This window comes from Dermochelys coriacea, chromosome 1 (genome assembly GCF_009764565.3).
Source record: "Dermochelys coriacea isolate rDerCor1 chromosome 1, rDerCor1.pri.v4, whole genome shotgun sequence".
NCBI classification, from domain to species: Eukaryota; Metazoa; Chordata; order Testudines; family Dermochelyidae; genus Dermochelys; species Dermochelys coriacea.
Genome location: NC_050068.2, coordinates 306,396,753 through 306,454,010, shown reverse-complemented (window position 1 = coordinate 306,454,010; position 57,258 = coordinate 306,396,753). Strand labels below are relative to the sequence as shown.

The following is a 57,258-nucleotide window of genomic DNA, read 5'->3' as shown; positions in this document are numbered from 1 at the left end:
AGTCTCTAAGGTGCCACAAGTACTCCTTGTCTTTTTTTTCATCTTAAACCTGGTGCTTTTCCATTTAGAAGGGTGGGGGGAAATCCAGAAAAAGACAAAAGATTCCTGCCTTGGGCCAAAGCTATAAAAGGGAGTGGAACAGAACAAAGGCGGCAGTCATGAGAAGTCCCCTAGCTACCACCTGATCTGGAACAAGGACTGTACCAGGGGAAAGGATTGGGCCCAGACTAGAAAGGAGTCTAGTCTGTGAAAGAAGCTTATTGGAACATCTCTGAGGGTGAGATTTACCTGTATTCAGTTTCTTAAATCTATTAGGCTTAGACTTGCATGTTTTGTTTTATTTTGCTTGGTAACTTACTTTGCTGTGTCTGTTATTACTTGGAACCACTTAAATCCTACTTTTTATTCTTAATAAAATCACTTTTATTATTGAACATAGAGTAAGTGATTAATACCTAAGGGAGCAAACAGCTGTGCATCTCTCTCTATCAGTGTTATAGAGGATGGACAGTTTATGAGTTTATTCTGTATAAGCTTTGTACAGAGTAAAACTGATTTATTTGGGGTTTGGATCCCATTGGGAGCTGGGTGTCTGGGTGCTGGAGACAGGAGTACCTGTTGAGTGGTTTTTCAGTTAAAGCCTGCAGCTTTGGGGACGTAGTTCAGTTGCTGGGTCTGTGTTGCAGCAGGCTTGCGTATCTGGCTCAACAAGACAGGGTTCTGGAGTCCCAAGCTGACAAGGAAAACAGGCTCAGAGGTAGTTTCAGCACATCAGGTGACAGTCCAAAGGGGGGGGGGTCTCTGTGACCAAACCCATGTCACAAGCATTTGAGGAAAGTTAGTGGAGTAACAAAATAAGCAGTTTTTAGCTCAGATCAATCACACATCTGATATCACAGACACAAAACTCTGTTTGGAGTAGAACACGTGCATCTTGACCATTACCCAGAGAATTTAAAATATGCTGATACTGAAGATAAAACAAAGTAAGTTGAACAAGTGTTTAAATGTACAAATTAGGGCTGTCGATTAGTTGCAGTTAACTCGCGATTAACTCAAAAAATTAATTGCAATTACAAAAATTAATCTCGATTAATCACAGTTTTACTGTTAAACAATAGAATACCACTTTAAATGTATTATATATTTTGGATGTTTTTCTACATTTTCATATATATTGTATTGTGTTGTAATTGAAATCAAAGTGTATAATTCTTCTTGAATAAAATATTTGCACTGTAAAAGATAAATAAAAAAGTATTTTTCAATTGCCCTCATACAAGTACTGTAGTGCAATTTCTGTGTGGTGAAAGTGCAATTTACAAATGTAAATTGTGTTACAAAATTGCACTCAAAAACAAAACAATGTAAAACTTCAGAGCCTACTGAGTGCACAGCCTTGAATGAATTCTGGCATATTTTATACTACCACTATCCTTTTTTAAATCTTGAGATTGGGCCTGCAGTGCCATGAATATGAGTTTAAGATTCTGGGTGACAAATTCCAGACTGAATACTCAGTTCAGAAATCTGTACGAGGGCTGTCAAAAATTAATTGCGTGATTAACCGCACTGTTAAACAATAAATACCATTTATTTAAATATTTTTGGATGCTTTCAAATATATTGATTTCAATTAGACCACAGAATACAAAGTGTACAGTGCTCACTTTATATTTATTTTTTATTACAAGTACTTGCACTGTAAAAAAAACAAAACAAAAGAAATAGTATTTTTCAATTCACCTACAAGTACTGTAGTGCAATCTCTTTCTCATGAAAGTTGAGTTTACAAATATAAAATTATGTACAAACAAAAAAGCATTAAAAAACAAACTTTAGAGCCTGCAAGTCCACTCAGTCCTACTTCTTGTTCAGCCAATCACTCAGACAAACAAGTTTGTTTACACTTGCAGAAGGTAATGCTGCCCACTTCTTATTTACAATGTCACCTGAAAATGAGAACAGGCACTGTTGTAGCTGGCATTGTAAGATATTTACGTGCCAGATATGTAGGGTGACCAGACAGCAAATGCGAAAAATCGGGACGGGGTGGGCAGTAATAGGAGCCTATATAAGAAAAAGACCCAAAAATCAGAACTGTCCCTATAAAAGCAGGACATCTGGTCACCGTTACAGATATGCTAAACATTTGTATGCCCCTTCATGCTTCAACCACCATTCCAGAGGACATACTTCCATGCTGATGATGCTCGTTAAATAAATAAAGTGTTAAATTAAATTTGTGACTGAACTCCAGTATGTATTTATTGTTCCAGTATTTATTGTTTAATAGTGCGATCAATCACGCAATTAATTGACAGCCCTCGTACAGATTTCTGAACTGAGTATTCAGTCTGAAATTTGTCACCCAGAATCTTAAACTCCTATTCATGGCACTGCAGGCCCAATCTCAAGCTTTAAAAAAGGAGGATAGTAGTAGTATAAAATATGCCAGAATTCATTCAAAGGGAGCTTTTACATACCTAGAGTGCCACAAGTCAAAAGAAGACCATAACAAGGGAGAATTGTGTTCATTCCCTACTTCTCAAGCAGGCCAGAATAATATTGATCTGACAAAGAACTCAACAAATGGAGAGTGCAGTGTTGCCAATCTTATCCTCAGCATCGGGACTGATAATGGAGACAGACTGAGAGACTGTCTGATTACAGGGAGCAGGATCCCTAACTTCCTGAAGATATGTTTAAATTGGAGGAGAATGGAGAAAGCGAACAGCAGACCAATCTCCACCAAAACACCTACCAAAGGCTTCCCAGGTCACTAAAGACCTTGCCAAAGGAGGTGAGCAAGAGCACACTTCGAAAGTTAGTATAGGTGCCGGGGAGAGAACGCCTTATGCTTTAAATCTTTATTGAAAAGATGCCATGAAAAAGACAAGAAAATGGAATTTGGTCCAGCTCCTATATTGGTAAAATAATCAATTCAAACAACTTAAAAGGAGTTATTAGAATGAGCAATTCAAGTTCAAAATGGAGTAAAATATTTTCAGGCAGTGTAAGGTTAGTCTTAAATCAGAAAAAAGCATTGCACTTTTTTTGTTTTTAAAAAAAAACCACCTTTCAGGCTTAATATATACATTATAATATTTTCAGTCTTTTTTGTTTGTTTAGAACCAAGTGGGAATTTCATCTGGGGCACTCGCATTTCTCAGGTCACCTGTAGGTGGTCTGCCAACCAATGAACCCCCCAACATTACTTACTAAAACACACTGAAGTTTTCTTGAAAGCCTCCCACCAAAATATTAGCCAGCAGTATTTACATATTTCTTGTCAATCATGTTGAGCCATGTATTCTGTGGAGTATTTTATGATAAACCCTGTTCCCTCCATAAAACCCAGGAGCTGTATGGAGCCAATGAGGATGTGTGCGCTTAGGACTGATGAAGAAATAATGAAAGCAAGGTTGGCCTTTGGTCAAAAAGAGCTCTTGGAAAGTCAGAATTTGGCATCTCCACACACATTCTGCAGCCTCATTTGCCTTTGGGGATGCACCGAAGAAAGGAGGCAGAGACAGATGGCTGAAAGACTAGAGAGGAACCAGAAGCGTTTTCTCCCTCCCCATTTTAGGTTGAGGGAAAGAACAATAAATCAGTCTCTCAAACCCTTGCCTTTGAGAGAAGCCAAAGTTTACTTTCCTGAAAGAAATTTGGAGGATGGGGAAGGTAGAAGGGACACTGACTTTTCTCTGCATTAAATATTTCATCTTTTTGTGAGGAATATGTTCAGTGTGGTTATTCAGTTAGTGAAGCCTGGCTAGTTTCTTTAATACACCTATAGAGAAGCATGTCTCCCACTGACTTTTCTTTCCAAAATTCGTGCAAACACACACATATAGCGCTTACCTTAACTTTTCATCTGTCCTGTCAACACACACTGGGAGATAACAAAATGTCCTAAAGCACTCCCTCCTCCCCACACCTGAGAGATAGGCACCTCATTCCAGGCTGCAGGGAGGAACTCTCTCTGTCAGGGTTCCGCAAACAGGAATCCTGGAATCAGGCAGCTTAGGCACCTAAGGTGTTTCTTGAGGGAAATGGCCAGAGGAGGTGGTGGTGCCCATCTGAACTTTCAGCACACTTGTGTGAGATGTGGGATACTCAGCTCCAATTCCCCCCCTCTATCAGAGGGAGAAAGGATTTGAACGGGGGGTCTGTTGCTCTGCAGGTGGGTGCTCTAACTACTGAGTTGATGTAGGGCTCCCTCAGGGCATGTCTACACTACAAAATTGAGTCAACCTAAGTTCAGAAGCTGTATGCTGATGTCAGTAATTAAATCGCTTTTGCGTGGCCACACTATGCTCCTTGCATTGATGGTGCTCATCACCAGGAGCATTTGTACCGACTCTACTGTCAGTGCAGGGCATTGTGGGATGGCTTTTGAAAGCCAGGAACAGTCGATGCAAGTCTATACTGACACTGCATCGACCTAACTACACCAACCTAGCTACTGTTGACTCTACACCTCTCATGAAGATGGAGTTAAGTCAGTGTAGCGGGGCAGTTACATCAGCAGGAGCAAATTTTTAGTGTAGACACTTAAGTCGACATCAGCTGCCTTGAGTCTACCTAACTCTGTAGCGTAGACCAAATATATGCAAAGTCCTGTTTCCCTGATCACAGTAGGAATCAAACAGCAGTTTCCTGGCTTAATATTCCATGCCTTTTTTTCCAGCCAGCATTCTATCCAAAAAGCTGTTTCTCAGCTCTCTCTCAAGGTCACATTACAAGTGCTTCTCTGGCTGTTCTTGGCTTCCTGTTGCCTTCTCAGTACTTCTATGGTGTTTCTGGCTGGGTCTGCTCCCAGCCACACAGCTGCCTCCTCTTCAGCCCTCTCAACCACAACAGAAGAGAGACACAAACAGCCAAGTTCTTTTGCTGTTCGTTTGTCCTTAACCCACACAGAGCCTCAAATTTGACAGGTTGACTGTCAGCGTATTACACTCTGCATTTCCTCCCTTCAATTCTTTCCTTTACAGATAATTTGCCAGAGTATGGAGTGATGGAGATAATCCAGTTCAAAACACAGTCCACCTCCACTCTCTCCTGCTTCTCAGCTCTTTCCCTTCTCCACCCCCCCCCCCATCTCTTCTCCAGGGATAGTTCTCCTGCACTACTGCCCAAGGTAGAGATGAATTCTTTATGAATAGGAGCCACTGAAGTATCAAACCAATATAGAGGGAAATATTTCTAAACACATTTTGTTCCTCCTGTACAGCTCAAATAGTAGTAGTGAAGTACTTTCAGCTTATTTTAGCTGAAGTTTAGCTTTTCCTGCTTCTGAAAATCTTAAATAAAACTTTTAAATGACAAAGAGCTGGGGGGTGAGGGGGCAAAACGGGACAGGAGATAGGAAAGTTTGAATGACCAACTCGATTCACTGCTCTTATGAAATTTTCAAGCAGCTTTATAAAAGGATGGTTGTTATGTTAGATGCTTGCTTGCCTCCACTAAGCCCAGGACAGTGGAGGTCTGATTATACTCTCACTAATTTAGGCTAGGGCTACGCTACAGCTTAGGTCAATATAACTTATGTCGCTATGGGGTGTGAATAAGCCACCCCCATGAGTGACATAAGGTATACCAACCTAAGCGCCAGTGTGGACAGCACTATGTCAGCGGGAGAGCTTCTCCATAGTCATAGCTACTGCCACTCAGTGGGGTGGATTAATTAAATGAACGGGAGAGCTCCCTCCCATAGGCTTAGGGCATCTGCACTAGCAGCACTACAGCAGTAAGCTCTCTAGTATAGCCATAACCTAAGTGAACAGCACACCCATTGGACTGGAATGGTTGCATTTTACTAGTTACCATACAAAAATGCTAATGACATCATACTTGATATTTTTTCTTCTAGGCTGGATTACGGGTTTGTCCTTTTCTTTAAAAGATCATACATCAAGTTACAACTTTAATAGTACTCAATTCTGTATTTAAGGCTATTAATCTGCCATTATGGTGCTAAGTAGATAGTTTAGGTTGCTGGTTCAACAAAACATCCCTCCCCATATTATACTTCAGTTTCTACCCCTAAAGATCAGGTAAAAAGCACAAGCAAACTGTAGGTTATGGCTTATTTCTTGCTAGTTGATCTTCTCACAATGGTGGTTTACTTCACTTGGGACATAATTCTCATTTTGCTTCAACAGTCATTTTAGTCTATCTGTTAGAACAATCTTCAAAATGTGATAACATTACTAAAATTAAAAAGTAATATTTATACATTTCAGTATTTGAGACTACATATTTCAAAACAAAAGGCATTCTTAGCAATTCTTACTGAGCAGAAACTTAAAGAATTACAACAGTAATGAGCTCTAACAATAGTCCATACACTCACCAACAGAAATGCTTATTTCTTTTAGTAGTAAAATACAACAAATCAACTGAACACCATGATTATGAGTTGTCATACTTTGCATTCAGATTTTTTTTTTAGTATAAACATTGCTTCTGTCAACAGCTTTACAAGCTACAGGTTAGCAGAGAATTATTTGATTTCTTTTCACTGAGTGATTTCAAACTAGAACTGTTCAGATTATAAATCTTGCATGCTCCTCCGGACCCAAGCATTTGGGGGGGGACCCCACAAGAACGGACTTGCAGCTACATAGTTTCAGCTTAGCAAGGAAAGACAAGTGGGAAAAAAGCCATTAATATACTTTAAATTGTGTTGCTTTATCTGACTAAACTAAGTTATAGATACAAATTCATAGTTAAGAATAGGAGTACTTGCAATTAGCACTTTTTTTTCAGTCTCCCCAGCCTCACTTAAGCTTGTCTGAAGTGCATGTTCTCCTTTGTCCCAGAACACTTGGATCTGATCATACTCTGCCCGTCCCACTAATCATCACATGGATAGGGACCTGTGTAACACTGTTTCCCACCACCAAAACTCAGAAGCCTCTCCACATGTGGGGTATCCACATTGGCGGCAGTAGCAGTAATCAAGAGCCACCATGCTGCTAGGGAATTAGAGCACATCTGTTATGTTTCATTTTAGGTGCTTTTCTGAGGTGGAGAAGAAAACTACTTCTTTCCCTGCACCTCACACAGAACAATGAGGAGAAATCTGAGTGGGAATGGACAGTTAGTCTCCATTTGTAACTCCTGCACCTAATTACTACCCATTTTCAATGAGGTTAGGGTTTGTTTTTTTTTAATTGTATAGCCTTGACACTTGCATTCCAAGGAAAAACTGTTAAGCTTTTTGAACAAATAATCCAAATCTAGCCTATGATTGTAGGCAGACTGGCTTTATGGTACTCAGAATAGTTTCACTCTCTTTCTTACTAAGGTGGCATAGCCTTTCCCTGATACAGCGAAGATACATTTTTATTTCTGAAGTATGAGGCTAGTACTGCTGCATTTACCACACTTGGCAGAGACACAAGGAACAAAGTTAAGTCTCTACTTATAAGCATCTACTTATTGCCAGCTACATGCACGACATGCTCATTTCACACACTGACTTGCACAGGGATATGGGATCATCAATATGAAGGTTGGTTGTTGGCACACTACAGTGTACAATTTACGATGATACATAGATTATTCCATCATATATGCTCATCAGTTTTAAGCAGGACATAAAAAAATGAGTTGTTGTGAACTGGCCAGAGGTCTAGTGTAGCTGAACACAAACTAATGCATATAAAAGGTAAACGTGACTGAAGGAGGGACTGTCCTACTGTAGATTGTACAGAAATATTATTGAGCTCTTAATGGAAGTGAAAAATAAATGTACAACCAGCAGATGGCATAATGTCAGAGCTGCAAAAACTGCACTACGTGGCATGTAACCAAGGAAAAAGCACGAACATTGGTTTTTTTACAAGTCACTTTCAACTGTAAGTGTTGCTAATATATTCACATAGCATAGTACAAAACAAGTTTGATTCTTTATATTACAAAAGTAGAAGTCCTGAGAGAAAAACGATACACATTAAGTCTATTACCACACCCCCGTAAGGCTACTTCATATTGTTCTGATGAATATTCAAAGCCTATGAGGTAGCCAAGTATCTCCATTTTACAGACAGAGAAAGATACAGAGGTGAAGTGCCATTCAAAGCCATCCTGCAGGTGCATGGCAGAATCTAAAAGAGAATTTAGCAATTCCGAATCTGTCCCATTTGAGAAGAGCAACTAAAATATCTGCTACAGTTAGTGACATCATAGACCCCACTGATGGCATATTAGGTACAATGTGTAACTGAAGAAGTGAATCAACATACAATGTTATTACACGATTGCAAATTACAAAGTAAAAATTAGCGTGTTGGAGGAATAGCCAGAGTCTGAAATTCACACAGCAAGACTGCATTGCTAATGCTCTGCCTACTCATGATTTCTCCAATATGTCTCATCCTGACGAGACCACATCAGAGAGCAAGGTGTTAGTGAGCTATCTGTGGTTATTCACTCTTTGATGGTTCTTCCCAAACAAAAAGGACAATTTTTATGGGTGTCTGTGAACTAGGACCTGAAATCAAAAGCTAATTTTAGATAGGTCACTACTAAGTCAAGGCTCCTTGCCCTAGATCAGTGGTTTTCAAACGTTTTTTCTGGCGACCTAGTTGAAGTAAATTGTTGATGCCAGCGACCCAACAGAGCTGGGGATGAGGGGGTTAGGGTGGGGGAGGGGCTTAGGGTTGGGGCAGAGGGTTGAAGTGTGGGGGTGAGGGCTGTGGAGCAGGGCTGGGAATGAGGGTTCAGGGTGTGGGAGCTCTGGGCTGGGGCAGGAGATTAAGGTATAGGAGGGGGGCAGGGTTCTGGGCTGAGGCCAGGGAGGAGGGGTTTAGGGTGCAGGAAGGGGCTCAGGGTTGGGGGAGGGAACTGGGGCATGGTTTGGGGTGCGGGCTTACTTTGGGTGGCTCCCAGTCAGCAGTGCAGAGGGGTGCTAAAGCAGGCTTCCTGTCTGTCCTGGCACTGCAGACCATGCTGCGCCCTGGAAGCGGCCAGCAGCAGGTCTGGCTCCTAGGTGGAGGTGCGCAAGCATCTCTGTGCAGCTTTCACCCGCAGGCACTGCCCCCCACAAGCTCCCATTGGCCAGGAACTGGTCAATGGAGTGCGGACCCAGTGCTCAGGCAGTACCTGGAGCCCCAAGGCACCCCCGCCTAGGAGCCAGACCCGCTGCTGGCCACTTCCAGGGCACAGTGCAGTGTCAGAACAGGAAGGGACTAGCCTGCCTTAGCCGGACAGCACGGCCGATGGGACTCTTAACGGCCCGGTCAGCAGTGCTGACCAGAGCCGCTGTGACCCAGTGCTTTACATTCCGTGACCCACAGTTTGAAAACCACTGACCTAGATCACACAAACCAATGACCTAGAAATGAAAAAAGACAACGGTCTGGCCTAACAATTCCCCTGAACTATCCAGTCACCTCCCCTTCTCCCCTGCGCTGGTTCTTCTAATCAGCAAGTATGTCAGAAAAAAAAACAAAACAGCTGTAAAATTTGTATATAGATCTTAAAAAGGGATTGCAGATTTGTTGTACAATAAACCATTGTTCAGTTGCAGCTGCTATAAGCTATTATCCTGCCAGTGTTTACTGAACAATACAGTTAGTTTGCAGTATGTTATCAATATAGTATTCAGACAGGCAGAACACTATCAGTTAAGTTTTGAAAGAGTATGCAGCTGAGGAAAATCAGCTTTTCTACAGTCTCAATATTGTAGAGTTGCAGAGCTTGAATTCTTGAAGTTACTAACAGTTATATACCCTTCCACAGAAAGACAAATAAGGTGTGCCACCTTAATCATTACTGTGATTAGTTTGCATAAGCCTACGTTCATCATCCTTCTCTTACTATACCATGAACTACAACTTAAACAGAAGTGACTGGGTCATGATGTAAACAAATGAGAATTCTGTTCAGGTTTTGATACTGTGCTCATTTTCATATCTGAACATCTTCCAGGAGTGCATTAATTCACACCACACTTATTGTCTACAACAATTCTCACAATTTAAGTAAAGCTTAACAGCTATAAAAATCCAATTATTTCTCACTTAATTAGTGGTTAAAAAGTTAGATTTTCAAAATACCATTCTTGACACAGTACCACCTTTTTAAAAAAAACAACAAGATTCTTTTTATGCAGGTTTTTAAAAAGAAACCCTATATATTTCAAACTGCTGAAATGTTTGACTGCGTACATTGTTCTTTGCAGGGTTTCTTTTTTTAAACCTAGAAAACCACTTCAATCCCAAAACAACTGCAGCACACAAGGAAAGGATTCCCCTCTAGCAGACAGATTTGTTTTAGTCTTCACAGGCACCTACATCTCTTCTATTCCCTGCAGCAAACAGTAAGTTATTATAAGCTAAGAACTTCAAGCACTCCTTAGTAGAGAGTAATATTATGAGCATGCATCTTACAAATGGGGAGATGGAGAAATGTGCTATTATAGCAAACCATACATGTACCCAGCATTTCTAATTGCAACCAATAAGCGACTAAGTTTCAAAGTGAAAATATCAGTTTTAGGCAATGTCCATATTTTTAAAAACACCACACAACAGTATTAATCAATAAATGATTTGCTACTCAAATAAATAGAAAATCTGCATTTTAATGTCATATTGAATTTTAGTACATTTCAATCCAAGAAAAAAAATAAACAGACATGGTAATGAGTAAAGGATTATATATTACAATATGCCTTGTTATATTACATTTGTGGCTGTATGATAAAAAATAACTCTGGCAGATGGAATCTGAACTCATTAAGTAACTGTCAGGAATAAAGCATTAAATGCATTTCTGAAATAAGTACTTTATTTAATTTCAAAATCTTCAAACAGCATAAGACCATGGCCTTGTTTAAAAAAGTTTAGTTAACACTGAGCCAGCTGAATAAGTATTTTGAAAGGTTTTAAGATACTTAAAATAGACAATGCTTTCCCCAATCTTGCATCCAATGAAGGGCTGGATGATTTCTACAGCAGCATATATGGCTAAATCCATCATGAGCCTTGAACTAGAAATGTACACTACTGAAATCTTCAAGGAATCCAGCAAATTTCAGAAGTTGCTCACTTCATATGAAAGCAAGACAGTTATTGTATGCAAAAATATTTTTCAAACCGTTCTTAATTTTAAATTGAAATCTAAAGGCATGGTCTTTTCATTATAAAAAAAAAGTAAAGGTACAACAGAAACTCTAGAGGAAGGTTTTCAGCTATATTGATTTTCCGACCCTCTGAGAAAAAGGAAACAAACTGAAAAACAAACAAAAAAGGTTGATTAGTTAAGCTTTGTGCTCTAACCAAAGTACTTACAGTGATTTTTCAATGGGAAAAGCCCATGCTGACTGGGTGACAACAGTTCCAAATACTTTTTATTTGAAAAGAAAGAACACTAAAATTATCCAGTCATGCAACGTTTGTCTTAAGCATTCTGCATCTCTTTTCCAATCTTGTAGCTAAGAATCTTGTTCCAGTCAATCTTAGTGCGGGTAACTGGCAATTGTCGACGTAAGGCCTTGAAAGTAGTGTCTGACATAGTTTGATAATTCTCACTGATAGCAGTCTGTTAAACAGAGCAAAGAGTTAGAATTATTCAAAACAAAACTACACTGTAAAAAAGAAAAGAACTGAAACAGTGCCATGCATATACAGATAATTCAAATAATCACAGGATAATGTGTAACCTGTTGCCTCCTGTTCTTAAGTCTTACTAAAATTATGCAGTCTGAAAAAATTAAGATCACACTTGTTTACAACTGTCAAATGGGAGCCCAAACTCTGTCTTGGTTTAGAAAGTTAAATACAGGTTTTGAGAGCTAACAGCATTACCATAGATCATAACCTTAATTTTTTTTTTCCTATGGGGGTGATCAGTTTGCACATGCAGTACATTTAGGGTCAGCAGAATTTAAAAAATTCAAACTGATATCACCAATGTATATTTTAAAGCATTTTTAAAAAGTTGATTTAAATTTTCAGTTGTGGGAATTACTGACAGCAGATGTTGAGATTCAAAAAATTAAAGCTTTATAACTGTTAAACAAATTGCTTACATTACATCAAAAATTTGCAAAGTAAATATCTTTAAATCAAACTCAAATTCTCAAGTAGCATTATTCTTCCTTTGCCTCGCAGTAAATTTTGATTATTGATGGAAATATTTGTTTGCAAAATCAATGCTTAATGATAAAAATCCAATCCTTCCAAGACTAAATACGTGTAAGCACTACAAGTAACACTTTTAGTCATATGAATTTAAAGTGCACAATGTTATTTTGCTAAAAAGCACAAGTGGGATATAATTTCATGCCTGAAAGTGATCCCTTAGATCAAAAGTTTAATGAACATGAAACTCAAATTTCCACAAATGACTCCTAGAACAGTTATATTTTGCAAACTCTATAAACCTCATCCATTTGAAATACTTGTCTTATTCAAATAAAGTGAGGTCTTGATTCGCTTAGATGGAAATTTCCACCAAAATGTGAACTTCTTGCTCTGGTGAAATATTATCTACATATCAAGATGGGTCCATCCAGTCAGAGTATTTAACTGTGGACTTGCCTTTCATAAGAGGTTGTGCACTTTTGAAATTAAATAATGTGGATTACACTTGTGTCTAGAAACCATAGTGAAACTCAGGGTCCCACTGTGCTGTAATGACAAAAAAAAAAAAAAAATCTGCCCTCAAAAAACTCACAGTCTAATTTAAGACAAGACGCAACAATTAGGTTGGACAATCAGAAGGACTGGGGGCAGGAAATGCGGGTAACAGAGATAAGTTTTAGTTCTGCACTCTAGCTATCAGCACAATTAGACTGTCTTGACTCTGTTTCTTAAAGTTATAAAATGAACGGTATTATAGAAATAATCCTTAAAATTGAAATGAAACACCAAAACTGCATTAACTTACAAAAGCCAGTTTTCCTACTTCAGTAATATTACATGAGTTTTGGTACTCAGTCTAAGTGTACACAATATTAGGCAAAATTACACATTGTTTTACATACGAGTAATATATTTTGGATGTTTCAGAAGTCATACCTGGTATTCATTTTCTGCAGCCTCTACAATTTTTATAAATTCCTTTGCTGTTTGGGCTTCGTTCTAGGAAAAAAAGGATTTGTTTTCAAATTAAGTGACTCTAAAATATTAGAACCCTAAAAAAGCTGTCAGTGAATTATTCTTCTCCTGCAATTATAAGATGCTTAAAGTAGCCTCCAATAGCCAGAAAGTCTGTAATAGATTAATTGGGCTTTCATAACAAGTGTTATTCAGCTCAAGACTCAATTTGAAAAACTTTGTGCTTCCTAAAGCCTGAGTAACTCCATTTTTTCTTTGATATTATATTTTGAATGCCTGAGTTATGCCTTGGAGCTGCATTTCTCTAAATATAGTCCTTAAGTATAAACTAAGCTCATTACTGAAAAGAGGAAAAACTAGTGAATCTTAAGAAAATTTGCAGCAGTTTCACTGTCTAGTTACTTGTGGGCAAGTCACTATAGAACCATTTATAGAAGCCATGGCTATTAAATACCTGTGGGCAAGTGAATATAGAGCCATTTATACCCACTAAGGATAGTACATACCAAAACAAGCAGATCTCATTGAGCCCTTCTCCAGTTATTTTTGCCAAAATTATTTGTCAAACCAACAAGACCATAGAGAGATGCATTTGAAAGTACTCTACTATAACACTATATTTGATTATTCAACAGAAGTGAAAAATAAGTCTCTAAAAATACTGTAAAACAAGGGTGTTAAAATGTTTAATCTTTACCATAAAACTCAGTTTACACAGGGCAACCTTAAGAATATGAACAATTGATCAGAGATCCAAGAGGATTTCCAGCAAGAAGCTACTGCTGAGCTGAGCTGAGACATAAGGGATACTGGAACTTGGGAGTCTAGCTTGCACATTTTTAGGAGACTTGGATATAAGGATGCATCTGGAGCAACACATCCTAATTCCAACATTTTTAAATAGACTAGCAGAGAGCCTTGGCCAAGAGTCCCATCCTAAAAGAATGGGTAATCCTCTCTCCTTTTCTTCTACCAGGGAGTCTGCAGTCAGAATTTGATCTTATGGGAGATAACTTAAGTTAACTCCTTGAGGGGTATGCCTAAAAGGTGGCAGCCTCCAGATCTGCAAGAGGAGCTGCTTCCACAGAGATGGGAGGAGTTGTCTTCAGCAGTGGAGCTATAAAAAGGTTCCTGGAAATTACAGAAGAGGAAGAGGGGGAGACCAGTGGAGGTGGTGCCCACTTAGGGAAAAAGAAGAGGCCTGAATCCTGCAAAGAGGCAAGGAAGAGACACCTCATATGCTCTATTGAGTCAGACAATCTTTCCTGGATTAACAGCTTCTGCTCGGCTTCCAGAAAAAAAAGCCCATGTGCGTTGAGAGGGCTGAGAGACACTGAATGAATCTCCTACTGATTTGGCATACTTATTCATATCTGTCTTTAGCAAGGGAGCTCTGAAATTATTCATTTCAGGTCTGCTGTTGCTGGTAGGAAGCTGCTGCTCAACCACATGTTGAAGAAGAGGAGGGGGCCCAACAGCTAAGGCACTTTTCCTGCTCTCTCTAAGAGGACAGAGGGCTTTGCCGGTGTTGTATGCCTGAAGTCTAAATATGCCTGAAGAGGAGACACTTGTTGCCCTTCCCCCTGCTAAGAGGAAGGAAGGCAGGATGTTTGAGGAAGTGCTAAGCACCAAATATCTTGGTCCAGATTGGTCCTTCAGTATCCGACTGATATGGCAGGACAGGACCCACTGCTGGAACAGTCCCCTCAGTCTCCACTAAAGCAACTATCAGCTAAAGAACATAAGCAAGGATGTTTGTCCCTTTACTTGAGTCAGAAGTAATTTCCATGCCTACAACTTCTGAAATTTTATCATTTAGCACCACCCTTCCCCTCTCTGTATGCTGTTATTGTGATTGGAAAGCCAGTGAGCCTTTCTTTTTTTTTTTTTTTTTAAATATATATTGCTTTTAATTCACAACGTTCTTTGTTAAATCCAGTTTGGTACTCAGAGCCCAGTTCTTCATCAACATGTCATGACCATCTGAGATGCTTTCAAATTGTACTTTTTCCCATACCCTTCTGCTAATTTAATTTAATTGACAAGTTTATTAATGGACACCCCAAGCAGAAAATATGTTTATTCACTTCCTCATGCCTTCTACCAGTCATGGTATTTTATTATTAAGAGCAATTACTAGTTCATGCTCCACTCAGACAGCACCAGTCCCTATAGTGAACAGGCCTTAGGATGCAACTATTTCCACACAAAGGGTTATTTTTAGGCATCTCCTCCCTAATGCACCATAATAATCTCTATCAAAAAGGGACAGCTAAGAAGAAATAAGGCCTGTATCCAGCAGGTTTGGAGCCTCTCAACTGCAGAATATGTGAAGTTTTGTGTCTGCCCCCTGAAATGGATTTAAATGTCCATGAAAACAAAGGCCTGATATCACTGGTTACAGATAGCTTGAACTAGTATAGCCTAACACTAGTTATGGAATTCTCCCCTAACACACTGCTATTTTTAGAGCCCTCATCTTCTCCTAAGCAAATGCTGCCAATTGTGTGGCAATACTTGGGAGGGGAAGGAGAATATGATCAGCAGGTACTACAGACCAAACTCATTGCACATTCAAAATGTAATTCCATAAGCCATACAGCCACCTAAAATTAACAGTTTAGCAAGAGTTAGAGTAAGTGCAGATAAATAATAATAAGTGCAGATAGTTCAAACTAACTATAATCTCACAACTAAAATTAATCTGTCTTGTTTCTTTAAAAGTCACAAGCAAAAAGTCATGCAGCAAATTCAAATTACAGTATTCTGGAGGACTTCACAGAAGACAGCAGACATCTATACCTAAATGTACATGCAATGTAAAAATATTAGCTAGCTACTTGCATGTACAATTTTATTCACGTATTTCTAAATGGTGAAAGCATCTTATGTCAGAATGTCTAACCGGCACTGTTGTGTAGAATATGAGAAAACACACTTGCAGTGTAGAATACAAAGGCCAGAATTCACTCTGAGCATCAAAAGTTTTAACAGTGTCATATTAAATAATACATCCAAAACCTATACCAAAAATGTGTCACTTTAACATATAATGAGATCTTGTAAAAAGATAACTTACAGACACTGTTAATGAATCTTGTATGTCTTTATGGCTCACTAGCTGAACATTACCATCTTCATAATAGTGAACCTATGCAAAAGTAAAATAATAAATGTTATCAGTACTACAGATAGTGAATCAGCATGGTGGTAAAATGCCAACATTAGTCAATATGTAAACACACTTTTCTGGGGGAAGGGAGGGAGCTGTTGGTGGTGCATTTTCACTGAAATGCAGAGTTATACTTGAAGTGCTCAGCATGTATGTGCTCAGAGTAGCACTTTTCATGTCTAGGAATTTCTTTTGCAATTAACAGTTCATTTTATCCAAGCTACTTGCGGTAGCAGAAAGGTGTTCTTTAGGAGACTTTTTGGAAGCTACTCAAGTAGCGAGGATTGACTTTGTTCAAGGAGAGTTTTGGCAAAGCTTCAGGCTGCAGCGTGTTGTTGTCCTCCTTGCTCACCCAGACTGTTTGCTGGAGGCAGTGTGACATCTTGTATTAAGCAAGCCCAGGTGATCTTTCTAAAAAGAATTCCCTCCTGCACAATAATGTTAGTAACCTAACTAGTAGACAAAGTAGATTAAGTTTTGAAACTCTTGATCTTCCCCCACAAAGGTTTACTGTACTCCCCCCTCTGCCCTCAATTACAGTCCTACTAGTCTTAGACTTTTTAAAGGTATTAAAACTAATCTTGATAAAGTCAATGAGTTTAAAACCGGAGTGATTTGAAGACACTGAAAATGTAGGATTATAATGCAGAACACTGGTTTCTATGTGGAGGATTTAAACACCAATGGGAAATTAAAGAGGTACAGCTGAAGCACTTAGATGTAAGGTTATTCACAACAAATGACATGGTATTGAAGAGGAATGGATATTGTTACAATTTAAACTGGAACCTTTGGAAAATGCTAAAGATAAGAGGATTTTGGCCTTTAATGCCAGAATCAAAAGGAAATTATGATGCACATGCACTTGCAACTGAAACTGAGAGAAAGGTCTTGGAACTGAGCCTTGAGACAGAAAATTAGTATTTTTTTTTATAACCCTTTTTTTATATGGCTCTAGAGTTCACTGATTAAAAAAATGGGCAACTGAACTGTAAATTGTACCTAATAAATTGTGGGATATGCCCATCCACGATTACCTTTTTAATCACTTTCACAGAGGTACATCAATGGCACTGTATCAATATAAATGCTACTTCCAAAATGAAACAGAGGAGGAGAGGTGGGTTTTTTTTTTTTTTTTTAAGGGTAAGAGGACGTTCCTTTACCAGTTGTGGCAAAAATAACTGACACCATTCATTCACAGTTGAATTTACAGTGAATGAAATCAATTCTATTTTTTACCCCTCTAAACAGATGAAAAAGGTGCCATTCATTATCAGAAAATGAGTATTTGACACAGTTGAAGAAATGTTTCTTGAAAAAGAGACAGACTCTGCCCATGATGCACAGCAAATCATAAAACACAGGTGTCAGGATTCCTCTAGTAGAGGCTCCAACAATCGCTCTTTTGGGAAAAGCTGACTTTCTGCCTTCCCACAGGGACTGGTGAGGATGTACGTTAGTGATTTCTAATGTATATATGTATTCATTACTTTGGCTGCTCTTGTAATGAGTCTGGTACGGTATTCAAGGAAATGTTTGACTTTTTTGATAATGTAAACGCTGATTCTTAATCCTTTTTTAGAAAGTGTTTCCATTTGCATTGTAGAAGCAGCATACAACTCCTGGAACAAGGAGCATATTCCTCTCATCCTATGCCCTCAAGAGAAAATAGCCTAAAACTGCATCCAGCCTTTCTCTGACGAGACACCAACCCTTTTGATTCAGGAGGCAAGAGAGCCAACAAAAAGAAAAGAAAAGAAAACAAAACAAAAAAATCCAACCCCTCGCTCCACAACACACAAAATGGGATGAGTCTCCAAAGCCCACCATCATCCATTTTTACAATATTATATATATATTCATATATCATATTCACATATCATATATTCAAATCATATATATATGAATGCATGAATGAATATTTACAGACAGAATTAATGCCAGTTTATTTTAAAATACTGCAGAATGATTAATGAAATGAGTATCTGTTCCATTTTTTCTTGCACCACAATTATTGTTGCTATATCACCATGAGATTCCCGTGGTTTAAAAAAAAAACAAAAACCACACTAGAGACCTACTATACGCTGAAGTATACAATTTATGATAAGCCTACCTGAATTTTCAAGATGCCAGCCACCTGCGTGGTTGAAGGGGTGATTGCAAACTTCCATTCTGACCTCCAACGGCCATTCCTTAAAAATAAAAACAGCAGCTATAAATAAGGCAGGGAAAATAATTTGAATAAAATGTGGAATTTCAAACACCTAGTTTTGCACTACTAGTGACAAACTTAGTATTTAATTTGAAATCATTAAGGGAGGTAGTATGGGAAACACAATACTCTTACAAAAGAAAATCACTCATGGTTTTAAGACACAAACAGTTGAGAAAAACTCGGACTCTATGGGAACACTTATTGCTGCTTTTGGATACGGAGCACGATTTTTTATTCATACAGCCATTCTAACAGGAACTTTTTCTTTGTCTCTAAAAATGTTCCTCATTATTAATTATTTGCCAATTGGGCATGTGTAGCTGAGTACTATTTAGAGCAAAGGAAGACTCTGTTGCTGGAAATCTCCAGCAACGGTCACCTTTTTGCAGCTCGCTAGCTTTAGAATCTGCATTTTTATTTAAAAATATACCAAAACACCCATGAATCACTACAATATTAACTGTAGCTAAGGCTTTAGAATGCTCTGGCAGAAATATAAAGCTCCAGAACTGTAGGCATTCCTTCCATTACAAAGGAATGCAATAGTCCTCCCAAACCACTCAAGGGGAGATTGTATCTTTCCAGATGTCAGAAATACAGGTAGGCTACATTTCAAACTTTGCCTCCCTGCAAGGCATAAATTTCTGAAAAGGTTAGTGGATCATTCTATCAAGGGAGAGAAGGGGGAAAAAAAGAAAAAAAAGCTATATTAGGACAGCTTCTGGGCTGCCACAATTTCTACTCCGTGCATGTTTAAGAAACAAACAGTTTGGGTATAGCATAAACTCACTTTCCACAAGAAGATTAGCTACAGATTTTATTCCCTTTCAGAAGGTAACAATACAGAGACAAAAAAGCAGTTTAAGATGACCAAATAATTAATCCACACAAATTGATGTAGAAATGCTCCACTGAATGTATTTCACATGACAAGTTAATGTCCAAATCCATAATACCTTAGGCTATAATTTCAGAACTCAAAGTGCAAGCAAGGTAGGATTTGATAAGTACTTAGCTATCTTTGGGTGGGGTGGAGAGCATAGGGTTCTGAAGAAGCTGTTGGTTCAGTGTTCCTTGAGTCACTAGTTTCCCAGCTAGGCTGCTAGATGGCACTGTAATGCTACAAGTGCCAAAACACTGAGATCCTGACATCTTGCAGCTATAAGAAGCGCCAAAGGATCTGTTATAAACAGATGTTAACCACAGTGCCCTAACTAAACTCTAACTTGTGTTACTACATTCTGCATACCTAATATTCTTCTTGTTTCAATGTGAAGAACATATTCTTCACTTCCTGAACGGTTACAGGATGGTAACTAGTATTCTGCAGGTCATTAAATGACTGCAATATTTCACTCCAGCAGAGCCTACATTTTAGTGAAAAAGTCAGTCAATTCAATGGTTTGTAAAGTCCTTTGTCATCCTTCAGCATGAAAGGCGTTATCATAATTTAAGTTATAACCATTACTGTGTAATCTTTGCTGAACCAAGGATTTCTAGAAGCTTGTTACATATATACCAAAGGCTTTCAACTGCTTTTTAAAATGATTTTATGCAATTGTCTCTTTACTAATTTATCTATTTTATTTACTAGCTGTCAGCTGTTTTCCAACAGAATTTTCCATTGGAAAATTTCCATTGAAAAAAAATTAAAACGCATTTCACAGGAATGTGTCAATTTCATTGGCTCTTGGACTAGGCAGGTCTGCCTGTTTTTCTGCCAGCTTGGCTGCTATGTAGCTGGGAGAGCCTGGTAACTCAGGCTCTGAGAACCTCTAGTTTCCCTGATCTACAGCAGGAAGCACAGCAGCCCTTGAAGCCCCAACGCAAACCATATGGCTATCAGGGCTTCCAGGCTCCCAGCTTCTCAGTAGCCTGAGTTCTGGGCAGCTTAGCGAGCCTCGTCAATTTTGTTTGTATTGTGTATCCACTTCTCTTTTTAAGAGAAAAACCTCAAATAGCCATTTGGAATCTAAATGTTACTTATATTTTTGGACTAAAATCAATATTATGTCAATATATTCTAACCAAAGATAAATTAAAATCAAATTAATTCACATTTATAAGCTAGTCAGCATAAATCAGAACATTTTATCAGCTCATACTGGAATAATTATGCACATCTAATGTCGGCTTCCTGAACTAATGATGTAAGACCTCTCTTTGTAGATGGGAATGGAAAGATGTGCGTGCATATCGTGTTACCAAAGAGGGCATAGCACAAGAGATAGAGAATTAGTGTTCTCTAACAATTACATACACTAACTGTGGAACACTCCTCCTTAACAATAATAGCAAACCATTGCATGCAATTCAGACCCAACTCCTTCTGAAGCTATCCAGAAGTTCACTTCCAATGTTGCAAAACAGTCTTCACACAATTGTGAGTGATTTAATTTTAGTTATTAACCAGATAAACTTTTACAGAGCAAAAAGGAGAAATCCAAAGAAATCCAACTTACACCAGATTTTGGCTTTCTGTTTGCCAAAATCCGGTGAGTAAAGGCCTCGTGCATGTGACTATTCAGAGAAAATGAGTTAAAATACTGGCATTTTCCATTTTTTGCCAGTCACATCCAAAAATCCTCACTATAGGACTTCATCCTGAAGAGTAAAGAAATTAACAGGAGGGAAACACACACACACAAACAGGAGAGAGAGAGAGAGAGAGAGAGAGAGAGAGAGAGAGAGAGAGAGTGTGTGTGTGTGTGTGTGTGTGTGTGTGTAACTAAAAAGCCACATAAGGAAAAGTTAATCATTTTTAATTCTACTTTTTTGAAGACATTATACAAGATTCCACTCTTGCGTCTCTCATCTTCATAGCATGACAGAGGTTGGAAATTCCCTGGCTCTCAGACTTTAGGCCCTCTAAGGTTTAGTCATTAGGCTTGAGCACCTATATCTATAGCAACAAATGTGCTACTCTGATGGGAAAACTTCCAGGGAACTGTACATAAGAATTAAAAAGCCTCTGACGCTGATGGGAAAAATATCTGCTCTGAGTTTCTCTCTTAAATCTTTCCTACTGTGAAAGTTAAGTAATAGTAACTGATGACATTTTGCATCATCTCAAGTGTTTTGCTTGAGTTTCTGAAACATACTCTTCTCATTCTCATTTGGTGTGCTCTTTTGGAGAAGTTAAAGCTAATGGATTTTTCACTTTTTGTACAGCTCCTTTATTTTTTGGGTGGGGCGGGGGGCGAAGAAGAGAGGGGGAGGAAGCTGGTTTTCCCTTTACCTGGAAAAACAAATTCCTGGAAAGTTTTAAGAGATGGAGAATTTGAAAGACTGGTGAAGTTTCTTAGCCACCACAGCTTGTCCTTTTGACACATGTTGTTCTAGGATAGACTCCTATCTGGCCAAGAGGACTCATGAAGAAAAAGTCCTAACAAGGCATTTCTCTTTAGTTCTAAAAAAAGCTCTTTGTGTTAATGCTAGCAAGAACTCTCTCAAGAAGTTTGGATACAGATTTCCAGAAGTCATGGCTTGTCTTGCTCTGCTCCCCTCCCAATTTCCCACATTTTCTGAACAAAACTGACTGGGGGGAGGGGAGGCAGGGGTGGAGGGAGAGGGACACAGAATTGTGTTTTGCCTGGCAATATATGGCTGGATTCTGGGAGGGTATTTTGATCACTGATCAGGTTCACGGATTATTCTTCCCTTTGCCTTGTGAGGAATTGGTGGTGAATGACTCATGACCAAGGAGCTGTTGGGTGAAGCACAGGCTAATTACTACTACTGAAAGAATCCTGCTCATCTCCCTTCTGACAAAAAGGAACCATTAGTACCTCTGGGGTAACTGAGGCCTTAGCTATTGATAGTTTAAAGGAAAAATGCCAAGTGAGTGGAAACTAGTGAGCCCACATCCTACAGTAGACTTCCAATCCCCACTGGTTGCCTGAGTTAACCTAGGATACTCCTACATCTGTGAAAGGACTGCTTCTGGGACTGGCTAGGAGAAATAGAAAGTGAAACAGTCTCCTTTGACATTTCTTCCTTTGCCATTGGAAAATAGCTGTAAATTTCCTGGTCCTCAATTTGCTTTTCTTTGTTGACATCTTACAGCTAAGAGAAAAGGACAGAGTCTTAAAGCTAAAAACAATTGTCAAGGAAGAAAAAATGCAAGTAAGAAAAATCACTGGAAAGTCCAGGCAAAAGCGTGGCTGGGAATTTCCCAAATGCTCCACAAAATAACAGATCAGTAGCCTGCCATTTTGCTTCTTTTAGCAGCAAAGCTTTTTGCATAGCTCCTTATAGAAGCTTCTAAGTCACATAAAACAGATTTGGAACGTCTTCCCATAAAAAAAGGCGCACTATTCAATACTGAGGATGACTGGATATGATTGTGATAGAGTTACTTAAATACAGTGAAATATAACAAATACAGGATCAGTTAAGAACTTACCAAAAATTTTTTGCTTGGAACTGATGACTCTCTATGCATGCAATAATGGTTTGCTGTCCATCAACTGTTTTACCATATACCTTAATTGCAAATGAAAGAGTAAAGTCATGCCAAGTTTTGAATGAATTCCTTAACCAAATTATAAGTATCTTGTACAAAACAGATTTTTAAAAAGATACTTAGCTCTTGTATTGTACTATAATTCAGTGACATTACACTACAGAATTTTATCTTTATAACCACTTTCCATTATTTCTATGCATAAACAAAAGCAGCCAATAAATTAGCTTTAAACCATGCCTTGAGTGCTTGTATGATTTACAAAGGAGGAAAATTTAAGGGCTCAGTATTTGGAATATCATTAGACCTGGTCAAACTAAAATTTAGATGCTGCAGTACATAAAACTTTCAGATTGGCAATACACTAGATATGTCTCAGCAACTAGGGATTTTAACCATATAACTATGAGTGATCATATGAGAGAGTCTTCAAGAACAGTGCAACAATGGCTGGGTTTCAGACTATTCTTTGTCTAACTGGATATTTTAACTTTTTACTAGGGGAGAGGAAAACGGAGCAGTTAGACACCAAATGTACAACAGCAAGGTATATATTTGTTTCAGTATGTCTATGCCTCAGTATTTTGTCCACTGCAAACAATGGTACAAAAGAAAAAAAAATCTAAAAATCTAAGGAAATGGAATTGTAAAGCACCTAGCATGACTGATATCAGAATCAAGTGCTAATCTGATCCACAACAAAGAAAGGCTGTATTTTTATGAAGCCACCATTACCCACTTTTGCTTTTAAATGCTGAGGATGGGACAAAGTGCTTTCTCTCCCTTTATCTTGCCATGCTATACCCAAGGCTTTGTATTCTGTGTCTCCAAAGCAGCCCAAAAAAAGGCCATGAGTACACTTCATGTATTCTTAAAGAAACACACCAAAGACAAGATTTATTTACACCAGTCTACAAGAGGCATTAAATATTAAACCTAAAACCTTACTCCTCCCCCCCCCCATGAAAGAGTTAACTCCTCTTCACTTTGCTTACAGATAGATGACTGCAGCCATAGTAACTTAGCCTACCCCCAGCAGGTTTGTAGCAACTGCACTTCCAAACTGAATCTTTCCCTTATTGTTTGCAGTGCTGCTGTAGCCATGTTGGTCCCAGGATATGAGACAAAAGATGGGTGAGCTTGAAAGCTTGCCTCTCTCAAACAGAAGTTGATCCAATAAAAGATATTACCCCACCCACCTTGTCTTTCTAAAATCTTCTATTGTACCAATTTCTGTTGGGAAGATAAGCTTTTGAGCTTACAAACCTTGTCTCTAACTCCATTCAGAGTTCACTTAGTTACAGTGAAACATCAATCCCTGTTTACTCACCCCCATAATTATCTGTGTTTTCTTACCAACACCACATTCTCTAGAAGAAGATATAGCAAATCAATGTTCACTAAAATTTATGGTACTTCAGAGTCTAGTTCCTTTATGTTTGGAACCTTACAGATGTAGAATTGAAGAAGAGAAGGAACTGTTGCTGCAGAACTGCCTACATTTTATAAAGACTCACTGGTGCTGAAGAGTCTCTCCCCGTTCCCCAACTCCTGCAAGACTGCACATTCAAATTACATTTAGCTATGATTTCAAATTGGCCTTTTCTTCCAGTTGAGATTAAGAATTTAATTGCAGGTGTAAATAAGAGTAAAAATAAGTCACCATGCAAAATTCAGACAACTAGATTTTAAATAGCTCCTCAAAGCAGAGCCTTTGTCTTCACGAACAATGCTTAAAATGTTCTCAACAATTCAAGTAATAATGTTAATATGATTTAGAAAAACAAATATAACCAATCAATAACATCATCAAACATTAGCCAGACAGGTATCTCTGCTGTCACAAGCAGAACAGGATTTGGGACTACTCTAAATTCTCACACTTTGATCTTGGAGCAATACAAGAGATACCACTGAGTCTCAAGAGGCTAGTGAGTAGCCGATGCTGCACAATCAATACCCCCAGAAGCTTCAGGAGCATGTTGTTGGGGACAAGGAGGGTAAGAAAATATATGATGATTGTAGATGGTGCAGAGTGGTGGGTAATGAGAACACTAAAACTGAAGACATTCCCACCTATGACTTTAAGGGAATGTCTATACTAGACTTTACTTTGTGTTTACATTATCTTGTATTTCAGATACCAATATTCTCCTGCAGACAAAAATGTAAACAGACAAGGGAGACTTCAATCCCCCATCATTTCATAGCTGTCTAGTACTTACTGTGCAGACACCACTGGGGTAATGTTCTTTCACATAGGCTCTCATTGCAGTTTCTACTGAATTTCTCCAGGACTCAACCGCATTTTCAGCTTCATGTGGCCTAGGATCAGTAGCCTCCTTTCTTAAGTGATCAAATTTAAAAGCTATCTTGTTTTTTGGATCCAAAAATTTTCCATTGCCCAAATCACCGTGTTCTGTTATCAATACCTGCATTACAAAGTTGTAGTTGTAACCTACTTTTATTTTATTTAAAATATTTTTCACACACACACACACACACACACACACACACACACACACAGAGTTTGGTCTTGACATCATTACACCATTCAACACTGTGTAACCCCACCAAACAAAGGAAAAAGACTAAACTGTGCCAAGGTGAGGCTCATCCAAATCTCATGCTTTAAAACTTAAGATGTGAACTAAGTTCATGCACAGCAGAGGCAAAGAGGGGGGATGTAACAGATATTAAACAGCAGCAAACCTTGAGTTCTCATCTAGTTTACCCACATTGTAGCAAATGCAGAATTCATATATTAAATGGAGGTCTTGCAGTGTCCATGAAATTAGTGCATAATAATATTTCAAATTCTATATTAGATTAATCTAATTTTTAAAAAGATAGGGGGTTTTTTTGTTCATGATGTAACTATAGGGCAGAGTTAAGATTGTTTAGGTGACTTCACTCTGCATCTTACAGGATTAGAGCACACACTGTTTATATTGACCCCACACTGCTTATATTGTAGCTCTTTATGGTTTACATTATAAACAGGTTATTAACTTGGAATATTAGCCAATGCATATTTTTGCAAGAAAAGAAAACCAAAAGTTCTAATATCATAGCATACTCCTTAAACTTTAAGAAACCTGTTATGAGTTAATATTTCATTGTATGCATACCTGTTCATCATAACCTTCAATTTTCACTGGAGTAAACTGATCCAGATTGTACTGTGCAAATGCACTAAAAGGAAAAAAAATGCATATCAGGTTTACCACACCACCTGTTTTGCAATACATTTCTATACCATAGCACAGGAAAGACATTTTACAGAATAGTGTACTAGTTTAGTACACTGAAGTGCCCAGGATATATCCTGACACAAAGCAGGCACACACAAAAAAAATGTGTGCAGGATCCAAGAAGTCTATTTTTTTTCCAAATGAGAATGAAAATTTCTGTCCTCTAAGGTGGAATCTATTTTTGAAGTAATTTTTAATATATAGTGTTGATATATATACAGAAAGCTTTTAGCATAGAGGGTATAAGTATTAACCATTCAAAAATCTTGACAGGTTTAACCAACAGTTTAAAGATATGGTGCTGCCTAACAGAAGGAGCACTGAGACTCAGGAGACTTAGGTTCTATTCAGCCACTGCCCTGATAGGTGACCTTCGGCAAGTCACTTTGCCACTACGTGCTTCAGTTTCCCCATTTGTAAAATAGGGATCACACTCATCTCCTTTCTAAAGAGCTTTGAGACCTATAGATGAAAAGTGCTAGAGAGAGCTAGGTATTATCAGAGTGCAAGAGCTGAAATATTTTGAGTAAAAATCTCCAAACTTATGGAGGTAAGTACAAGTTCACTAGATGTGGTCCATGGCACGGGAAAATAAAGCAAGAGTCTACTTATCACTCTCCCTCCACCATCACCCCCCATTCCACCAGCTTTGGGAACTTATATTTACACATAATTTTTCATCCAAGAGTCCCAAATAGGCTCAAACTTACAATTTACTTTGTAGTGATAACTTTGCCAACCACTGCAACACTATACAACTTTTTATGACAAGAAGTGAAGAATATCTCCAACTGAAAGTGGAAGGGAATTTGTAGATAGGCATGATGCAAGTTACCCAAATAAATAAATAAATTATATAACACCCCTGCAAAAAAGTGCTCTAGAATCGTTCATGAACACAAGATACAGGACTGCTTATGCTTTATCCAAAGAGACAGCACTTATAGGAGCACTGCTCTCATTAGAAAATTGCTCCAATGTGGTTTCTATATTCAAAGGGCTGATTCAGTATTGACAGAGCACAGATGACAGTCATCGACACTACTTCTGTAACGCTTGAGTTTTTCTTGAATATCTCCAATCAAACGAAATAGTTAGCGTTGGTCAATAGTTGATTAGCTCTGATGAACACACAGCCAGAGTCACAAATGCAGAAATTAACAAGTCAGATCACTGTGATCACTTGTTGGTAACAAAACTTTAATAGAATATGAAAGACTGGAAGTGTTTAGGTGCCAAGTGTAGTATGTGATACTTACTGGGCTGCTCCTTCCCTAAGAAGATTATCATTATTAAGCAGCAACCGAACATCTGAAAGAAAATATTTAAGTCTTAAAACTATTTTCAAGATGTTAGAAGAATACTTATTTTAATTAGTCCACAAAATAATTGTAATTTACATAGTATCAAATGTAACTTATTCCCCAAGAAAATGGGGGGGGCAAAAGGAGGGGAGTAGGTAACAAACCTGTTAAATAACAGATACTTCACCATCATGAATGCACAGTAATTGGATGCAAGACAGATGACTAAAATGGATTCTCCCAGCAAGTAGGTAAGCAGATATAAGTAGGGCCCTACCAAAGTCACAGCCACGAAAAACACGTCACGGACCATGAAATCTGGTCTTGTGTGTGCTTTTACCCTTTATTATACAGATTTCATGGGGGGGGGGGGGGGGGAGGAAGACCAGCATTTCTTAAATTGGGGGTCCTGATGCAAGAGGGAATTTCAGGAGGGTCACAAGGTTATCTTGTGGGGTGGAGGTCACTGTATTGCCACCCTTACTTCTGCACTGCCTTTAGAGCTCGGTGGCCAGAGAGCGGCAGCTGTTGCTGGTCGGGTGCCCAGCTCTGGAGGCAGTAGCGCAGAAGTAAGGTTGGCAATACCATGGCATGCCATCCTTACTTCTGAGCTATTGGCGGTGGTTCTGCTTTCAGAGCTGGGCTCCCGGCCAGCAGCTGCTGCTTTCCAGCTGCCCAGCTCTGAAGGCAGCACTGCCACCAGCAGCAGCACAGAAGTAAGGGAACAGTACGGCAACCCCCACTACAATAACCTTGCAACTCCTCCACAACTCCTTTTTTGGGTCAGGACTCCTACAGTTACACCACCATGAAATTTCGCAGATTTAAAGAGCTGAAATTATTAAATTTATGATTTTTAAAATCCTGTGACCGTGAAATTGACCAAAATAGACCGTGAATTTGGTAGGCCCGCTAGATATAAACCTATAGAAGAGGCATGATCAACAATCTAGGAAACTGTGCTGGATTAGCCACAAGAGCTGTGTAATGGCTCCACTTGTCTACAGACAAGCGTTCAAAGATTACTAAAGATCATCGTACAGCAGCCTAGCCATAGACAAAGTACAGTTTTTGACAGTGGTGATTAGTGTTGCATACATAGTTAATTTTAATTTATTGTATTTTCCCTGCCCCTGTTCCAATCTCCTAGACGACTTTGCTAACCTGAACATATATTTCAATCTAGATTTCAAATTCGCAGGTGGATCAGAAACTGAACTGCAACCGACTTCTTACATTCTTAAATATTAAGAATTATTTTGAGACAAAGACAATCCACCCTCCTATGCCAGTAAAATCCTAACCTGATAAATCACCACTTTGTAGATGCTTTCATGTGAAATATCTATATGCAAAGTTAATCACAATACTGTTCAGTATAGAATACATTAAAATGTAAAAGGCTGGTTATAGGGTTAAAATTGAAAATAAAACCTAATATATGCTCCCACCTGCAAATTTGAAATTCAGAGTTTAATTTAAAAGAACAAGTTAAAATATTTCCTTATCTGAATGACTAATGTTACTATTATGCACCTAACCCTTAATATTCTTTCCTCTCACCCAAATATTGATAAGAATATATTCAAGGACCAAAATGATCAGATTATCAGAAACTGATTCCTAGAATAGAAGATGGAATCTTTGTGTACTTAAAAAAATTAACAATTTTATTTAACAGACTTTGGAATTTGTTTTTCCACTGTACATAAAAACTTTGGTTGGTGTATAGTGTCTGAAGGAGAGCCCTCTCAACCATGGCTCAAAGCAGGGTTTTTCTATAAACATTAGCAAATTCATGAGGCTTGTGGGAAGGAGAAGGTAAAATGTGGGAGATTTATCCACATGGAAAACCCCAAGTTTTATAGCTAAAAAAGTAAGTTTAACTTTTTAAATGACAACGGCGGCCGCTTGTTCCTGTCCCCTGTTCCTTTCATTACTCTTCTATGTCTCCATCTTTATGTCCCATCCATACCTCCCACCTATACCATCATGTATAACTGTCCTTTCAATGTCTCCCTTCTACCCTCCTCTGTGCCCTACCCTCAATATCATACTCTCTCAGCTCTTGCCCTATTCCATACTCCAACACACCTCTCAATACACCCTCCTCCACACACAGCCTTTTAGGCTGTCCCCTTATGTACTCCCCGCCTCCTTCCTCTATATCCCCAACATCTCCTGTACCCTATCACCATACCTTGGGCACTCATGCCTCAGAGCCATCTCATCCAAAATAGAGGAATACAGCTCAATATCACTCCTCCATGCTCCCCACCCCCACCCATTTCAGCTTCCCCAACCCTAAAACTATTGATTCAGTACATTTCCCTTTGATCTCACAGCCTCCCACTCCATACCTTCCCCCCTGCAGCTTATCCCCACAACAGCAGTATTAATGAAGTCTAAAAAAATATCAGCACAAGGTCAGTTTAACATTTATTCATAAACATTTTCACTTTAAACACTGCATTTTATATACTTAAACCCAACCAGCTCTTAAAACCTCCCCCACCTGCCTCCAACTAACCACACTCAATATACAACAAGGTATTTTTCAGCAAGGTCAAAAAAACCTGGAGTGTCTAGCCTAGGTACATATCAAAGCATGAGCAGTTAACTGAAGTATCCTTCTTTTCATCAGATCAAACACTATTAGCAGTTGTCAGTATTGCAGAATTGGCAATGGTGGCAAAGCAAGGTCTCATCCTCACAAAGCAGTGACTGAAGATGAAATGAGCATGAAATGGCAGAGAAGGCTGAAAAAACAAAAACAATGAACACCTAATCTCCAATAGCTTATTTAAAGTTATTAAATACACACACACACACACACACACACACACACACACACACACACACACACATACACAGAGACACAATATCTGAAATGCATTAGCAAGTCAGATCCAGAGCAGGGAAGCACAAAGATACTCACCATTGAACACTTCATTAAATTCCCCAGGAGGAGCATGAATGATGAACTTTGCTGCTATGTGCACCTTAAATAAAATACAAAGTATATTCTTATATAACTATACATCAAAGGAAATGTAAAAATATGTAAATATCAAGTCTTCCAAAACTCAGTGTCCATCCAGGCAAAACAAATCAATCAGTTCTACTTTGTATGGTTTTAATGTCTAAAATATAAAGTCCTCCAAATCCCACTGTTCAATACAATCCACATTCCCAAAACTATTTTTGTCTCTGAACATACCAGGAACAGGGACTAGGAGTTGTTTCTAAGCATAGGGGACAACATGGAGGGAGGCTATCATATGCAACACAGAGGAGGAGAGAAGGGATACAATAAGTAACAAGACCCAAGTTGTAGAGCTTGCAATTCATAATATAATTTGCAATCACTGTAATGTCCCTTTGTAATGGCAAGGCAGGGGAAATAGCTCTCTCTCTAATAGAATCAGGCCTCTACACTGGAAGCTGTCTATGGAAAGGACTGTCTTTTGTCTGTACAAAACCTAACAGAGAGGGGTATTTGTTCCATTTTATAGTATTAAACTGAAGTGGAAGTTTCGTACTTCTTTCTTTAATTACCAAAATTTCAGATTTTTTTCTAGGAAGAAGCTTCAGACTTAAAGCTCATCTATGCCAAAACAGACAAAAACAAGATCTCATTAACATCATTACTGTGAAACCACCACAAACTCAAAACAGAAAATTGTGCCCGTGCTATGTGCGCTATAGAGTACTGCTTTCCAATATACTGAATTTTCACAAACCAAGGAAGCTGAAATGCTTCAGACTATATTCCATCAGGGTTTGCAGATCCAAGTCAATAGGCCTGATCCTTGCAGGTCACTTTATATTATATTATATTATATTATATTATATTATATTATATTATATTATATATTTAGATTTTTTGGTGAAGATCCCATCTGAACACAAGCTTAGGAGCTTACAGCTGTGTCTATACTACAGACTTCTACCAGTTATTGACAGCTGTATAAGAGGTATAATCTAAAGCAGTGGTTCTCAAACTGTGGGTCAGACCCCAAAGTGCGTCGCGAGTTCATTTTAATGGGGTTGCCAGGCTGGCGTTAGACTTGCTGGGGCCCAGGGCAGAAAGCCGAAGCCCAAGTCTTGCCATGAGGGGCTGAAGCCGAAGCCTTTGTTCCCACGGGGCTTGGGCTTCAGTCCCACACTCTGGGCTTGCGTTTTTTGCCCTGGGCCCCAGTGAGTCTAATGCCAGCTTTGCCAAAGCCTACGCCCCACCACCTGGGGCTAAAGCCCAAGTCTAAGCCTGAGCAGCTTAGCAGTTCATGGAGCCCCCTGTGGCATAGGGTCATGTAGTAATTTTTGTTGTTAGAGGAGGATGGGGAGTGGGGTAACAGCGCAATGAAGTTTGAGAACCGCTGATTTAGAGCCCTGCAGTGGGACTGGAATCCTGCAGGATCTGCTCCCATAGTAGCAGAAAAATGTACTTTGTTGCAGGTGGGATTGGGTGGGCAAAAAAACAAACAAACAAACAAGCAAACAAACAAAAACACTAAAAAACAGACTGCAGAAATTTGTGGGAAAACATTAAATCTCTCACCAATTTGTCAAGAATAGAATTTCAGCAATGTACAGCAAATTTTCCTTTGTTTTTTAAAGGTTTTAATATAAAGGTTTTAATACTTAAATTGAAGCAAGGGTAGAAAGAGATTTGATGTCTACTATAACATAAGTTAAAGTATTTTTTTTACATGGTTTACGCAAGATTTGTTTTATTCTTTTAGTGGCAAAAATTGTCTGAATTCTGTTTATATATTTTATACAATATATATTAACTGACTGGGTTTTTAGTAGCATGGGGAAAATCTGTCTCTCTTGTGGGATCTAAAGTTTTTTGCAGGTAGGAACAGGATAAAAATGCAAGAAACAATGTAGGAGTGAGTGGTAGTGAGTATTGTGGGACAGGAGAGGGATTAAAAAAAAAAAAAAAGTCCTGCACAGGACTCTAGTGTGATTCCTGACACAACTGTGAGAACAGAAGCCCCTAGTATATGTGCAGTTATACGGGCATATCTGTTATATTTGTGCCGGTGGTTTTATTGCACTGGTATAAAGCACCGTTTTGCCAGTATAGTATACTGATATTCTTTCATCAGTAAAGCACTTCTAATTTCAATATAGCCAAGCTCCTATTTTTCAAAAATTTGGATTGTATAGATGTGAAAAAATGTCAAAATAACTTAGTTCATTGAAAGTGTAAGCTTGTTAACACTGAAGCAATTTTGTTTTGATATGACGAGTTGATTCTACTAAGAGCATTTATTTAAAAATAAAAATAGTGTTGGCTCCTGATGCTACAAAGCACATTAGTCCCATTTACAGCAATGGAACTATTCAAAATTACAAACCTGCTTAAAGGGTCTGATCCTGCAAACACTTTTTAGGCCACTTCACCCCAATCTGTACACATACTGCAATTTCTTAGTTTTTAAAAATATGACAGTCTTCACACAAAACAAAGCTGACATCGAGCGGCTCAACTGATGATTTATGCTGTTTTAGCCATTTATTAAGAGCAGCTGCACTAATTCAATCCCTGTCCCCAATCCACTAATCCAGCACAAGGCCAACTCTTCAAGGATCTGACATTCTCTCACACTTGTGTCCAGGATTAATCTCTCACAAACAATGGTATGAAATATAACATACAGATTGCCAATCCTTGAAAAAGCTGAGTTGTTTCATAGCATTAAAGAAAACACTGATTTATTCAAAAGCCTAGTGAAAGTTTATGTTTACCTGGAAGTGGCTTTTTAAAATAACTTAATGCTTTGTACTATTTTAAGCCTAAAGTTAGCAAGATGTATGCTATAACATGGATAATACTTTCTAGTTTCAATTTTTCATTACCAGAATAATGGATTCTATAGTTTGTCAAAGGTCAATAAACAGGTACATTAGTTATTTTGTCACTGAAAAGAACTAGTTTTATCATTACTAAAGAGAAATTTTCAGTACTAATTATACCTTGTTCCCAGAATTGAATGGTCCTTTTTATTCTTTCCAGGACAGATGATGCTCCCTTATTTGGTGCAAGGGTTTTACCAGAAAACTAGTCAGTATTCCTCAGTATCAAATTTTTTGTTTTGTTTAGTACAGAAAGTCTTAGAAAAAGTCTGAAAATAGGCTATCAAACCTTCCATAACAGCCACCCATTCAAGAACAGAATAATTTTATAAATAGGTATTTAAGAAAAATATACCAAACCATTAACTTATTGTAATATCTTAGTAAACTAAGTATTTACTAAGCATAAAAATTTCCAACAGATAGGGGTTTTTTGTTTAAAATAAATTCTTATTTTGGTATCTTCAGTCCATGTTCACTGACTGAAGTCAACTGGGACTTTTCTATTGATTTTACATTGAAAGCATTCAGATTAGTAGGCTGATGGTAGTGGTACTAAAAATTTTTTATGATAGATATCAAGAAGGACCTGCCCTTTTAACAATTTTCCTAGCACAGATCCCACTGGAAGATATAAATTAGAACAGTAAGAGAGTAAGTATAGCCATTTAAACACATTTTTGAACGACTTTACCAAAAAAGTCTAAAGGAAAGGATACAAATACACTAAGAGGCACAACTAATTATGCTTTGCTTTGATTCTTTTCTATTTGTATGATGCAAATCAGTATAAATTACAAACTCAAATGTTGACTTTTTACAACTTAGTTGGAGTTAAATATTTATGGTTACACAAAATTATGTTTGATTATTCTAGACAACAAAGTAAAATAAAGTTTAAAGACATCATTTAAAATTAAAAGGAGTGCTTGTAGCACCTTAGAGACTAACAAATTTATTTGAGCATAAGCTTCCGTGAACTACAGTTCACTTCATCGGATGCATACAGTGGAAAACACAGTAAGGGGGATTTTATTTCCGATGAAGTGAGCTGTAGCTCACGGAAGTTTATGCTCAAATAAATTTGTTAGTCTCTAAGGTGCCACAAAAGTACTCCTTTTCTTTTTGCAGATACAGACTAACACGGCTGCTACTCTGAAACCTGTCATTTAAAATTAGTTTCACATTTACAGTAGAAGTTCTATAATTCAGAAGAGATTGGTTATTTAACAGTTTAACAAGAAAAGACTGGTTAAGAGTTGGCTCAGAATTTCTTAAATTTATTACAAATACTTTCAGAAGAGTGAAAGACAAACTCAGAACAAATGCACATTTTAAAAAAAAAAACTTGCAACTCAAACTCTGATTGTTTCAAAAGGAAAACATTTCTTTCAGTCCTACTTTGCATAAAATTGTCTAGATAGCAAATTCTTATTTTTTTAGAATTTTTTTTTAAATTCTGTAATTAAAGTTAAGGATATTAAGATTACCCGTGTGTCTTCATTTTTAAAAATATCTCATGTTTAAAAACTCAGAATTCTTTGGCTTTTGAAACAATCATATAGTTTGTATATGAATTAATGTTATACAAAAGTTAGGCAAAATTATGGTAAGAGACAGCAATCACCCGTATAAATTCACAGAAGAAAGCTGTTTATCAGAAACAGATCTTGCAGGTTTTACCATAAGTGTATTTTCAACGACACAGTAATGCTTTTAAGTTAAATCAAAAATTTATTCAGGCTAACCTAAATATACTTTGCGAAACATATCTCCACCACCACCCCCATCCCCTGGGGATCACCTGCCACCTGCACAGCCAGGCTGGGAGGAGCTGACATGGAGCCTTCCCAATCAGGGCATGGCAGGAGTCAGTCCCTGGAGAGAGGTGCTGGATTAGGGAAAAATTGGGACACAGTGGGGTGGGGTCCATCCCTGGAGCAAGAGGTCAGGGTGGGAAAATCAGGGCACAGCAAGGTGTGTGGGGGGATCTGTCCCTGGAGCAAAGGGCTGGAATGGGGAAATCGGGGCACAGCAAGATGGGGGGGTCCATCCCTGGAGTCAGGGGCCAGGGAAATCAGGGCATAGCAGGACTGGGGGGGACGGGACAGAAATGTTAACCTCCCCCGCCCCCGGCGGCACCAGTACCTGCTTTGCAGCCCTGTCCAGTAGCCAGCCAGTTCTGTCCAGCAGGCTTGGGGATGGGAAAAGCGATAGCTGCTAAACAGAGCAGCTCCTCCAGGTTCCAGGACCAGCTGCTGCTGCTCTTTCAGCCCCTTGGTGGCAGAGAACTGCAAGTAACTGGACTTTATCTATGCTAACTGGATGCTGCCCGTTTTCCCTGTTCGACTGACATTCCAGTCAAAATCTGGACATCTGGCAACCCAATCCCTAACCCCCGATTGCCCTCCCACCCAGCCCAGAGACTAAGGTGACTATTTCCCTAAACTAAAAACGGGATGCACAGGGCTGGCCCGAGCCATCTGGCGTTGCCGCCCACACCCTGCCCCAAAGTTCCTCCATGCCCCCAAATTGAGCCAAATAGCAGAGCTGGGGCAGAAGAATGAGTATGGGCTGGGATCTGGGCAGAAAAGCAGGTTGTGAACTTTTGAGCTCGGAGACAGGAGGTGAAGCCGTTGGACTATGATCCTGCTAGTGCTGCGATGTCCCTTTGGTACCTAGGATAGCATAGATGGGGGTGGAGTTCTGGGGACGGCTTGGGGGCAGGAAACTCCAGGGACCGCCACATGGCTCTAGCTCAGCAGCGATACATGGCAGTAGCTACTGGGGTGAGGGGCCACAAATGAAAGGTTCTTGGGGGGAGGTCATATGCCCCCCTGATTTCGCAGGACTCCCTAAAGCAAGGAGGCAGCACTCCCCATGGCAGAAGCACTCTCCATGCATCCATGCAGCACGGGGAGGGAGGGAGGAAGCAGTGGGGCAGCTGGCTGAGCTCCTCCACCCCCAACACGGGGCTGCTTTGCTTTTCCTTCTGCTGTATCATGCATTGCCTCTCACTTGTAGATGGTCTGCAAAGCAGGCCTGAACTGAAATTTTAGAACTGAAATATATACAGCATTCAAACTGAAACTTGATGGAGTACATATATTAAATATCAAGAATTTCAAAGAAGTTTGACTTCTGTATACTTGAGATGTTTGTTTATTACAAACTAGCTGAAGGCTCTTTTCACCCAGAGTTGATTGTCATAAAAAAAAAACCCACTAGATTTCACTATCGACAAATTCCATTTCATACTAGCAATAAGCCAGCAGTTCAAAGACTGGTATTAGCTATCTTAGGTCTTGTCTACACTACAAAGTTAGGTCAACACAAGGCAGCTTATGGAAATGCCTACCCTTAAATTTTGCTCCCGATGACACAACTTCCCCGCTATGTCGACTTAACTCCACCTCCACAAGCAGCATAAAGTCAAGGTAGTTAGTGTAGCAGAAAGAAAGCCTAAGATATAATGCCTTGTATCAGAGGACTGGTGTGAGGCCTAAGCTAAAGTAGTGGTCAAAACTTTGCTAATATAAAGCAAAAATCAGACTGTGAGCTAGAAGCAGGCCCTACTCACAAAAACTGGCAAAAACAGAGCTAATATTGCAAAAACACACATTCCTAAGAGGTGCTAGGCACAGAGCATTCACACAAACACATTCCAAAAGGGTGGTACCAAAAACACCTCAATATCAACACATTCCCTAAAGATGATAAACACGTAAACCATCCTTAAAATAAGGTCAGAAGGACAGTGTAATAAATAAAAATATACAAGATAATGTGTGGCAACTGGTTACGTCAGAGGGTGTCTACTAACTACATTAGAGGGACAGCAAGTAACCTGTTTGTATTAATGTATAAAAAGATATCTCAAAGGGAGTGTCTTTGGCTGGCCTAAGGGATAATGGAAAGTCCCGCCATTAATTGAGCTAGTCCATTGCAACGGGCATACATGTGTTAGTGTACCTGTAACCATTGAGCCAGGACATTAGGACTGTGCTTCATTGACAATAAATCTGACCAAGTGCCTTTGCTATGAACCGAGTCTGTGGATTTATTGGGCAGTTCGATCGGAGCCTGCTGTACAGGCTATCTGGCCAACATCAGTACAGCATGCAAAAAGTATGCAGACAAACACCTAACAGTTAGATCAACATAGTGTCGATGTAGACACTGCATTGGTTATGTCGACTGTTACTGGCTTTCAGGAGCAGTCCCCTTGCCCTACACTGACAGTACAATCAATACAAGCACTCCCGGTGAGGATGCGCACCACTGACACAAGGAGCAAAGTGTAGACACACACAAGCGATGTAATTACTGTGGTGGCTTTATGCCAACTAAGTTAGGTCAACTTAATTTTGTAATATAGATGACATTAGAAATGCTGTTTTCAGACTTATGTCTTCGCTCCACCCACCAACTGTCCTCTGAAGGCATGCTGTTAATCAACCAGAAATGCACTGGCTGAGCCCAAGGCTCTATTTCCTCTTCAACTACTTATACAGAATTTTTTTTTTTTTTTTAATATAAGATGAGATGCTCCAAACCACTACTCTTCCTGTCTCTGGCCACACTGGAAACTGACACTGGTTGAAAGACCAGACCGTCTGCAATTTACATGCCCATATATGGTAGTGAGTAAGTGCAAGCAAAAATGCTATTACCAGCAGCTCTGAGAAAGTCAAACTACAGTACCAAATATAAAATACATTACTCCTGTTAATCAACTAACATTCAGCTTAAAAAAAAAAGGCAACAAATCTTAAAAACAGAACTTGTTTATAGAAAATATAAAAGATTTCAGAAAAAACTATTTGGCTTAAGTCTCTACATTATCTGGTATTCTGACAATGCCTTCCACAAGAGTTACAGATGAAAGAGACAGTAGTGCATAAGATGATGCTATGAAGTTTAAGCAAATATGTTTTGATATAGTCCCATATGTCGTTAACCTCTGACCCTTGTGCCTGGATTCCTTCCTTTGTCACTCACATATTTCCAGTTACATTGGGAGCTATTTGGGGCAGGAAACCATTCTTTCCTCTGTGTGTGCACAACATCCAGCACAGCAGGCTTTGGGCACTACCATAATACAAATCAATAAGCTATATGTTATATATATAAAATATAGCTTACATATCAAGCAAGCCTCATTTTCTTCTAAAATGAGAAATAGGTTTGAAGTTTTGTGATTAAAAAGGTTACTCAAGTTTGCTTCATAGAACTATTACGACAGTAGAAAAAAGCTAAACAACAGTGTTTGTCACAAATGTAAAAATGTTTTGCTATGACTTCAGAACCCTGCCTTTAAATGGAATTTTCTTTTAAGGCTGTACTTAATTAAAAGCTGTAGCTTTCGGTTTCTAAACAAGCCCAAACTTGGCCAAACGTTGCCAGTGAAATATCCTGAAAGGTCACACTGAATGTTACACAAAAACCAGTTAGGTTTCCACTCTAGAAAGCCATAGAAGAGATCATCAGTAATTGTTGGAAGATCAATATTTTGTTTCCACTTTTACAGCAACTTTCATTGAATGATTTCAAAGCATTTTACAAAGCTTTAACTTTCAACACCTCTCTAAAGGAGATACAGTATATACTGGCTCAATATCAGGGTCCTTCCTTCCATTTAGCTACATGGGAAAAGCAGGATGGACATGACCCCCTAGTGGGAAGAGGGAGGGTAACCCCCGGTTGAGAACACATAGGTTAAACAGAAGCAGATCATATTCAGCAAGGTAATCATGGGATTTTATTTTCCAATAAGAACTAGAGCAGAAGAGTTTGGTTCATAACGATCATGCCTTTTGCTAAACTGTACATGCTACTTATTGGTAATCCTTCCTCACACAAACCAGAAATCATAAAATCATAGAATATCAGGGATGGAAGGGACCTCAGGAGCTCATCTAGTCCAACCCCCTGCTCAAAGCAGGACCAATCCCTAACTAAATCATCCCTTCAATGACCTGTCACTGAAGGCTTCGTGTAGAGTTCATATTAAGCCAGAGGAGAGAAGCATTTAGAGCAATCCAGCACTCTTAAGTATTTGGCAAGAACAGAAGCACATTTAGCATTTTTGCCTCCTTAAGCTTAAACAAGCTATTCAAAGACTCATGTACAAGAGGACCAGCCACTGTCAAGTACCCATCCCTTCACATAAATAGTGAAGAGGCATGCACGGGTAGGTTTATCTTTAATAAAGTTCACAATCGTTACAGCCTCATCAAGTCCCATTGTTATCCTCTTTGCCACCAACGCTTCTCAGTAAACTGAACAATGTGTCCAAATGGCTTAGCTGCAGATTAAGTTCTAGTCACAGGCTACTGCGTTTTCCTGTCATAGCTTGCCATTCATTAATGCAAACGATCAACACAGCTAAACCAATCCAAACCAAACATTCCCCCCTCATAGCATGCCCCGTTAGTGGATCAAAAAACAGGAAGTCATGCATGGATCGGAAGTCATGCATGGATCCTACCCACTCATACCAGAGTAATGCTGTGCAGAAGACATCTGTAGTTTCATCCAGTGTATGAAGAAGAGCACTGGCTCACCTGAACTCTTCTTGAAAGCTGTTCAGAATTAGTTGGCCAGTTTTCAATGGAGAAGGGGATTGCTTTGACTTGACTGGCAGCAGCAGATCCCAATTTAACACTGACATTTGGGGAAAATGCTGATTGCAACCTATTAGGCCGACAGCTTGTGTTATTTGCAGTGATGCACGGAGAACTTTCGTGTTTACACTACATACGAGTCTTGATTTTGTAAACTCATAAGGTTTTGCTTGAATAATTCAATGGGCTTTGTTTGTAAGCCCATTGAATCATCATCATCAGTAGCTCTGCTTCTTCATTTTAACAGCTATAGGCACATGCCAGAATCCTTCACCAACTGCTGCAACAAATCCTTTCAGAGACAGTAACTAAGAAGCATATTGATGTATGTTTTGGGCCAAACCCGCCAGAGAGGCTACAAGCAGTAACTCCACAGAAGGAAGAAAGGCTAAGCAACAGAGTGGTCGTGACTGCTATGCTCCCTGGCTCAATGGAACATAGCAGGAAGCATGTACTGCAAGGAAGAAAACTAGAGAGGTCCCACTAGGGCAAAGAGACAAAAACAGCAAAATGCAAATCCTCGGGGGGGGGGGGGGAGGAGAAGACAGACACCTCCCCTCCACATTGAATTCTATGGCATACTGGAAAAGTTGCCAGATTTTATGGCCACAGAATAACTGCTCACAAGGCCTCAGCTGAGAGGAATGGAGCAAGTCACACATTGTTTTATGCTGTCTTCACATATAGGGTATGTCTATACCTGCAGAGTTACCGCACCGGCTGTTACAGCACCGCTCAGAATGCGCTGAAAGGAAACTGCTGTTGTGTGTTCGTTCACACTATCAGCTGCCTGAGCAACAGTGTGTTCACACTTGCGGCACTTACAGTGGTATTCGGAGAGGTTCACTCTGAGCAGCTATCCCAGAGAGCATCTCTTTCTCTTCTGCCGCTAAGAGTTATGGGAAGGCAGAGGGGATTGCGGGGCATCCTGAGTCTTGTCCCAATGCCCCATAATGCATTGCTTTGCATCCCAGCAATCCCTGTGCTTCTGTCCGCATTTGGCACCATCTTTCAACGGATTGTGTAGTGCGCAATCTGCCTCTTCGGTCTGCAGGAATGGATCCTGCACCATTGACAAATATGCTGCTCGCTCTCACTAAGACATAACGAGTGGCAGTGGAGTTATTCCTTAAACTACAAAGGCAAGAGGTGTTCAACACTGATCTCACCACGTGTAGTAGCTACAACACGAGATTGCTTGGGTCATTCACAGAGGTGCTGACCATAGCGGAACACTGCTTTTGGGCTTGGGAAACAAGCTCTGAGTGGTAGGATCACATCATCATGCACGTTTGGGAGCAGTGGCTGCAGAACTTTCGGATGAGAAAAGCCACATTCATGAGACTGTGTGATGAGCTTCCCCCAGCTCTGCAGTGCAAGGGCACGAGAATGACAGCTGTCTTGCCGTTGGAGAAGAGAGTGGCAATTGCATTGTGGAAGCTGGCTACTCCAGATTGCTACTGATCGGTCGCTAACCAGTTTGGAGTGGGAAAGTCGACCATTCGACTTGTGTTGATGGAAGTGTGCTGGGCCATTAATCGCATCCTGCTCCGAAAGATCGAGACTCTGGGCAAAATGCATGATATTGTAGATGGCTTTGCACAAATGGGCTTCCCTAACTGCGGCAGGGCGATAGATGGCATGCATATTCCAATTCTGGCACCAGACCACCTAGCCACTGAGTGCATTCATTGGAAGGGGTATTTCTCAATGATTCTCCAGGTGCTTGTGGATCACCCTGGGCATTTCATGGACATTAACTGGTCTGGAAAGGTGCATGATGCATGCAGCTGTCTGGTTCAGGAAGCTGCAAGCAGGGACTTTCTTCCCGGACCAGAAGATCACCGTAAGGGAAGTTGAAATGCCCACTGTGATCCTGGAAGACCCAGCCTACCCCTTAATGCCATGGCTTATGAAGCCATACATAGGGCATCTTGACAGCAGCAAGGAATAGATCCACAACAGGCTGAGCAAGTACAGAATGACTGTTGAGTGTGCTTTTGGCCATTTAAAGGCCCGCTGGTGCTGCCTATATGGGAGTTTGGACCTGGCCATGACAATATTCCTATGCTTATAGCCACTTCTTGTACATTCTATAATATTTGTGAAGGGAAGCATGAAAGCTTCACTCAGGGCTGGACCACTGAGGCTCAGTGTCTGGATGCTGAATTTGAACAGCCAGAGACCAGGGCTATTAGAGGGGCGCAGCACTGGGACGTAAGGATCAGGGATGCCTTGAGGCAGCAATTTGAAGCTGAAAGTCACGAATATTTGTTGCTCTACTTGGGAGTGCAGTACTTGTAATGCTAGGAGGGGATTGTCATTGGTGTAGACGATGCACTATGAAGGTTTAAGAAAACTGCATGTTGCTTTGCAGGGCTCTGTTTGCTTTCAATTAATGGAATAAAGATTGCTTTCAAACCAAAACAATTCTTTTATTAAAAAAAACCAAACAACCGGAGGGAAGGACAAACAAAAAACACATCAGCACTGAGGGGAATGGGGGAAGAGAGGGTCCCAGGAAGAGGTGGGGTTCTAGGACTGTTAAAGATTTGTGTATGTCCAGGTATCCTAGCCAACCTTCTCTTTTGGAGTACAGTGCACAGTTCAGTGGGTACTGTACTTCAGCAGGGCTAAACTGCAGAGGGATGGGTGTTGAGTGCAGAGGGTACTGGGAGTCTGAAGGGCTTGACTGTGATGGGGGAGAAGTGGAATGAAGCAAGTACAGACTGGAGCCAGGAGGTTGATAAGAGTGTGTTGGCAGTGTTGGGGGAGGAGGGAGGGGGGGACATGGGAAAAAGTTTTGCGACAGCGGTTTCAGGGGAGGGCGGGCACGGAGCTGCTTCGTTTGCAGTACTAGTAGCGCTTGCAGCGTGTCTACTTGGCACTCCAGAACTTTTAAGAGCCGCTCCATGGCTTTGTTCTGGCGCGCCGTGTTCACCTTTCGGTCCCTCTTCTCGCTGTCCTCCCACTCCTTCAATTCTTGTTTTACGGTCACGGAGTGCATCATGACATCATGCAGAAAATCTGCTTTCGTTCTTCGTGGCCGCTTACTAATTCTGTGCAGCCGTTCAGCCAGTGATAACAAAGAGGGAAGCTGGGCTCCCAAGGTCATATACGTGAAGCCAAAATGCAATGTTTTACAGAAGCAGTATTGTTTGCAACACACAGACCACTGAATCAGTGATTTAAAATACAGCCACTATTCACATACTTATCACTAACTGACTGACCCCAGGCAAGCACACATGAGCCACAAGACCCCCAAAATGGAGAGTAACTGCAGGGGCAGAGGAAATCAGCGTTCCAGGACTGTACCGTACACTGGACAAGTGGCTCTTGGGGAAACCCAGCACTGTAGGGGGGCGCTTATAATCATTACTGTCCCCACATTTTCCACAGCCTGTTCATTATGGAAGATACCTCACTGCTGAGGGTGAGCAGGGAATCAAGGGAGGGGGAGAGTCTTCTCCAAGACTGCGACTTCTGCCCTAGCCCCTATGCAACTTGCCTCTGTGCAGCAATGGTGGCACGGGAAAGTTACCCTTAATGGGTCAAGAAACAAAACAGCTCTGCCAAAGAACCTGTGGCAGTGGATTGCCCAGTACCTCCATGACAGCTTCCTGGAGATCTCTAAGGCAGATTCCCGTGAAATGAAGGAGTCAATCAACACCCTGTTCCGCCGCTCAGACTAGGCACGTGGTGGTAAGCGCATCATACAGACAGAAGCCTACTTTCTGCAACCCTCCTGCCCCCCAACAACTCACTTCAGTGATTCCCAAAATCAAAGCCACTTACCAGGGGCCTCCTCTCCTGTTTGCACTTCACCAAGCCCTGACAGCTGTGACTGGCTAGCCTCCTCCGGGGTGTAGAAGACCTCCTGGCTGCCTGCATCTCTGACTTTCAGGTTGTCCTCTGCGTCCCCCTCCCCCTTCTTGTCCAAGATTACCTCCTCCTGGCTCGGTCCACTATTGACTGGCACACAAGCCACTGAAGATGCACAGTGGCCTTCGCAGTGGAGGTGGGGTCGCCACCGAGTAACACATCCAGCTCTTTGTAGAACCGACAGCTCATAGGCGCAGCATCGGAGTGGCAGCTTGCCTCCCACAGCTTGTGGTAAGCATTCCACAGCTCCTTCACTTTAACCCTGCACTGCAGTGTGTCCCAATCATGACCACTTTCTGTCATGCATCATGAAATCTGTCTGTAGGTATCATAATTCCTACAGCTGGAGTGCAGCTGGGACTGGACAGTCTCCTCTCCCCAAATGCTGATGAAGTCCAGCAGCTCAACATTGCTCCAAGCGGGGAATCACCTGGGGCAGATATGGTCACCTAGAAAAATGCTCTGAGACCACTGCACGCGTCACCGAGCAAACAGAAAGGGAACTTTAAAAATTCCCAAGGAATTTAAGTGATGGAGCTCACAGTTGGTCACCTGAGGGCAGGGCAGTAGAGTTCAAACTGATGACCAGAGAGGCAAGAACAGGCATTGTGGGAAACCTCCTGGAGGCCAATCATGGAGCTGTAATTGACCAGGGTATCTACACTGGCACTGCAGTGCTGTAGCCTTGGGGAAGAAAGCTGCACGCCTCCCATTGGGGAGAAGTTTTTTTTTTGTTTGTTTGTTTGTTTTAAAACACAATGCTACAACTGCGCAGCTTCTGCGCACTAAGTAGCTTGGCAGTGTGTACACCTCGGGAGTTACAACGCAGAACGCTGCTTTACTGCGCAGAAACTTGCCAGTGTAGACAAGGCCTTAGACATTATGCAACTGTTAACCTCAATGGTATAAATAAAGTATAATCTCTGCAACCTGAAGAGCTAGAAAAAAAAAACCCTTGAAAGAAAGTGTAAGAATTGAAGGAAGAAAAGGTTGTGAAACCTACAGGGTTGAGAACTATTGCTTTAGGTGCTCTGAGCCTTTCCAGACTGCAGTACCCCTTTCAGGAGTCTGATTTGTCTCACATATCTCCAAGTTACACCTCACTTAAAAACTACTTGCTTACAAAATCAGACAAAAATTCAAGCGTCACAGCACACTGTAACTGAAAAATTGCTTACTTTCTCATGTTTACCATATAATTTTAAAATAAATCTATTGGAATATAAATATTGTACTTACATTTCTGTGTGTACTATCTAGAGCAGAATAAACAAGTCATTGTCTGCATGAAATGTTAGTCTGTAGTGACTTTGTTAGTGCTTTTAATGCAGCCTGTTTTAAAACTAGGCAAATATCTAGATGAGTTGATGTACCATCTAGAAAACCTCTGCGTACCCCTTGTTGAGAACCACAGCTATAAAGGATAGTGATCTATTCACCCACCAACGAAATACAGCTCTCAATGAACGATAGTAAAGGCTTGACAGCACATAGTACTAGTACTTAACAGGTTAGGACAAAAAGCGAATATAGTATCCAACCAGGAATTTCAGGAGAAATTTAGATAAAAAGAATGCAATCACCAAAGTCATACTGAAGTAACATCTTTTTATGAAAATAACCATAAGCTCTTTCAAGACCACAACTGGTCAGAACCTTAATTTTAAAACTGAAGACTTCAACAGAAGCATCTAGATAATATAGCAAAAGCCCATTGAGCTGTGGGTTTAATAATGTCACACTACTTTACATGGAAGAATGCAATCTTAGAATGCTTCCTAAAGCAGAAGGATGGGAGCACTCTAGAGGCAGTATTTTTTAAAATGGGTTAAACACAGAGCTTATGGAGAAGCAGTGAGGGACATGTCCCTGCACCCAGAAAATTCCATACCAGTAAATTTAGACGCAAGATAAGAAATGCCATTTGAGGCTCTATCAAGCCCAATATCCTGTATCTGACAGTGGCCAGTGCCAGATGCTTCCAGCAATTGGAGGTTTACGGTCACCCAGAGCAGGGTGTTGCATATCCCTGATTATCTTGGCTACTGACATGCACTTGAGCTACTGAGGGACTCGTGATCAGCTATTAATTTTTTGTTGTAATGCATCCATAATCAGTCCAATATCAATGAAAAGTAAGGGAAAGAAAGAGGGTTCTGTTTTTAAGAGGGTTAGATCAGAGACGGATGGCAAGAAGAAAGATATAATAGGCAAGGAAAAAGAGCAGGATGACAAAAGTATCACACACCAATGATGGACCATGTAACTAACTAGACCATGTAAAAAAAACAAAACAAAACAAACCTGTAGCAAGACAAAATTTATCTTGGTTATTTTCCATAATATTCTGCTACCCCCTAACTATTTTAGCTATTTAAATTTTTAACTTCTTCAGGATATGCATCTGTCTAATTCTATGCCCATCATCAATAAAAAACTATGAAATTAGAACTTTCCTGCCATTATGACCTAGAAAGCAGAATGTGCTGTAGCTATAGTGGTTCAGGAATACTAATCAGAAAATTTGCCAGTAACTAGCTTGAAAGTGACTTGAAAGCCAAGAAAATAGTATAGGTACAAAATGCAATCACAGAACTATTTAGTTCCAGTATTTGCCCATTCATTTATTTTAAGATCCCTGGTCCATTGTGCCCTACATAACTCAAATTTGAAACATAATCAAACACTTTTCTTGCATCTGATTTTGCTTAAAAAAGGTATACTACGAGATCTTCTCTCTCAACACTTATACAAAACATCTCAATCTAAGTACTGGTAAAATGCCAACCTTTGTTAAAAAAACTTTAGTATATTATGAACACCTTTGCTCTCAAATAGGTTACTTAACCCATACATGACTGAACAGTACTAAAGGGTAGTACACACACAGGGTGATCTGGCATTCCCCCAGATACCCTACTCGTAACAGTATCATAGCTTGATGCTCCCCCATAACACTAGCGCTATGGAAGACACCTCCACACAGTTATGACAACTGCATTGTCCACTTGGTTGACATGTGGAAGATTTTCTTCACAGCCATGAGGGCTAGAATTTTTAAATGAAAGCTTACACTGTGCAGAAGTTGATTGCATGCAACTATGCTTCAAGCCCTGACAGTAAGCATGCATCCAGGAGTGGGAGAAATCAGAGCTTGTATCTATGAAGAACATTTTTTTTTTAATTACAGAGTGCTGCTGTGGCATCATTAGTGCAACTCAGAGTGCCATCTTAACCATAAGAACTTCCCCCCCCCCCCCATATGGCTTATAAACTTTCCCAACCGTGTCAAATTACAAATGGAACATTTTCAAAACACCCCATTTTCAAGAGTTAAAAACAAGAATTGTTTCAGCATCTAAGAAATTCATTCCCATACTTACGTTTTTAAAAAGTTTGCAATTATTTATGCTTGTATATCCTTGATTCTACATGTTAAGTTAAAATTTGGTCACTACACATAGCTCATGGAAAAATGCAAACTTCGCTAAGTTTTGCGGTCTAACTTGACTTCCTCTCCTACTCAGTGTTTATTTGCTAATATTAAAACAACCCAAGATTGTATTTCAAAGTAGATTTATATTCTTTGATGAATTTCAGTTAAAATATGCAGTGTGACTTAGTGAACAAGGCACTGATGGAGTCTCCTGGCTTTCATTCTGCCTCTGACCTCCTCTATTTCCCCTCCCATCTTCTAGGTTTCCTGTCTATTTAAATGATAAGATCTTGGGGGGCGATTGTGGTAGGTCTCTAAAAGCACCGAGACAAATGGACCCCACTGCGGCTTTTATACTGTAATAAACATACTAATCTGTATAAGTTATTAGTCACAAATCAACTTCTAATCACTTGAAAGAATATTAACTGCATGGAAGCTGCAAACTGATTTTTTTTATATCATTTATTTTCTTTCAAGTGTGGATGCCACAGTAAATTTTTGATCTTCAAGCTTTAGAATTTAAACAACAGTTTCTTGGACTGGTCAGAACTCAGACAATTATACCTCTCATATTTTCCAATTGATTATTTATATTTTTTTCCAGTTAATCAGATGATACTGGAACTGTCAGCAACTTTTCAGCCAACCTGTGCAATGCTGATACTTCTTTCTACCATTCCTTAATACATGGATGGCAAAAGATCTCTCTTCATCAAGCCTTCAAACATCTTTTCTATAAAGATCTGTAGACTGAACAATCCTCAGGAGTCAAATTTCAACATGCTACGGTTTTATGCAGCCATAGCATATAATCTCAATTCTGAAAGTTATGCAATGCTGTCTTCCTGAGTCTCCATACTGCCTGAAATAACTGCTCAGAATTGCCCCATCCATATTAAGGGGTTAACTGAAATCTGAACAATAGTGTTTAAACCAACCCAATATGTTTATCTCATATTTCTGAACAAACTTCCACACCTTTTCAGGCATCAAAAACAAAATGTCCCATATTCCCTGCCAAAACATCCTGCTTCCACTAGCTCCTCCCCCAAATTCTGACACAGTTAGGCCTTGCCAATACAAATATCTGTGGCACAGTGAAAATATGCAAATGAGCAACAAACTGAACAAAAAGACAGTCTAGATTATTTAATTTTACATCTAATTTATTGGAAACCTCAATTTTTGCTTTATCTGACACTGCTACAAGACTTCCAGAATTTCCACAAAATCCAAGGGTTATGCAGCAGGATTTAGGTCCATCTTGCTTTATAACAAGATATTTAGTAAACTGTATTTGTTAGTTAACTATAAAATTGACAGTGTTACAGCTACCTATAACTATGAACATACAAAATCTGTTTTAATCCTTTAAACTGCAGGTGACACAGCAGCACAAGTTTCATTCTGACTAATATGTTTTTAAATCCTGTTTAACAACTCCAGTTCACTATATTCCTACTTATCCGCTGTCTCCATGTCTCATCCCAAATGACCTGTGCAGAGCATATAAACTTGATAGACTAAGTTTGGAAGACAAGCTGCATAGACCAGATTCAGAGGACACATCTTTCATTAAAGTAGCAAAAATTAAAATGTCCCCCACTGTAACTGCAGTAGGATGCCTGACTCAAAAGCCATTTCAGGAAAAAAAAAAAAAAATTAGGATTAGGGAAATACCTGAATTTCCCTGTCAGTGCCAGGAGTAAATTTAGTACTTAAAACAGATCCCAACTGCTTGTGCCAAGAGCTATAATCACAACAGGTTATGAAAGTACCCTATATTCCAAGAGATACTTTTAGTCAATGTTAATGTCCTAATTGTGTGTGTCTTATGATCATACACATTTTAAAAGAGATTTTTCTTTAACAAAAATTATGCATTTCTTATAAGGATAGACATTCTAATTAATCAGGTTAAATGAAAGCTTACCTACTGATAACTTCTGCCTGAAGCCAGCCTCATCAGCAAGTGCAGCCTTTAAGATGTAGTTCTTTCATAAAATGTAGAGTTATTTCCTGAATGTCGTTTTACCACTCCCATAAGTGTTAAACAGATCGAAAGTATGTGGATTACCTTTCTGAGGGCTGACTTGCAACAGATGCTATCCTTTCCCATTAGGCTTCAGTTAATTTATTTAGAAGCGTGTTCCCCAAAGAGACAGTTAGGAAAACGTCTAGGTGGGTCATGCATGTCCCAGAGGCAGTCCCCCCCCAGCATGCTTTCACTTTCCCCGGGTAGCAGGCAGAAGCGTACAGAGAAGGATCTGGGCATCAGTTACAGGGAAGAGGAAGCGCCTCCAGGACACAGGCAGGGCAGGGATAGGTTGCTGACTGTCCCCTCACTGGCTCTGGCTGCTTCCATTGCCCTATCCTGCTCTCACTTCCCCTGGGCAGCAGGCAATGGCATGAGGAGCAGGATCTGTGCGGCAGCAGTGCAGAGGAAACCAAAAGTCCTACCTGTCTGCCACCTTCTAGTCCTACACATTATGCCAACCACCTAAGGTCTCAATCTGAATTGTTTCAGAGCTTACTGATCCTACCTTTTTAGTCATCCTGAAGTGGCTATTGGAGAGCAACAAGAGGCATATCCTTTCCTCATGACCTCAGTGTTGCCTTGGCAGCACTTCCAGCCACCACTAGTACACAGAACAAGAAATCAAGTATGAATCTTTCTGAATGGGTACTGTCACTAGACCATCCATAAAATCCAGTATAGAGCCTGGTATTACTCCCTTAGTTCTCTGCATTTCTGCCCTCTTTACCAGGATTATGCCTAGACTTCTACAAACAGCACCTGTCCCACTAATCCCCCTCTATTAGGAGGATCACCAGCAGCATGACTATTACATGATCCTCTCTCTTTCACTTTATTGCATCATGAGGAAAGCAAAATAGAGAAGCCGCACAAGTGTGATTTACTGCTGGGGCAGGGCAAGATTAACATGTTTCTCCTCCCCCTCTCCAGAAGCACTCCTATACTCTAGGAGTAACATTGCAGTCCTATCTTGACAAGAAAAGGGTGTTTATTTAAAAATGCGTTAACTCAAATGATTTATCTTAAATACTATAGAAAGAATCCCTCAAGATGCAGGCTAACAAGTCTGAAGCTGGTTAGCTGGCCACATTTTAGTCTAGAAAAAGAAAACTTGTTCTGACATCCACAGTAAGTGCCAATGAGAGACGAATTTGACTAAACATGTCCACACCCATTTAGAAAACTTACTCCCAAGTCTTGTCTAGGGATCACAAGTAGTAAAAATTCTACTTAAGTAAATTGCTGGCTTAAAATATGCTCTTTGTTTAAACTGGAAAAAAACATCTGGTATACTTTTGCTGTAAAATATGAATATTTGTCTTCCGCTCAATCTACTCAAAGCATAAAATCATTCAGCGGTCATTTAAATTTAATAATGTAAGAATAATTAGCTTCATGAGGGGCACACATCTTACTGTAAAGGACAGCACAACTCAAATACTTCCACAGAGATTTAATGTAAAGTCATCCAGAATATACTGGGGAAGAGTCAACATAGGAAATCATGTTTTACCAACCTATTAAAATTCTTTGAGGGGGGGTCAACAAACATGTGGACAAAGGTGATCCAATGGATATAGTGTACTTAGACTTTCAGAAAGCCTTTGACAAGGTCCCTCACCAAAGGCTCTTAAGCAAAGTAAGCAGTCATAGGATAAGATGGAAGGTCCTCTCATGGATCCGCATCTGGTTAAAAGATAGGAATCAAAGGATAGGAATAAATGGTCAGTTTTCACGATGAAGAGAGGTAAATAGCGGCGTCCCCCACAGGTCTGTACTTGGACCAGTACTGTTCAACATATTCATAAATGATCTGGAAAAGGAGTAAACAGTGAGATGGCAAAATTTGCAGATGATACAAAATTATTTAAGATAGTTAAACCGAAAGCAGATTGCAAAGAGTTACAAAGGGATCTCACAAAAAACTGGGTGACTAGGCAACAAAATGACAGATGAAATCAATGTGGATAAATGCAAAGTAATGCACACTGGAAAAGAATCTCACGAATACATACAAAATGATGGGCTCTAAATGAGTTGTTACTACTCAAGAAAGAGATCTTGGAATCATTATGGATAGTTCTCTGAAAACATCCACGCAACATGCAGCAGTCAAAAAAAGCTAATACAATGTTAGGAACCATTAGGAAAGAGATAGCTAACAGGACAGAAAGTATCATAATACCTCTATATAAATCCATGGTATGCCCACATCTTCAATACTGCGTGTAGATCTGGTCACCCCATCTCAAAAAAGATATACTGGAATTGGAAAAGGTACAGAAAAGGGCAACAAAAATGATTAGGGGTACGGAACAGCTTCCGTATGAGGAGAGATTAAAAAGACTGGGACGTTTCAGTTTGGAAAAGAGACAACTAAGAGGTCTATAAAACTGTAACTAGTGTGAAGAAAGTGAATAAGGAAATGTTATTTACTCCTTTTCATAACACAAGAACTAGGGGTCACCCAATAAAATTAACAGGCAACAGCTTTAAAACAAACAAAATGGAAGTACTTCTTCATACAACACACAGACAACCTGCGGAATTCTTTGCCAGGGGAGTTGTGAAGACCAAAACTATAACAGGGTTAAAAAAAAGAACTAGATAAGTTCATAGAGGATAAAGCCATCAATGGCTATTAGCCAGGATGGGCAGGGATGCAACACCATGCTCTAAGAATCCCTAGCCAGTTTGCCAGAAGCTGGGATTGGACAATAGGGGATGGATCACTTGATGAGTGCCTCTTCTGTTCATGCCCTCTGAAGCACCTGGCATTGGTCACTGTCAGAAGACAGGATACTGGGTTAGATGGACCCAGTATGGCCATTTTTACATTCTTAATAAGATGTGTAAATAAGTGATACAGTAATAGATGCTCAATAAGTAAAAGAAAAAAAAATAGTGTCATCTGGGAAGCCTAATCTTTCAAAAGAATACTCATGGCAGCTATATGGGTTACAGTGTGTACTAGACACTGCTGCTTTGGAAAGGACAAATGCAGGTCAGATAAAATATCTGATTAAACCCACTGAACCTTATCAAACAGTTTGATTTTCCCTAACTGGTGAATGTGCCTCCTTTACACAAACTGAAAACTTTCAAGCATCTCAGCACTTTGTACTCACACCAGCCTACTTTTGTAAACAACTTGCAATATTACCCTTTTTTTGTATTGCCCAACCAGACAAACTCCAGGACATGGAAAACACACACTCACCTAGGACAATCAGAATTTTGCACAGGTGACAGGGTTGAGTTGGGTACCAGGAAGTCACTGCCTCCATCTTCTCAAGAAAACAAAGAGACACTCATATGTCACTCTTTTAACAAGAGAGGAGACACGCACAGGACTGCCAGTACATTTTAGGAGGGCACGGAAAGTACTGAAGGTGCACCACTTCTCTTTAAAGACCAGAGGCAAAGCGACTTGAGCCAAGGCTAGGACAAGGAAAAGGGTTAACCCATCTGAAGAACAGTTAGTGGGAGGCACAGGGTTTCCTCAAGCACTGAAGCTCTGTCGTCCCAGATGGGCCCTACACCGAGGCCCAGTATTAACTTATAGCTAAGGCTACGATTTAGTTATGGAGGTCATTGAAAGTCACGAAATCCGTGACTTCCAGTGACCTCAGAGACTTCAGCCTGTGGCAGCTGGGACCCACAGGAACAGGGGTTGCTGCCATGGGCAGTGGGGCTCCCCGAACCGCAGGGGAACCCAGCAGCTCCCAGCCACCATCGGGGTGGAGGGTTGCCATGGCGGGGGCTCTGCGGAGCTCCCGGCGCACCCCAGAACTCCCAGCCGCCACAGGACCCCTGGAACTGCAGGCGGCAGGAGTATCTCAGAGCCCCCAGCTGCTGCAGGCAGCAGGGGCTGCACAGCTCCCAGCCACTGCACAGCTGTCTCACTGCAGGGACCCACAGATCCCCATTTTGTCACAGATATTTTTAGTAAAAGTGACCGACAGGTCATGGCTTCTGTGAATTTTTTTTTTTTTTTTTTTTTTATTGCCCATGACCTGTCTGACTGTTACTTAAAATATCCGTGACAAAATCTGAGCCTTACTTATAGCAGTAGAGTGCACATGTCATTTATTTCATGAGCCTATAATTTATTACTGAGAAGGAAGTAGAGAGTCCAGAATTCATTTGTATACTTTTTGAGGAAAGGAAGAGAAATCAGAATTGCAGGAAGAGACCTCAGAACTTCATTAGATTAGTGGTAGGAGGGAAAAAAGCCTAGACTCCATTAGCTAGAGTGAGAATCAATTGATTTGAGGGGCAGAATTTATTACTGTAGCAGAGCAAAGATATGGCAATGTAGCGACAAGTACTTCTCAGCCAGATAAATAGATGTTGTTTCCAAGTTTATCCCTAGGTATGCTATGTGAATATAGGGTTGCCAACCCTACATGAATGCCCTGGAGTTTCCATGAATTACAGATTAATCTTTAATTAGAGATTATGTCATGTGATGAAACCTCCAAGGATGCCTCCAACCAAAATTGGCAACCCTTCTACCCAGAGGGCGCCAAAATGTCTTTGTTTAATGTTATTTTTATTTCCCTATGTTTTTTAAGCAACTTTTCCAGACAAGGTTTGGACCAGAATATCCAACTACAAATGTGCATCTTTTAGCATTTATGGTAGCTAATCATACCTATTCTGCTGCTTTTGACATCACAAACAGGAACAGTACTCAATGAATTAAAAGAATAAATTGCAGCCTTAAAGTCTCCATCCTGACAAACTATGATCCACCCTAGCCTCTGGTGCTAAACTACTATACTTCTCACAACTCACAGTGACTTTTCATTTAGCCACCTGCTTCTGAAATTCAGTTCTAGTAGGCCTCAGATATGAAGGAAGACTCCCACATTACAATTAACATTTAGGCATTTTAAAAGTCTTCCCTTTAATTTCAAAGGAATGTAAGACCTCTCTCAATTTCTTAAAATCTTCCACACTTGAGTTGCCTCCACAACTTCAGCACCTCTGAAAACTTACATATATTAGAGATGAGTGACAGTTACATAAAGCCATGAGAGCTGTACATCACTTTCATCTTGACATCTCCACACCCTGCCTCCAAAGCCTCCTTTTTACAGGCAACTGTAATGAGCCTCCCTCCAACAGAGGAAGGACAGACGAAAGGAAGAAGAGCAGCTTTAACACTTGGATTTTACAAGCTACCCCTTCCCCGAAGCACCATTTTAGGAAGCTACTTTCAAGCCACAGAGACCAGCTAAGCAAAGAAAATAAAAAAATCAAATAGCCAGGGAAAGATTATAAACAGCTCACTGAGCCACAACCTTGTCTCCTGGGAGGGTATTTAAGCTCTGTCCTTATAATTCATCCCTAAGGGTGGGTTCTGAATTCCCTACCCGTTCTCCCCCAGCAATGGGGATAGGCGATACGCACCACCCCAAAACTCTCCTCCAACCTGTGAGAAGTCTCCCTTTATTTTGCCCCCGGAAGTGAAGGGAGCCACTAGACACCACCCAGAAACCAGCCCCATTAGTCTCCCTCCCTACGATGCGGGGTGGGGGGAAGACACGGAACTCAGCCCTTACACCCCGGCCTGCGAGGAGCTCTGGAGCCAGGGAGCTCCCAGGCAGGCTGCCGGAGTGGGGCGAAGGGAAGGGCCCCTCTCCGAGACCCCGCCACCAGGCTCGCTCTCCCCACGCCCCTGATCAATCGGAAGCCGCCGCAGGGCGAGGATCGGGCGAGCCCCGGTAAAGGGGGTGGGGAGGAGGGAAGAGGAAACTGGCAGCGCCGGAGGCCGAGCTCTCTGGGCCGGGCGGGCGGCCTCATCCATCGGACACCGGATCCTGCCCCCCCCAGCCCGGCGCCTGGGGCCTATTTTCAGCTCTCGGACCGTACAAGGCGCGGCGGGAGAGGGCCTGGGCCGGCCCCGGCGCCCTCTGACTGACAGCGCCGGGAGGGGAGGAAGCTAAAAATACAAACGCCGCCACCTGAGGCGGCGAGAGCCCAGCCCGGTCCCGATCCCCGCCGGGGGCTGCCCCGGCCCTGGCCCGCGTTACCTTCTCCTCATCCGAGAGCTGCTCCTCCAAGTTCGCCATCTTCCCGTCCGACCCCGAACAGCTCCCTCCGGCAGGAAAGGCGGGGCCCCTCTCGTGTGTGTCCCCGGCGCCCGCCGCGCGCGGCCCCGAGGGGGGCGGGGCCACGGCCTGCGGCCGGTACGCGCATGCGCGGGCAGCAGAGGGCAGGCGGGAGTGGGGGGGGCCCGGCGGGGGGAGCAGGAGAAGCCGGGGTGGGTGTCCCAGCCCAGTGCTAGCGCGGCTGCGGCTGCGGCTGCGGCTGGGGCGAGCGGGCTTCTCCCGTCTGGCGATGGCGGCGCGTAGTGGTTGCGCGTCGCCTTACGGAGCGGTGTGGCCTGTCGGTACATAGGGAGGGTGGGCCCTTAAGCACGAGCCCTCTGGGGCAGGTTGCACACACCGCTGCCTCCCGGGAACAGCGGTGGGCAGGCGGGCCCGCTGCGCTTCCCCCGCGGCTCCCTGGTCTGCGAGCGGGGTCAGGGTGATCACTGCGCCCGGCTTCAGGCGCAGAGCTCCCTGCGCCAGCTCCCTGCCTGCCGTACATAAGAAAGGCCACCCTGGGTCCGACCAGCGCAGGGGTGGCCACCCTGAGCCTGAGAAGGAGCAAGAATTTACCAAGGGACGTTGCCAGAGAGCCAGGGGTGAGCTGGAGCCGGTTCGCTGGAAGCGGTTGTTAAATTTCGGAGCCCTTTCAGAACCGGTTGCTCCGCGAGGGAGAACCGGTTCTAAAAGGGGCTTCGAAACGTAACCGGCCAAAAGTGGCGCCTTAGGCGCCGACTCCACGGGCGCTCCAGCCCTGGAGCACCCAAGGGGAAAATGTGATGGGTGCAGAGCCCCCACCGGCAGCTGCCTGGCCTCTGCTCCGCCTCCGCCTCCTCCCCCTCCCCTGAAGGCGCTGCCCTGCTCCGCTTCTCCCCCCCGCCCCCCCGCCCCAGCCAGCTGTTCGGCGGGAAGCCGGGGCGGGCTGAGAAGCAGGCCGCCGCTGCCCGCTCAGGCCCAGGGAGGCGGAGGTGAGCTGGGGCGGGGGTGCGAGGAGGGCCGCCCGCGCTGCAGCAGGTAACCGGGGGGGGGGGGGCGCGCAGGGGAACCGCTGCCCGCCCCAGCTCACCTCGTCGCCCTCGGCCTGAGTGGGAAGCCGCCACCTGCTTCTCGGCCCTCCCCGGCTTCCCGCCAAAGACCTGATTCGCGGGAAGCCGGGGGAGGGTAAAAGCAGAGCGGGGCAGCGCGGGCAGAGGCGGAGGTGAGGTGAGCTGAGGTCCAGGCGTGGGGCGGGGAGCTGCCGATGGGTGCTCGGCACCCACCAAATTTTCCCCGTGGGTGCTCCAGCCCCGGAGCACCAGGGAGCCGGCGCCTAAGGTGCCACTTTTGATGTGATCAGTGGGGCAGCAGCCCTCCCCCTATTCCCTCCCAGCTATGCTCCCCCGCCCCTAGGAGCCAGAGGGACCTGCCGGATGCTTCCTGGGAGCTGCCCCAGGTAAGCACCTCCAGGACTCCCCACCTCACCCCGGCAGGTCCCTCTGGCTCTTAGGGGTAGGGTGGGCACCCACTATGGAGGCCCATGAGACCCTCCTGCCCGGTTCTGGGGGGCAGTCAGGGGACAGGGGAGGAGGGTGGATGGGGCAGGGGTCCGGGGGGAGTGTCAAGGAACGTGGGGGGGGGTTGGATGGGGCAGGAGTCCCAGGGAGCAGGGGTGGGCAACGACCCCCTCGTGGGGTGAGGAGGGAACCTGTTGTTAAGATTTTGACAGTTCATCACTCCAAAGAACCACAGTAATACGTCAGCAGCTCCCTCCCCCATCAGCTTCCTTCCCTCCCCCTCCCCGCACCTCCAGATCAGCTATTTCATGGCATGCAA

The 57,258-nt window shown here is 41.2% G+C and overlaps 1 protein-coding gene across 1 annotated transcript; it reads right to left on the bottom strand.

Moving 5' to 3' along the window:
• Window positions 1–10,577: 10,577 nt before the first annotated feature.
• On the bottom strand, window positions 10,578–55,568 carry CAPZA2 (capping actin protein of muscle Z-line subunit alpha 2). Its single transcript, XM_038421294.2, has 10 exons — window positions 55,390–55,568; window positions 30,431–30,494; window positions 27,448–27,499; window positions 26,066–26,129; window positions 25,160–25,366; window positions 22,875–22,954; window positions 18,368–18,446; window positions 16,156–16,227; window positions 13,038–13,100; window positions 10,578–11,556 (listed from the first exon to the last, which is right to left on the bottom strand). The coding sequence occupies exons 1-10, from the start codon at window positions 55,426–55,428 to the stop codon at window positions 11,416–11,418; spliced, it is 861 nt and encodes a 286-aa protein (XP_038277222.1). The 5' UTR covers window positions 55,429–55,568; the 3' UTR covers window positions 10,578–11,415.
• Window positions 55,569–57,258: the final 1,690 nt, after the last annotated feature.

Bases quoted from the DNA above. Each gene is read 5' to 3' on its own strand.
- CAPZA2 (XM_038421294.2), bottom strand. From the start codon at position 55,428: ATGGCGAACTTGGAGGAGCAGCTCTCGGATGAGGAGAAG. The intron at 27,500-30,430 runs GTGAGTATCTTT...ATTTTCTTTCAG, and splicing joins ATTTAATGAAGTGTTCAATG to ATGTTCGGTTGCTGCTTAAT. The intron at 22,955-25,159 runs GTAAGTACTAGA...TTTGCAATTAAG, and splicing joins ACCCCAGTGGTGTCTGCACA to GTATATGGTAAAACAGTTGA.